This window comes from Antechinus flavipes, chromosome 1 (assembly GCF_016432865.1).
Source record: "Antechinus flavipes isolate AdamAnt ecotype Samford, QLD, Australia chromosome 1, AdamAnt_v2, whole genome shotgun sequence".
Taxonomy (NCBI): Eukaryota; Metazoa; Chordata; class Mammalia; order Dasyuromorphia; family Dasyuridae; genus Antechinus; species Antechinus flavipes.
In genome coordinates this window covers 128,220,069-128,292,157 of record NC_067398.1, presented here as the reverse complement: position 1 = coordinate 128,292,157, position 72,089 = coordinate 128,220,069, and the positions used below count along the sequence as shown (strand labels likewise).

Sequence of the window (72,089 nt, the reverse complement as noted above, 5' to 3'; positions counted from 1 at the left end):
ACAGTGTTGTGTCTGAAGCCAGATTTGAACTCAGGTCCTCCTGACTTCAGGGTTGGTGCTCTATCCACTGCACCACCCAGCTCCCCCTCTTGCCTCATTTTTTACTGAATTCCACCACCATGATACTTCTTAGCCAGCTTCATACCAGGCCACTGCCTGCCTCTACAGCTCCAAGTCCTCTTTATGATCTTCTGCTGTTACAATAGATCTTCTTGAAAACAAAAACTGTTTTGGTCGCTTGCACTTAGAATAGTCCCTGGCACATTACTATGCATCTATCTACTTTATAATGTAATGGCCAATGAAGGTCCAGTCCTTAGAGCATACACAATATGCATTGCTTTGTGTGAACCCCCATGGAGGCTCAGTGAACCCTGTCCCATGGGTTCCTTTCCCCATCTCAGAATATTCTTATTCTCTGATTTGTTCCCCATATAACAAAAAGAAACCTTTTAACTGGTTGCTGAGCTGAAACTGATGGTACATGGACTGTCCTCCCTAAAGTCTTTCAAATAGAAGAAATGCTATGGATTCCTGAGTAAGAGAAAAGCAATTCAAAAAAAGCTATAGCTGCCTTGTCTTCCCACAAGGCTATCACACAGCCATGAAGATGCTTTGGTCACAGAAGAATTTAATCTCCTGGTAGTCACAGAGACCAAGTCCACTGAGGAGGAACCAGCATTGAGGAGTTTGACCCAGCTCAGTAAGGAAATAGCCCAACTAAGCAGGGGAGCAATTTTTTCATTAGAACAAGAACATTTTCTTCCAGGAAGGGAGAAAAGGAATCAGATTGCCAGGAAATACCATCCACCCCCACCAAGGTGGGAAGAGTGGGGAGACAATGCTTTGTAGCAACTCCTTTAAATTTAAATCCAATATCCCTAAGAACCAAATAGGTATGTAGAGTCTGAGTTTGATATACTTTGATCCTTGCTATACTTTCTCAGAAAGTATTCCTTTAAAAGTCTATTTATATTAATTGGCTGATTAATAGTAGGGTGCTATCAACTAATTAATTGATTTTAGGGAGAACACACCAGAGAGGGCCGTGTGAGGGATAGTATTAGAGAATTACTGCCCTGATTGTGTTAACCTTAGGCTCCTCAGGGGAGTGCATGTAACATCCTGGGGGGCTCAATTTGCCATTATTAATGGGAGTTGGGGGGAAAGTAGCTCCAGAACCTCTATTATACAACAGCAATGGTAATAGTAGCAGCTGCCAGTTCTTGTGTGAACCTAAACTGGTTTCTTGACTGCTTGAAGTTTTTTTTTTTCTGGTTTTTTGCACTTCTTTTTTTCCTTGATAAAGGAAATTATGGATTTAGCTATGATATTCCTGAGAGTTTTCTTTTGAGAGCTTTTTTTCAGCAGGGGACTGGTGAAATCGTTCTGTTTTCATTTTTCCCAGTAGCACTAATGGAGTAAAGTATTAATTTATGATTTCAAAAAATATAATATCCAGGGTTTTTGTTGTTGTTGAGTCATTTCTCAGGAAATCCTATGGTTATTAAATTATCTTTCTTTGACCTACTTCCCAGGTCAAAAAGTGGAAAGCTCATATATTCTTCTAATTTCTAAATGTGGGGGTCTAAAGGACCCCCATCTAAGATAGAAGGAATGTTATAGTAGAAAGACATGTTACAAAGTCTTGACAGGCTCATTTGTAACGGATTGTATTAGTGAGTTGTCAGAGACATGGGGCCTATAATGATGTGGTCTTCTAACTACAACAAATTAGTACATAAAAAGTTTAAAGATGGAAGGATTCCTGTGGCAAATATGAAGATTTCAGTCTCTAGAAAGTGGAATTTAGAGTAAAGTCCTTGTTTTCAGGAATGTATCGATGGATGAGGTAGTCTACGTTCTAACCAGACTTGAACAGAATAACAACAAAAACTGGGTCTGTTTTATGTTTTATGATTTATGATTGCTCCACAGCAACTGTGGAGTTGTTCTCATCTTCCAGTTTATTTCTTGAACTTTTCTTAATATATTGTATTTTTCATTGTTAGAATTTTTCTTCAGTTTACTTAGGTTTCCATATAAGCTGTGACAGCCTATATAGCATGGATAAATTTAAATATATAAAATATGGCCTCCTTTACTCTATACATCCAAAGAAAAGTAATTTCTGCTTAAATAGAGAACAGGAAGACATCCATGACTAGGAGATCATTCTTTCTCTCCTATCTTCTAGAAGAGTATTAGAAAAAAAATCCCAAATTTAATGAATACCAAAACTAAAAGCATTTCCATGAACAAAGTAGAACAGGAAAAAAGGGTTATATGTCAGAATGTGACTATTATATAAACTTTTTTTTAAAGTACATAATAAATCCAACATGTTTTTTTTTTTAAAAGAGGAATATTAGAGCTAGAAATATATACATTTGCTACATGTCAGATATTTTAATTCTAGGAGTACTATGCCCTAAAAGCCACTACCTGGTCACTCAGAGTGGGAAGTTATACCATTTCAAATTGAAAGAGTAACTATAATTATACCCTTGATCAGTGTGGTTCCCTTCTACCAAATATTTATTACTATCCAGAAAGCAGTAATGGGTAGTGAGCAAACCTAACTCTCAAAGTTAAAAGTGAAACAGAAATCAGGGAACTTATGTAGATTAGTATAGATAATAAAGTATATAGTATAAATTGACTTTTGGACTCGAGTGAGATGATATCACAGATCAATCAAGGGGAGAATAATCTCATCCAAAAACCCCATTCTTAGAAGTCTCTGGTTTTGCAGGTATTAGGAATTAAAGGAGATGTTGAGAGGATTGGGAAAGGGTAAGCTTTTCTTGACTTTCTATGGTTCCTGGAGTTCTTCCATTTACCATTCAGAATTTATGCCTTGACTAACATATCCTGTATCTCTCAAACTCCATTTCTTTCTCTTTAGTTTTTTTGAAGTCTTTTTCCCACTGTACCCAGGCTCATGGGCTCAGAGGCCTCTGTCAATTAGGACTCACATTTCCCTATACTTAAGTAGAATCAGATTCCTTAGGGAATCATCCAACTCCAACCCCGCTATCTTCCCAACCCTCACTGAATTATATAATGATAAAGACTTTTGACTTTGTTATATCATTGAATTGTTCATTTCATTCTATTTTTTCTGTAAGTTTCATACTAGAATATTTTCTACCTTTGGTTTTAAGTAATTGATTATCCTGATTTTTTCCCTCAAGTTCTCTATTTCATTTTTAAAAATATCTTCCTTAGAATTGCATATGTTTAACATATATTGGATTGTTATCAAAGGGAGGAGGTAGGGGAAGGGAGGGAAAAAATTTAGAACACAAGGTTTTGCAAGGGTGAATGTTGAAAATTATATATTATTTATGCATGTATTTTGAAAATAAAAAGCTTTAATAATAAAAAATGAAATATCTTCCTTGATTAAATCCATCTACCTTTAAGGGTCTTTACAGTCAAGACTTTTGTTGTTGTTATTGTTAGAGATTGTACTTGTATTTGTTGTGGAAATGCTCTCATTTTCCAGGTTTATCTCTTAGACTTGTCTTAACTTATTGTATTTTCCATTGTTAGAAAATTTTCTTTAGTTCGTTTATATTTTAGGCCTCAGTTTTTGAATTGGGACTTTGTGCTGGGTTCAGGCTCTGTTCCATCCTTCACTCCTGAATAAAGTGTATATGGCTGTTTCTGGATACTATTTCTCCTGCCTTGAGAAAGTTTTGATTGGGGTAAATGCTTCTTGAAAGCATTTCCAGAAAGCTGGACCCTAAATTAGGATCAGATCCCTTCTGAAGTCTGCCTTATTCCTGGCCTCTTTTTTTTAATCCTCAATCTCTTCTATATCTCTGTCTCCCCCTCAAAATCAGTCATTAATTAGAAATTGATTTTTTCCTTCACTGTGATCTGCCAAAATACTGGAAAATAGACACCCCTTTGACTTCAGGATTCCTAGAGGATTCTAGTATGGGCTGCCTAGTTCACCTCTGCTATATCTCCATTTCCATCTCTTTGCACAGTCCCCTCCTGAGGTTCTGACAGGCTGGGTTTCCATCAGGTTGAGTTTAATTGATATCAAAGATCATAACAGTTTCAACCCCACTGGCAAGTTTCATAGGCTTCCAGCCAATTTCTTGTCTAGTCCTGGACTTGATGAAAGAGTTTATTGGTGTCTCTCTTTGAATTTGTTGAATCATAACTTTATCCTTTCAGATTTTTGGTGGGGTATTTGGAGGGGAACTGGGCTCAATTGGAACTTTCTCTTTTTCTGCTTTGTTTTTTTCTTAAGGATACTGCTACCTTTCCAGTTTGTTGTTATTTGGTCCTGAGATTTTCTTGGCAAAGGAATTCAAGTGATTTGTCATTTTCTTTTCTAGCTCATTTTACAGGTAAGGAAAACTGAGGCAAACAAAATGAATGGACTTGTCCAGGATCACAGTTAGCAAGTATCTGAAATTAGATTTGAATGAGGAAGAAGAATTTTCCTTTTCTCTTCCCTCTACTTCACCCATCACATTCAGTCATTTGCCAAGAACAATTGATTCTGTCTCTACACTTTTGTTTTAAAATATATCTGTGCCTTTCTCTATTGATATGGCTAACATTTTACTTCAGGCCTTTATCATCTGTTGCTTGGAGTATTTCTTTATTGGAAACAATTAGATGGCATAATGGATAGAGTACTGGACCTACAGGTAGAAAGATTGATGCTCAAATATGGTTCAGATATTTATTAGCTGTATAACTTGGGGAAGTTCCTTAACTTCTGCCTGACTCAACTTCCTCATCTTTAAAACTAGGGATAATAATAGTACCTACTTTGCAGGGTTGTTATGAAGACCAAGTGAGATAATATTTGTAAAGTACTTTACAAATCTTAAAGTGCTATGTAAATGCTAGCTAATATTAATATGCCTTATAATTGGCATTATATGGTTTCCATGTTTCTAGACTTTTCCCTTTCCATCTTTTCTTCTATCCTGTTGCCAACTTAAACCATCTATCTGAGCTATCATTCCCCACTCTCTGGTTCATAATTATTTCTGAGAAAAAGTGAAAACTCCTTATTAATCATTCAAGGCAATCTAGTGCTAACTTACCTCCTAGTCTGGTAGTAGGCTATTCCTGATCCTGTATCATTTTCTTATTGATCCTATTTACAATTAATTGATATTGTTCTGTAACTTTTTTATCATTGTTCTTTGTCTCTGAAGTTAGTTTGTAATTCAACTGGCTTGTAATGGTTAAAGTTTAAAAATTCAGCTTTTCTTGCTGAAGGAATTTAACTGATCTTGAAGAATTTGTCTGATGTCTTTTTTTTCCCACCAAATTATCGAGGATCTCTAATTTATTGTCCAAAAATCTGGGCCACTTCCTTGGGCCTGGACTCAAACAAAGAGACTCCTTAGTCTCATGAGAGAAGAAAGTCTTTGATAACCCCCATTACCAAACTTTGAACCAATCACATTATTCCCTGTACCTCAGCTCTGTAACCAGTCATTTTGCTCTTAATTCTAATGTCATCAACCCTCCTCTGTTCTTTATTCTAAATTCCCCAATAACCTATATAAGAGAAACTATCGTCTTGTTTAGTTTCTGGTATTAATGGAGGCAAGCAATGGACCCATTTATTAACAGGTAGCATGCCACTGCTAATAAATGTTATCTTGCTAAGTGATCTGCCTCAGTTTAACCTTTTGTTAAAATTCTAATGAAACAATGCACTGGGTGTTCTACCAACCAAACTGCTGGCTATTCTCTTAACTCAACATTCTAACTCTCAGATCTGCATTTGCAGAAGCTATTTCTCATGCTCAGTAAGTGCTCCTTCTTCATTTCCTCAAAGTATCTTCCTCTAGGGAAACTTCTCTGATGTCCCCAGTTGTGAATGTTCTTTATTGCCTCTAGTTATTTATCTTGTCTTTACTTATATGTATAATGATGTACTATTCTAATGAAGTATAAGTTCTTAAAAGGCAGAATTTTTCAAAATTCAATTTTATTTTATTTTCAGTTCCAAATTCTCTCCCTCTCTCTACCCTTCTCATCCACTCCTGGAAAGGACAAGAAATGCAATATCCATTAATATTGCACAGAAAAAAAAAAAAGAGGAAAAAATGCTTGAATCTGCACTCTGAGTCCATCAGTTTTCTATCTAGAGGTAGATCATCATCAAGAAAATATCAAATCTAGTTTGATGAAAATGATGAGAAAATTCAAAATTGCTAAATGGAAAAAAAAAAAAAAGAACTCCATAGGGTATCAGCAGGATAGTTCATCCATTCCTAAGAATACAACATTCTTAATTTCATCAAAATTAAAGTATAAGCAAAACTAGGGAGACGCAGAATTCTTGGCTCAGTAAGAAAACAGTTAAAATCCAGTGACGATCCAAAGTGCTTTTATGATTTCTTGAAGACTATTCATGGGCGAAAGACCTATAGTGTATCTCAACTACTCAGTGCTGATAGAACCACATTGATTAGTGTGATAAGGACAATATCCTAGAGAGATGGGCTGAATACTTCCATAGTGTTCTTAATAGACCATCAGCAATCAATGCTTCTGAAACCACTGACCATTTACTTAAGTTTAAATTCAATCCCTCCCTACCTAAAGTTTCAACTAAAGAAGAGGTTTTGAATGCCATTAGATTCCTTTTATGTGAGAAAGCAGCTGGTGCTGGTTCTATTCCACTTCAAAGTTACAACATGAGAGGATTCTCTGCTCAAACAAAAGCTGACCAAAATTTTCTGGATTATATGGCAAGAATAGATCATTCCCCAGGAGTTCAAGGATATCTCCATTGTCCATCTCTATAAAGGCAAAGGGAATAGATTGTACTGTGACAATCATGGAGGTGGGGAAAGTCTCAATCTTAGTCACTGTTGGCAAGAATCTCCTTAACAGCCTGTGGCTTTCCCTGGAAGATGGTCATCTACCTGAGAGCCAGTGGGGCTTCCGGTATTTGCTGCTCAGCCTTTGATATTAAGCTTTTGATACTGTCAATCATAAGGGCTTATGGAAAATTATGTCAAAATTCGGTTACCCAAAAAAGTTCATCAGTGTTGCACATCAATTTCATGATATCAGGTTCTGGATAATGGACATTGCTATCACACTTTCCCAGTGCCATCACATTTGTTCCTATGATTTTTAACATGATGTTTTAATCATTGTCAAATACTTTCAGTGAAAACAAACACAGTTATCACATTGATGGTAAATGTAAATGATGGTAAATTTTTCAACTTGGAAGGTTTAAGAAGCCAAGACTAAAGTGAAGGAGGTGTTGGTACATGATTTTTTGTTTGCAGATGATTGTACATTCAGTGTAGTTTCTAAAGCTGAGATGCCACAAAATATGGATTGATTCTCTGCTATTTGTGCCAATTTGCCTAACCACCAAGAAAACACAGATGCTTAGGGGGTAGCTAGATGGCACAGTAGATAGAGCACAGGCCCTAATGTCAGGAGGATCTGAGTTCAAATCCAGCCTCAGACATTTAATACTTATTAGATATGTGATCCTGAGCAAGTCATATAAAGCTAACTTAACTGTCTCATTAAGGAAGAAAAGATAATTTTTTAAAAAGAAAGAAAATATAGGTGCTCCATCAACTACTGTCACACCATCCATCGATGACAACAAAAGAATAAGTTTTGAATGCTGTGGCTAAGTTTATGTACCTTAATGTTATGTCACAAGAATAATGAGATTGACACATGCATTGTCAGAACTAGCTCAGTGTTTGAGAGGCTGTAAAGGAAAGAGAAATTGCATTTAAAATAATTGTAGACAAAATAAAATATTTAGGTGTCTACCTACCAAGACAAATCCAGGAACTATATGAACAAAATTACAAAACACTTCACAAAAATAGTCAGATCTAAACAGTTGAAAAACTATCAATTGCTCATGGGTAGGCTGAGCTAATGTAATAAAAATGACAATTCTTCCTAAAGTAGTCTACTTGTTCAGTGCCATACCAATCAAACTGCCAAAAAAAAAAAACTATTTTATTGAGCTAGAAAAAATATTAACAAAATTCACTTAGAAGAGCAAAAGGTCAAGAATGTCAAGGAAATCAATGGGGGAAAAAAAAATACAAAGGACAATGGCCTAGCAGTATGAGACCTAAAACTCTATTATAAAGGAGCAGTCATCAAAACCATATGGTATTGGCTAAGAAATAGAGTGGTAGATCAGTGGAATAAATTTGATATACATGATACAATAATTAATGACTATAGTAATCTAGTGTTTGATAAACCCCCAAACTCTAGCTTCTGGGATGAGAACTTATTATTTCATCAGAAATGCTGGGAAAAACTAGAAAATAATATATCAGAAACTCAAAATAGAACTACATCTCACACCCCATACCAAAATAAGGGGAAAGTGGGTACATGATTTGGGTGTAAAGGGTGATAAGCAAATAAGAGAGTGGGGATGGTTTACCCATCAAGTCTTTGGAGAAGGGAGTAATTTATGGCCAAAGCAAAACTAGACAACATTATGAAATGCAAAATAGACACTTTTAATTGCATTAAATTAAAAAGTTTTTGCATAAACAAAACCAATGCAGCCAAGATTAGAAGGGAAGCAGAAAGCTGGGGAAATTTTTTTTACAGACAGTATTTCTGATAAAGATCTCAACTGAATCAAATTTATAAGAATACAAGTCATTTCCCACTTGATAAATGGTCAAAGGATATGAACACTTTTCAGATAAAACAATTTAAACCACCTTAAAACATATGAAAAAATGCTCAAAATCCCTATTGATTAGAGAAATGCAAATTAAAACAACTCTGAGGTACCATCTCACAACTATCAGATTGCCTAAGATGACAGGAAAAGATAATGATAAATGGAGGAAATGTGGGAAAATTGGACACTAGTGTATTGTTGATAGAATTTTGAATAATCCAACCATTCTGGAGAGGCTAGAAAACTGTGCATACCCTTGATTCAGCAGTGCCACTACTGTGTCTAGATTTCAAAGAACTCATAAAAGAAAGAAAAGGACCCAGGACCCACATATACAAAAATGTTTATAGTGGCTCTTTCTGTGGTAGCAAAGAATTGGAAAATGAGTAGATGTCCATTAATTATGATATTATGGTATGATATGGCAATCCCAATAACTTTGGATAGAAAATGCCATCCACATCCAGAGAGAAAACTCTGGAGACTAAATGTAAATCAACACACTATTTTTCCCCTTTTTCTTCTGTTTTTTTCCCCTTTCTAGTGATTTTTCCCCTTTGCTCTCATTTTTCTCTGCCCAACATGATTCATAAGAAAATATGTTTAAAAAACAAATGTATATGTATAATCCCCCAAAAATTGTTTTTTTCTACATGTAATTGGGGAAAATGAAAACAAAAAATAAATAAAATAAGCTCAAATACTAAAAAAAAAAAATTCTCTCAAAATCTCTCTAAATCTCTAAAGAATTTTAGATTTGATTATGAGGCATGGGAGGATTCTCTCCCCCACCCCAGGATGGCATGCCCTCATCAGAGAAAGTTCTATGCTCTAAGACCAAAGCAGAATTGAAGTAGCTAAAAACCAAAACCCAAACTACGAGATAAGCAAATTTAGAAAATCCACCCCAAATATTCACATGGGCTATTTGTGTCTGACCTGTGGCAAGTTCATTTGTCGTCTGACCAGCCACCATTGGACACACTGTACCTCTAACATAGTGATGTCATTTTGGTTCTTTTGAGAACAAAGGACAATAACCAACCAATCTAGAAGTGGTTAATATTTTTCATCATGACTTCCTTGGAATTATCATGGATCATTGTATTGATCAAGTAACTAAGTCTTTCACAGTTTAATTATACAATATAACTCCCTGGAAGTAGTTTTCATGGATCACTTCACTTTTTCGAGCTTTTTCTGAAACTAACTTCATTACTTCTTACAATGCAATAGTATTCCATCACATTCATGCATCACAACTTGTTCAGCCATTGATGGATATCCTCTCGTTTTCTAATTCTTTGCCACCACAAAAAGAGCTGTTATAAATATTTTTGTAGATGTGCATCCTTTTCTTTTTATTTCTTAGGGGTAGAGCTAGTGAATCAAAAGGTAAGCATACTTTTATAGCTTTGGGGGCATAATTCCAAATTGTTCTCCACAATGAATGGACTAATACACAGCTTCACCAAAGATCCATCAGTGTCCCTATTTTCCATATGTCCTCTAACATTTAAATTTTTCCTTTTCTGTCATCTTAACCAATCTGATTGATGGGTGTGAAGAAATATCTCAGAGTTTTTTTAATATGCATTTCTGTAATTATCGATTTAAAGCATTTTTTCTTGACTGTTGATAGCTTTGCTTTCTTCCTCTGAAAATGCCTGTTCATATTCTTACTATTGATCAATTAGAAAATGGCTCTTATTCTTATTAATTTGGCTCAGCTCCCTATATATTTGAGAAACAAAATCTTAGTGGAGAAATTTGCTGCAAAGATTTTTCTAATGAAGGAAGAAATTCTTTTTAAAATTTTTGTTATTGTTGTTTTAGTCTCTTGCAGCCAACAGAGGTTTACACATATTCAGGCCTTATTAAATGCTTGTTAAAGTAAGTGAAATTGAGTAAAAGTTTTAAGTTTCTCTATAATTTCAAGCTCTTCAGAGTGGCAATATGCCAAGCCTATAGAAATAAACCACTACATAATGATCTCTAAAGGTTATATGAGTGGTTAGAAAGTGATAGCTGAGCTTCAGAAAGGGAAAGTAAAGTAATGAATTTAATAAAAAAAATGATAATGTACTTAAAGGATGATGGACTTAACATGATAAATTATAACTCAGGAAAAGCAATTGTCAAGTCACTAGATTAAAGAATTTGTCAACCTAATGTAATGTAATCAAAAGAAAAAAGGCAACATAATACCTTAAGATGATCATGATTTTAGAGCTAAAAAGGTCTTTAGCAGTCATTGAGTTCAGCTCCCTCCTTTTACATATGAGGAAATTAAGCTGTGGGGGTGACTTGGCCAATGCCAAATAGCTAGTATGTATCTGAGGTAGAGTTTAAAATAAAGTCGGTTTGACTGCAATTCTAATGCTTTCGCTACTATATTCACACTGCCTTGTTATTAGGAAAGGTATTTTATTCTGATAATTTGATGGCTCTGTGATTTTATTGATATAGACCTTCACTTCAATTAAAAAAAAAAACTTCTATCCTTATAGCTTATGGAATTCTTATCTGTGTTTTTCCTCCCCAAAACCTCTCTATATTTAGATATTTTGTTTGCTTTGGTTTATACTATTATAGGGCCCCATCTACCGTGTTTCCCGATAATAAGACACTGTCTTATTAATTTTTTGGACAGAAAAAACACCAGAGGGCTTTTTTTCAGGGGAGGGCTTACTTATTTTAATACTCTCAAAGGCACCAGCAAGCAAATCACTGGGGAAGAACAGGATGACGCGCTCACTGCTGCAGCTCTGATTGGATGCAGCTCGGAGCGTGGCGTGTGTTTCACCTGGTGGGGTGGGGGGGAGAGGGACGGTGCATACAGAGGGTACCGTAATGTAGCGTGTAGCGCAGGGGATCACCTTCACTACAGTAGCAATCTCAATAGGGCTTATTTTGGTGGGAGGGCTTATTTTAGAGGAATCTTACACAGTAAGGGGAGGGCTTATTTTTGGGATAGGTCTTATTATCAGGGAAACACGGGTAGTCTATACTCTGGCTCTCCATCCCATCTCCACCCCTGAAATTTGTACTTGCAATACCTGTTCCCCAAAAGACAATTATCTTAGGGCATACCATAGGTCCACATTTCTAAAATAGTAATTCAGGAGTCTCTACCAGCATATATCTACCTATCTATGTGTCTATTTATACATACATACATATATATATATACATATCTTAAACAGTCCAGTTGACACAATTAGCTCAAAACAAAGGCCCTTCCTGAAGTGTCACAATGTGAATAATTATTGCAAAATTTCCCTTATAAATCAGGGAGATACTCTCACAAATACACATAGAATCAGTGGAAAAAATGGAAACACACACACAAAGTACACTACTTGAGAAATACTCATTTGGAAACACATATGGCCAAGACAACCCACACTTCTGGACCCTAATGTCTTTTTTAATCTCAGAATATTCTCACATTGCTCACTCTGGATAAATAATGTCTGCTGGGCAGGTCACTAAATGAAGACTTCCTCATAAACATTTTTACTATTCAGCATAATACTCTGCATCTGATCTCCACAAGTTGTATTATCTGCCACTGGTATACATTCCATTTCAATGACAGGGGATGCAAAAGGAAGAAATCTTTTTGAACTAAATCTTTCCATCTGCTTCATTTAGAAAGAGACTCAAGGGAAAAAAACAAAGAGTAATCCCCTATCAAGAACTGGATTCTTGCTTCATGGTTGGCTTTCTTCTTAGCTGTCAAAACTAACTTTTTATACTAATAGATATTATTCCCTTAGAAAGAATATGTCTCTAGAGCTCACCAAGTTGCTTCTTCAAAAAAGGGATATTATGGATATAAATTGATTCTTCAGTCAGTCAACAGCTAATCATCCCATATTTCCATCAAGTTTGATTGAGGAACTTGATATTTCTTTAAAAAGCAAAACATTCTTTACAAATTCTGCTATAAATCTGAAAGAAGCAAAACATCTGTCTTATTAAATGCCCCTTAAATCCTGTAACTTCATCAAGTTGGACTTAACTAAACAGGAGACGCCCATGACCCATCCTTATTACATTACCTTGGGAAGTACCAATGTACCACCTGTTACCTTTTCATAAAATGATGCATCTATATTTGGAAAGAGCCTCAAAGGGCATCTAATTGAAACCTTTCATTTTATAGATAATGAAACTGAGGCCCAGGGAGGGTAAGTAACTTGCCTAAAATCATAGAGATAGTTATCAGTGATTAGGTCTGTTTGAATTCAGGTCTTCTTTATTCTAGATTTTTTTAAAATTGTACCACCTGCTTTCTTCAGAGTTCTTTATCTTGGCATGAGATCCAAGCCAACTCTTCCCTAAAGAATTTGTTGATGAAATTGGAAAAACAAAAAAGGTGTGAAATAAAGCAGATCAATATGTACTTTATAGTGATCCATTTTAATTAGCAATGAAAGATGTCTTTATATCTTGGACAAGTCACCACTGGCAACATGCTTGTGACCATTTGCACACATTATGTGCAATTTCCTTGCCATTTGGGTTTCTTTTAGTCTTTTTTTCTTTCTTCTCATATCAAGGAAAAGCACTATTTTAGTAAAGCACTTCTAGGAAATACCTTAATATTTATAGATAGGATTTTATAGAAGCAGAAAATAATTTGTGATCATTGAAAACACAACAATTTTGCAAATGGAATTCAACCTAATTTCCTCCTTCTGTTTAGTTCTGGTTCATCTTCTTCAACTGTCCATCTTCTTTAATGCTTGAATAAATATATTAATGGACTATCAGGAGACTGCTCATCCAATTTCATTTCAAAATTCAGACAAAATTCTTTTTATTTATTCCATCTAAATTATGGTATCTATAGTGGATTGACTCCTAGATCATTTTTTCTCATTTCTCAAGGAGTTCAGTACCTGGCTTACCATCTTCTTACTATCTTACTACCTTCCTCAGCTCCTGCTCTTATACTAGGGGACTTTAATATTCACACAAAATACTGTCTCAAATCCTTCCCTAGCCTCCTTAAATCTCATTTTCTATGTCTTCATTCTACCTAGGCTACTCATAGGAATATCTTTAAACGAGATTTTACCATTACCCATTCATATTCTGATCTTTTTATTAGAAATTCTGATATTTCTTACCCAGCTTACCATAACCTCCTACACCTGTCTCTCTCTCTGCCTTTTTCTTCCCCCTCACCTTCTGAATTCTTAAACATCATTTTTGTTCTCATTAAAATTTCTAGCCCCTGCATCTCTTAGTACTTTTTCAAACCATTACCATCAACTCCATTTCCTTTTACTCCCTCTCCAGTCAATCCAATATTTAGCCATTTAAATTTTATAATATGCTATCCTTGAATACCTTGCTTCATATCCTATCAATTCCCATCTCTTTCTAAAGCCCAATCACATATTATTCTGACCATCTGTCTCTTTCTCCCATCATCTGCCTGCTCCACTCCTGCTTCCTAGTCCAGCTGGAGAAATTCTCACAGCTGTGATGATTGGATTCATTACAAATTCATGTCACCTGGTTCTAGAAACTTAGTATTACTTCACTTACTATTCTCAGAAATGATTTTAAATTTTCTCTACCCTCATCAACCCTCTCACATCTCATCCTATCATCACCACTCCCCCCTCACTTAAACTGGACTAGTGACGTCACCTCTTATTTTACTAAGAAAATAGAATCCATTGGATGAGAATTTTTTCTCCCATTCTTTTCATCTCAAAACTCCTTGACATTACCTACTCTCTTTTTCTTGCCAAGGCTAATATGTGTATTTTGTCTATTCCCTCCCATTTTCTACAACAAAATCCATCCTAAATAATTTTTTGTCTTTCACTTACCAATTGACTCCTATGGCCTTCAAACATCCATTCAATATAAATTTATTAAGTACTTACTATATTCCAGGCACTGTGCAATATGTTGGGGATATGAAGAAAGATAAAAAACCAGTTCTTGCTCTCAAGGAGTTCACAATCTGATTTGGGAGAAAACAAACAACTATGTACAAGCAAACTATATATAAAATTAATAGAAAATAATTAAGAGAAGGAAGGCACTAGCCTTCTTGTGGAAGCTATGTAGAGAAATTCCTGTAGCTGGAACTTGAAGGAAGCCAGAAAAGACAAGAGATAGAGATGAAGGGGAAAGCATTTCAGCCATGGAGACAATCAATGAAAATACCAGGAACTTTAAAATGTTCATGGAATAACAAGGAAACCATTATTACTGTGTTGCAGGGAGTAGGGGGAAGTGACAGGCAGTAAGGAATAAGAAGATTGGTAAGCTAAGAAGGAACTAGGTTATGAAGGGCTTTGAATGACAGAGGATTTTATGTTTAATCCTGAAGATGATAGGGAGCCACTAAAGTTTATTGCATCTCAAGCACTATTTTCTGTATGAAAATTTTCCCAATCCCCTAAAGTGCTCATATTCTTACTCCCGAGCCACTTTAAATTTATTCACTTCATATTTGAGAGAGAGAGAGAGATATATATAGATATATATAGATATATAGATAGATATAGATAGATAGATAAATAGATAGATAGATAGATAGATAGATATGCACTAACCCCCTGGAAAGGGGTAGGCTGGCCACAAAATCTCCTGGGATTTATAGTTCTCTTCAGTTTGGAAAGAAAGAAAATAAATGACAGATCAGCCTTCTGATAAGCAGGGCTGAGATTTTCACATGAGCCTCAGATAGGAGGACTCCTGAGAACAAGAGGCAAGGTGGTTATCCCATGGCAGTGACACAATGGGACAGTAACTGATACCTGCTACATATACAAATCTCTTCTGTAAGACAATTAAGAGAAGAACTTCATCTAAATGGACAAGCTGGGAGATGCATCATTGTATGATTTATCGTGGGCTTTGGAGAACAGGAACAGAGAAAACTAAGAAAGCCCTACCCTGTTTTCTTACATTTTTTTCTGTTAAAGAACACTTTTGCCAGATTTAATATCATTTTTCATAAACACCTTTAGTTGACTTGCACTTATTTTCCTAGATGTTCCTTTGTGGCAATTGAAGCCATGTAAAATAGTGTTTTGTGAAACAAATTTGCTTCATTTTTTAGGGCCAAAGGTCTTAGTAACCTAAAGCAAATGTAGGTAATCACCTTACTCAATCTTCTTGAATATTAGAAGTTTGTTACAATGACCAAAAAAACCCCAAAAATCATGGATTCCCATATGATAGTGATTCTGACTGGTACCTGCTTATTGAGAAAATATATAACAAAAAAAGTATTGTAAATTACTTTAAATAAATTTGTATTTTATTAATTATAATAAAAATATATATTTGAAAAATAGAAATGCATATTGTATAATTCATCAATAAGTTTATGGAACAATGATAAATATGACAGTGTTTGGTTCACGTAGAAATTCAGAGACATCTTACTTACAATAACCCTAAAAGGCCTGTAACTCTTAGGTTAGGAATCTAACCCTATTTTATGAGAAACATTTAAGAGCCAAAGAAGTTAAACTGACCCACTCAATATCATAATAGATAATGAACAGTAAAGCTCAGAAAATCTGATTTGGAAGGGATTTAATGGTCTTGTCATCCAAACCCAACTTAAACAAGAATCCCCTTTATAATATACCAGCTTTTGTTTATAGACCTTCAGCCTATAAACCCAATCTTTCTTCACTTTTTCCCCTTGAGATTTCAGACCTTTTATTCCTCTAAGTGAATTTCATTATTTTGAATAATTCTAAAAGTACTGCCCTGATAATTTGAGAGGCATAATACCAATAAATTTAGGTAGTAGTCATTTTTATAATATTGGAACATCTGAACCACGAGCATTGATTATTCCTTCAACAATTTGTCATTATTTCCTTAAAATGTTTTAAATTGTATTTCTAACGTCTTGATCTCTATTTTCTCCTCAATTTTGTCATTGCTGTGTAAAAATGTCAATATAATTTAAAAATAATACCAAATAATAATGGGAAGCACATAATCTTATTTCTGCTTTTCTTGGGAAAGCTTCTAATGTTTTTTCATTTGAAGTTTTTGTTTGTTTTCTTAAATTTACAGTGGCAAGTAGGAATGTTTTTGGGAATTGGTTTACAAAGATCTTTCCCACAAATTCACCTTGTTACCTGAGAATGTTCGAGTCACAGTGATGCAACCTCCTTTTCTTATGCCTCTAAGCATACTTTGCCTTTAAAATACAAGGCCTACCAATAAAGTTAGGAATAAAAAATATAAGTAACAGAGCAACAAGAATAAAAATCAAGTCTCATTTTTCTTGCCGCACTTATGACAGTCTCACATCTGTTCAAGCACCTCAGCGCTTTACAACACTGACAATATCGTATGTGTAAATAAGGTGACAAAACTGGTTATGAAAAATAAGCATTTCATTGAAAGGGCTATGCATGTCTTATTTCTATGGCACTGCTTTTATTCAACTCATAACGGAATCAATTATAATTATTTAAATGGTCCCCTCTGCCTTTTAGTGGCCCCGGGGGGTAGAGGTTCTGGGGAAAGGAGAGGCTGGCTCCAGCTGCCCCTCGTAGGATTTAGAAATAAATCTGCGTCTTTTCTATAAGAGCACAAGATCTTTCTAGCGCGGCTGGACTTGGAACAGTTTCTGGTTCTTTTCTAGGAGAGGCTAGTCTTTCTGCCTTGGCAGGATTTAGAATAGTTGCTATTTGTTTTCCAGCAAAGGCTGAGGTACGTTGGCCTGGCAGGATCCAGTAGTTTCTGAGGCCCATTCTGAAGCGGCAGGCTCTAGACTAGCCTGTGCTTCTTTTCTAGCAGAGACTGAGGTCCTGAAAGGTTCAAGTTTTTTTTTCTAATAGGGGCGCTCACTCATCTCGCCTTTCCCTCAGGGTGCAGTGAAAATTGCACTAGGGTTGGGGTCTGGAGTTTGGCTGGAGGGAGGGAATGAGCTGTGCCCCGTAGGACCTCGGACAAGTAGCTTCTGAGGACATCAGTTTCCTTTTCTACCACCTGAGGTATTTACGCAAAGTGATTCCTAAAGTCTTTTTCGGTTTAAGATTTATAGCACCCTCTCTCGCCCAGTTAGAACGGAGTATAATCAGGGGCAAACAGAATTGATGTTTTAGTTTTTTAAATGGGCATAACAGGAAAATGGAGAAATGAGCTCCTCAGGCCCTTTGCCCCAGTCCGTCTGTCTTCAGGCACGCTCCGCGCGGGCAGGGGCTGAGGGGGGAGGGGAGCGGAAGCACGGTCGTGCGCACAGACTGCGGTGAGTGCCCGCCTGAGGGGAGCGGAGCGCGCACCCGGACGACCCCTGCGGCTGCGGCGGCGGCGCGGAGTGAACAGGTCTCCCCCTCCCCCCTCGTCCGCTCCCGCCCCACCCTCCTCACAACCGTGGCTTTGACCCCGGTTCTGTCAGGAGAGCTAGGTTCCGTGGTGCGGCGTCCGCAGAGTGGCTCAGCCCTGCGGGAACCTCAGGCAGGGTAGGGTGAGGCGACGCCTTTTCTCTTAAGTTCCCATCCCCACTCCCACCCCGCCGCGGTCCGGAGACTGCTGAGCCCCGCAGTCCCTATAGAGCCCTTGACTCGGTCTCTCAGGGAGGCCCCGACCACTCTCGGGCGCGGCCTCTGGCTGAGGGCAGCTGGCAGCAGAAGGGGGTGGGGACGCGGCCTGGGCCTGGCCGGAGGCGGTGCCTCGAGCGGTGGGGAACGGGGTCGAGAGGGGGGCGGGGCCGGGGCGTCCAGAGTGGAAAAGCCTTCCCATGGAGGAGGGGGAGCCCGGGGCAGCGCGGGCCCTCGCGGGGGTGCTCCCGGGTCTGCGGGGCCTCTGTGGCCGCGTGTTGTGCCCCCCATCTCCTCTGTGGGGGGCGGGGGAAACCTAGAGTAGCACTCCTAGTCAAGAGACTGGAGGGGGGCGGAGCCTGGGGAGGAGAAGAAGCGGGGTGGGTGCGGGACCGAGGCGGCTGCCCCTGCGTTGGGGTTCGGTGTCCCATCTGGCCTAGCCCTCTTCCTTCCCTCTCACTTTCCCCTCCCTCCCTCCATGAGGCCCGAGTGGGGCGGGGCAGAGCTGCGCGGGGGGCGGGCCGAGGCGAGAGCGCAGCTCCGCAGCCCGGGCTCCCTCCCTTTTCTCTCTTCCCTGTTCCCTCCCCCTCCCTCCTCCCTCCCGGAGCGGCGGCGACGGTGGCGGCGGCGGTGGTAGCAGCAGCTGGAGGAGGAGCATGTCGGACGGTTTTGACCGGGCCCCAGGTGCTGGTCGGGGCCAGGGCCGGGGCCGGGGCCGAGGAAGCGGAGGGGGCGGGCCTGAGGGCGTCGGTTTTCGCGGTGGAGGCGGTGGCAGCAGTGGCAGTGGGACCGCTGAGCCCGGCGAGCGGCCGCGGCCGCAGCAGCCCCCGCCCCCCGAGCCTCTGAGGCCGCCCAAGACGTCCCCTCCGCCTGGGGCCCTGCCTGAGCTCCCGGCCGCCCCCGACCCGTCGTCCCCGGGCGGGCCTCCCGCAGGTATACCGCGGCTCAGTAAAGCCTCGGCCTTTCCCCAGCCCCTCGATCTTCCTCCTCTGTGCGCCCCGACCCGGGAGACCGACCGCTCCCCCTCTCCTTAGTGCGCCCAGGGACTGGGGACGGCTCGGCGTGGAGCAGTGGCCCGCCTCCTTCCCCTCCTCCTTTCCTTCGCCCACGGAGAGGCTTGTTTCTCGTTGACTTTTTATGGTTTGAGTTATTTGGGGAGGGGGAGGAGGGAAAAGGCCGGCGGGGTTGCCTTTGTGCTTCCCGGGGCAGGGCTGGGTTTAGAGCCTCTGACCGCTCCCATGGTGAGGAGAAAAAAAAAGCCAGCCCTTCCCCCCTGATTTGGAAGGTACTGGGGTACTGACCCCTCTTAATTCCAGCTCCCCCTCCCCAAACGTCCTCAGCATTCCTTCTGGTCGGCGGGGCTTCTACAATGCTGCTAAAGATAGTCCGACACTTGAAGCTTCTCTTCGGGGTTTTCGCCTCTTTAGAAATGGCCATACTTTTTGTCGTTCCGTTGTAACTTTTAAAAAGGAAGGCTCCCTTCGAGGGCTTTTCTGTTGTAAGCAATATCACAAAGGAATTTAAAGAGTTAACATCTTTCTCTGTTCTTTCTTAGAACATCCGAAGCCTACGAGAGCTCCACCTAGTTCTCAGGATAAAATCTCCCCGCGTACTTCGGCGATGGCTAAACCCCAGGTGGTTGTAGCACCTGTGCTAATGTCGAAGTTGTCTGTGAATGCTCCAGAATTTTATCCATCAGGTTACACTTCTAATTATACAGTAAGTATCGGCATTTTTTGTTATCATTAGTTTCGTGACAGTTGATAATTATTCACTTGTGTTTTCAGCATCTTTATGCATGTGAGGGATTTTTTTATATGTATTTGAAGTGTACCTATAAAGGAAATGATGAAAAATTTTTAATCATATTTATGGTATGTAAAATATTTCAGGATTGAATTTATAGAAGAATAAGTGTATACCTACTTAGAGGCTTTAGAGATGACTTTAATTGTATTATATTTTAGAAGAAATGAATCTTGAGAAGTTTTAGAAAATATGAAAATAGAAAAATATGTCATCTGCAATAATTAAAATGTTTTTAATTCTAGAAATCCAACTATGAGAAAATTATATGGCTGGTATTTTGATTAGTTTGACAATCTTTAACTATTTGACTAAGCAAAATTGAGGCAAGGGCTTTAGAAGCAAAGTGATTAGGTACCTTCAAATTGTTGCATTTTAAATATCAGTACATTCAAATATACCACCTTGTAGTAACACATAAATGAAAAACATTTAAAATGCAAATGTGGGAAAAATACTGTACTTGAATTTTTTTTGTTTTTTTTTTTTGTAATCTTGATGTAAAAAATTAATTTCTCTTTTAATTTTTTTACATCAAGATTACAAAAATACAAAAACTGCAGTCATCTAGGATTTGGTAAAGTGAGCAAAAGGCAACATGGTACCAGATATATTCAAAAATTGAAAATAGATTTTAGTTAAAGAAAAATGAAAAGAAATGATTGTTAATAGATTAAAGAATATTTGAGACCAGCTCTTAGTCATTTTACTTAGCAGCTATGTGACCTTGGTAAGGCCTTTGTTTTCATAGCTTCTCTTTCCACATCTGCAAAATGTAATACCTACCCCAAAGCATTGTGAGGAAGTCAATTTGGAAATCTTTAAAGTTCTATATAAAGATTAAATTGTTATTTTGTTCATTCTTACATATAGACTAGAAAGGATTATTTAGCTTGGTGGTTCAGAAAAATTCAAATTTATTAAAGACACTTTGAGAAAAGATGAGGTAGAAAAAGAAGAAAATAATTTGGGAAAGACAAAAGGAACACAAGCTGATCTGTCCTAGAGGATTTGAAAGTGGATGGTAGTCTCTGTTTATGTACAGCACAGGTGAGAGTAGACAAGACTTCTGAAATTGTCATACCAAATATGGAAGGAAGCTATTGAAGCATTGGTAGAGAACTTTGGTTATAGTCATTCGTGACAAGGGGGAAAGTGGTAGATTTCTACTCTAAAGATTCAGTCTCTTTCTCATAATGTTCATTTTACATTTGCAATTTAGATATCAGAGAAATAGTTTTGGGGAGAGGCTATAAAGCTGAACTAGAAGTCAGGAAGACCTGGCTTTTAATTTCTGCCTTTAATAGCTACTGGCTGTGACCTTGGGCAGGTCACTTAACTTCTCAATACTCTAATGGTGTCAAATTCAAATAAAGCCACAAATTAATTAATCTATGTTGTATTGTTATTTATATTGTTAAACATTTCTCAATTACATTTTAATCTGGTTCAGACCTTGAGTTGACACCACTATTCTAGATGGTTCTGTAAAATTGCAAGTTGTAGAGAAAATGTTGGCCTGCCTTGGGAAGGAGAATTTATTTCTAATAAGTATTTGACTGGTCCTGCTTATTGCATGACACAGATGACTCCTAAATCATGGCACCATAGTATTGCCCATCTTTCCAGGGTGTCACCAACTCTTGAGGTACATGAAGTTTTGCTAGATTAGAAGTGAATTTTGGGTTAAAAACTACATATAGAGTAAGTCTCATCACTCAGTTACAGTTGACAAAGTCATTGTTCAATCTCTTCCAAACTCTAATCCAAACAATAATTGTTAGAATTGTAAAGGAGCTTTGGAATAATTTAGTCTAATCTTCTCATTTTACAATTGAGAAATTGTGGTCCTAAGAGTCTAGATTACTTGCTCTAGAAATTTAGATTCTTATAATCTGATTGGGGGAGGTCATTCTTTTTACTTGCTAGTTCTTATTTCCACCGCCGCCCTCTTACTTGCTCATGAATCCAGACTTTTCCTATAATCTGATTTTTTTTTTTTTTTTTTTTTTTTTGGTCATTCTTTTTACTTGTTAATTCACTCTTAGTTTCATCAAAATCCTTATGGTCTCTGGAGGGGAAAAAATGTCCCCTTGTTTGTAGCTTTTTTGAAGCCTTAACTTCAAGTAGTAACTAGTTTCCTTTAGCTACCTGAAACTTGATTTAATCTTCCTTATTTTGATTACAGAAATTCCTTGAATTAGCAAATTTTTTTGTACTCAGGTCCATACTTAAGTGTGCTCTTAGGATCTTTTTAAACTTTGTTAGCTAATGCAGGTAACCTCATGTCAGCTGTGGCCTGTGTCCTTCATTTTTTCAAACAAGTTCCTTTACACTGGTGAAATCATCTTCCCTTCCCCTCATCCCCAAATTATCACTTACTCTTTTTGGAAGTCACTATATTCAGGTACCCTTTGCCATTGTTTCTCTATTAGTCATCCATTGTTTCTCCATTAGTCATGATACTATTGTACAAAGGATTTTGTAAAGGCTGCTTGTATTTTTCTATATTTGATCAGTTGATGGTAAATCTAATCATTCTTGAAAGTTGTTTAATTTCTGAATTAAATATATCTGGAATTTGGATCCTGAATTGCTTACCTGTTTTGCTTATTTCTTTGGAAATAAGATTTGACAAGGTAAATGGAGTGTTGCAATTATGCAAAGGAAATATTGTAATAAATCTGTGTTTTTATGAATGGGAACCTTGAACTGTATAGGGACTTAAAAAAAAATTTCCACAAGATTTTTTGAAATTAATTTGACCCTCTTATTCCTCTGAGGAATTTTGTCTTTAATCTCTTAATTATGTAGTTTCATAATCAAACAAAACATGTTCCTACATTGCCATGTCCAAAAATTTATCTTTCTATATTTTAATTTCATTACTTTTTCAGGAGATGACTTGTTTGATCTTTATTCTTTTGGACTTATGACTTATCAGTTTATTCATTGTAGTTCTAAAGTTTTTTAAAATTTTTTACCTTTAATATTATCATTATGTAAATTGCATTCCTAGTTATTTTTACTTTGCTCACCATCATTTCATAAAGGATTTCCCAATTTTCTCAGAAATCTTCCCCTTAATTTCTTATGACAATATAAAATTCCATTACATTAATATATCATAGCTTGTTTAGCATTTCCTCTTGTAAGAATACAATTTCTTAATTTCCAATTTAGAGCTTCCATTAAAAAGGGTGTCCATAAAAAATTACATATATATATATGTTTTTTTCATACATAACCTTTTTCTCTTTAATTTCTATGAAGTATTGCCCTAGTAATGATATAGCTGACTTAGAGTATGCACAGTTTGATAAATTTATATTCTTAGTTCCAAATTGTGAAATTGTTCAGCCAATCTGAAAACAAACAGTTAAGGTGTTCTAAATATATATTTCCTTGAACATTTCTTTTCTGGTGTGGTAGGTATGAAATGGAACCTCATGATTGCTTTTTATTTGTATTTCTCTAATTATTACTAGTTTGAAGTATTTTTATATGACTTTGATAGATAACTTGAATTTTTTCCATTAAATAAAAGCTATGTGTTTGTATCCTTTTATCATTTGTCTTTTGGGGAAGTAATTCTTAGTCTTATAAATTTGAATAAGTCTTTATATCTCAAAAATGAGACTTACCAGAGAAATATGTTGTAGGGATTTGTTTTCCCAATGATTTTCCTTTTTAAATTTTTAGTAAATGAAGTTTGTGCAAAAACTTAAATTTTACCTAATAAAATTTATCCATTTTATCTTGTATAATCTTAAAATTTATTCAGTTCATGAATTCTTTCCATATCCATAAATCTAAGCAGACAACTTACTTGCTCCCTAATATATCTTCTAAGTCACCGATTCATTTGGAGCTTATCTTGGTACATAGAGTATATATGGATGATATACTATTGTATATACAATAGTTTATAGACTGAAGTATTTGTCTGAAGTTATTTTCTACCAGACTTAGTCAGTTTTCCCAATAGTTTTGCTCATATAGTGAAACCTGTGTAAGGATTTTTGAAAAATGTTCAAAATTATAAAAGTATATTTTAACAGTAAATTTTAACAAAGTTTGCTTTAGTGGTGTTACCAATTATCTGTCTTTCATTTTAAAAAAATTTAATTTTTAGGTACATCTCTTAAGACCTATGAATTATACGGTATTCAGCATTTTTTGTAAGATATTCTTAAATGCAACTTTTTCCCCTCAAAATATAAGTTTTGGGGTCTCAGATTTTTATAATTGATATCTTGGAGGAAGAAGTTCAAGTCTTACCTCAATATAAATTGGTTGTGTTAGCCAATTCAGATTCTAAGTGGTAGAAATATCTATAGTTTGTATTAGCAGGGACATTACCTGAGATTTACTCGTGAATTTCATGTGTATTATGTGTGGTTATCTTGTAGGATTCTTCCTATGAAGATGGATGTGATGGTTATCCTACTCTTACAGAATATGTACAGGAGTTTTTGAATCATCTTACAGAACAGCCAGGAAGTTTTGAAACTGAAATCGATCAATTTGCAGAGACTCTTAAAGGCTGGGTCACTACTGATGATGCTTTACTAGACCTTGTGGAACTCATCTACCAACAGGTATATTCTGTGTTTTGACTTTACATCATTTAATCCTTTAAGTACTAGCTAGCTTTCTTGGCCCCCAGAGAAATAGGTAATATCCAATGCTTGAAAGGTTTAACAGATAGCTTATACTCATTTCACCTTTTTATGCCTACTGAGTTTCATTAGATTGCATTGAGCAGAAGACTATTCTTATTTCCCCTCTTTTACCTATAAGATTTAAAAATAGTATTTTTCTTTTCTCCTTCTTTGACTTAGGTTAAATAGCATGAAATGGAAATGAAAGAAAACACATATGAATGTTTATAAAAAGCAGTTTAGATATGACAGTCTCTGATCTTGTGAACCTTATAACCAATACCTTTTTATCCTTTTTCTGTTGTTTTCCCATCCTCATGTTAGCTATAGGATCTTGAATAAAAGCCATAGAGTTAACTTTTCAACTTATTTAATTGAAGTAGTAGTCATTTAAAAAATGTTTTCCACTGTGCAGTATGGTATATAGTGGAACAATGTTGAATTTGAGATAAAACAACCAAATTAAAATACTGGCTTTCCAATAAGCCCTCTGAGCTTTCATTTCCTCATTTATAAAATAAAGGTATTAGAATTATAACCTCTTAAGTAAAGTCCCTTCCAATTCTAAACGTTTGATTTTTTATAGTTTTAATGTTTTCCTATTTAGCCCAAAGTTTGTTAGGTAGCTAGGTGGCAAAGCAGATCGCTGGACTTGGGAGACAAGAGAATTAAGTTCAATTCCCACCATAGATATTTAACTAATTGTGTTGCTCTATTCAAGTCACTTAATTACTGTCTACGTCAATTCCCCATTTGTAAAAGTGGGACAATAATATATACCCTACAAGTCGTCATGAGACTCAAAGATGATAACATAAGTTATGTTGTAAAAAGTGTTAGCTGTTAAGATGAAACTTTGGGGTTTTTTGAGGTTGTGTACTTTTGTTCAGAATAGTCACAATATGAAGAGAAAACTTATTTTTTTCCTGTGTTTAGTATTTTTCCACATATTGGCATAGATCATTCTACATTATTGGAGCTGGTTAGCTCAGTTTAGTCTAATAGCAACATGGTTTTCAATGTTTCTTGTATAGAATAGTTCGCTTCAGAGAGAGATTTCACCTCTAAATTAAATAGCCAGGAATCTTGTAAATGGAGGTAGTTATTCACAGGGAATTGGGTGAAAAAGAATAAAAGTTTTATTGCATTCCTTTGTGATTACTGGGGAAAAAAACAACCTGACCTTTGGAGCCTACTGATTGAGGATGATTTTTATATGTGAAAAAAACAATTTTGGAAGATGACATTCTAATTGAAACCCAATCCACATTGTTCTGTTTTTGTTATGTTATCCACTTTTCATCATAACACTCAGGAGCATCTCTCGAGGCATAATCATCAAAGAGATGAGACAAGTTTGGGGGGAAAAGAGGGAAGAGACACACTAATGGCTTTTTTTTTTTTTTAAGTTTCCAGAGTGTAAGTTTTTACTTGGTGAAGAAAGTCTTTTAAAAAATTTTTTTACTGTTTATTTCCTTATTAAGTATTTTCAGGTACTATCAAAGTCAAGTTATATTTATAACTTCATTTCATAGATCTGGCGTATAATGATAAAATCATTGTGCTCTCATATTGAGAGATTTTCAAATCTATGTATTTTATCTTCTTTCCTTTTCCTTTGCTTACTTAAAAAAAAATTAAACTTTATTTGTAATTATGTAGGATTTAGTTTTCCTCTGAGATACGCAAGGGGAAAAACAATACTAAATTCTACCCTTCTCACAAAGAAAGAAAATGCCCATATTAACCCAGGCCAGAAATCAGTTTTGCTTATTAGTCTAGTACTTTTCTGTAAAGAGGTAGGTATAATTGCCTACTTCTAATGGTGGACAAGGAAAAATAAAAGGAATTAAAATTCATTTCTACCAATTTATAGCAGCCCTGATAGAAGATATAATTGGGGAGGGAGAGTATTGTTCATCTATTAATCGATCAAGAATGTGTGGCAGATTAAGAGCAGGCCTAGAATCATAATATCTAAAAATATTGTAGTTTTTAATTCACCAGGGAAAAATAAAGCTTTCATTTAACTAGTAGTTTAAGTTCTATATTGTGTTAGCTTCATTGTGTAAAAGATGAACAAGCCATAATATTTGCCCTAAAAGAATTTATCATCTACTAGAAAAGATAAGAACAGTACACAAATAACTAGTCCAAATCAGAATGTTGTTTAAAAAAAAAAAAACCCATTCAAGAGATTAAAAAGTGCTGTGCTGTCTTGTAGAACTATTGTCTAGAAAGACCATTTTTTCTTAGTTTTTGACTTATTAAAATTGAGACTTATGGTAACTTATAGCAATAAAACTATGTGAAATTAAATTAGGATTTTATTTAAGGCCAGTAGGGGGGAAACATTTACTAAGTGCCTACTATGTTCCAGACTTTAGAGTAAGTAGTCATTCCTTTTATTTTTTTAATTAAGAAAATTTTTTTTGGTCTGGTCTCTCTCTTGCCCAGGATAAAAGTCCAGCAGCTACACAGTTTGATCAGCACAGAAGCACAGACCTCTTTTGTTTCTCATCTAAGCTAGTTTACTCTTCCTTCAATAGCCTGGTAGTTCTTCATTGAGGTTCACCGAATTCCTATCAGCTCTAGTTCAGAGAGCCAGTCAGCTTTAGCACTAGTATACTCCAATACTTTCCTATCCCAATCTGCCAAGCTTAGCAGAAATTACCCATGAGTACCTTCACCCTCCTACTTTGATCCTCACTCCCTACAATAGTGTCTTTTTCCAGAAGGTTCCAATGTTACTTTAATTTTTGAATATGAAAAATTCTAGTGAAATGGAGGGAAAAATAGGCCAAGAATTAAACAAAATATGTTTAGAATTCTAAATTTAGAATTTAGAATGTCCTTAGAACTAGGAGAAAGTATGGCAAGAATATTTGGATCCATTTTCCTGGTATGCATTTGGAATAACAGGTAGTGTGCCTCAGAAAGATTTGTACATAAAAACCAGCTTTTCTTTTGATTTTTTTAATCTCTAAAAGGATTAAGAGAAGGAGGAACACTAAATAAATGAGAGAAGAATCAAAATTTAGCTCCTGTTTCACCTACTCTTGAGATAATTAGGTGGATAAGCTGTAGGTGGATAAGCTGCTGTACTGGAGTGAGGAAGTCCTGAGATCAGATCCCTCATTATTTTAACCCTCAATTTCCTCATCTGCAAATGTGAAACCTAGCCTTTAGCTTTTATAAAACTACATGGCCACAGAGGCAGTTTTTCAGATGCTAGGGACAGAGTGTTCTTTTTGATTTATCTTGAGCTACTTTGACGAATTTTTTTTCTACTAATATTTTCAAAAACTAAATTATTTTATAGAAAAAGAATTTAAAATTTTGTAAGAACATTCTGGTGCAAAATATATAGGTTCTTGCTGAGAAACGTTTGAGGAAATATCACTTGATTTCGTAGTAGTTTTGCAGAGTACTAGTAGTATTAGAAGTCTTTTAAATACATAAAATAATAATCTGAAATGGCAATTTAAACTTATGGAGTACTTCTCAGTGTTGTTTTGTTTTGTTTTGTTTTTTAAGAAGCCCTGTTGCAAATAGTAGAATCCCTATTTAATAGATGAAGAAAGGGGCTTGGAAAGAATTGGACTGCAGATGCAGCTTCCGTCAGACAAGTTCATAGTCACATTTAATGAAAATAAAGTTCTTCTCTCAAAGCCATTGGCACTGCCAAATTATTCAATTTTAGAAAATGATAAGATTTTTATCAGTGGAATTGACAGTGATAGATGTTTTGCTGTTGCCTTCTAAGGACCATTACACATTTTCCATCTAATTTGTAGCTGAAACCTTTTATATGTGTTGTGTCCCCCATTAGAATTCAAGCTTCTGGAAAGACTCTTACCTTTCTACTTTGTATTCCCAGCACTTAGGATGGTGCTTTTTGTTTATATTATTGCTTTAAAAGTTTCTTTCATAGATTCATTCAGTTACAACTTTTTGAATTATTCATGAGAAAGGTATCACATTGTGTCTTTTTGTTTTGTTTTTCCTTAAAAACTTGTCCTTTTCAGTATTTGTGGATTAGGATAGCTAGTTTTAATAAAATACCTTCAAAGGGGACTGGTACGTTGTTTTATTGTATTATGGTCTCTAATACTAGGTATTACTAGGAGAGATATGAATAGTATTTCTGATTTACTGCCTTGAATACTGTAAAACCACTAAACTACAGGAGGAACTTTGTGTGGAGCCAAAAATAGAATTGCCAAAGATTTCCCCATAGATTTGCAAAGCTGAGTCTAATGTTCTCTTGGATGTGGTTGCCAGAATTGTGGCAGTTGTTAACTGTTGTGCTGATATGATAAGTAAATAAATGGGGAGAAAAGGGCATTTTATTAAGTGTTTACTACAGACCAAGCAGCATGGATACAAATAGAAAAAACCCAAGGGCAGGGACACAGTTCACACTCTTAATTGGGGAGAATTAGACTTTACTTGACAGCAGGAAGAACTTAGTCTTTACTAAAAGCAATAATAAAATGACTTGCATAAGCATCTTTAAATAGATTAATTTCTGAATGCAATAGATAGGAAAGCAAACTCATTTTGTTTACTAAAAGTTGTTAATTCTAAATTTTGTTTTTCTTATTTTATTTGAATTTCCATCTTATCCATCACCAAGAAAGTCTTTCCACCTAGCCATTTTAATGGATGTATTTATGTATGGCCTTTAATAATTTCAAAACAAAATTCCAAAAGATTGCACTACATCACTAGTTAAAAAGTTGTCAAAATTAACCCATAGAGAGGACATTTGTTCTTTACAAAAATAATACAATAAAGAGGACATTTGTTCTTTACAAAAATAATACAATAAAATGCCTTTATGATATTGGCATAAGGAATGTAATTCATTAATTTACATTAACCAGGCAATATTGAGATTTTATTGTGTACTTTTTACTTAATATTTGGAAATTGGAAGGGGAATTAAATTTTCCTTTCTCCCTTTATATAATTTCTCATATCTACTTTTAGGAATGTTATAGTTGGGTCATTGAACTCTGGAATTAGATAACTAGATTTTAAAAACCTGCATAAGTGAAATATCAAAGGACTATTACAATTTTTTTCTCCCTTCTGTTTTCTTGAAAACCTAAATGATTAAAAGCAATGAAGGAATTATTTGTTTCTTTGATATAAACCATAAAGGGAAAAGCCAGAAATTATTTTAGTTCTTTGTTAGGTCAAAGATGACCAAATAGAGCGCTGAAGTCAGGAGGACCTGAGTTCAAATGTGATCTCAGACACTTAACACGTCCTGACTCTGTGACCCTGGGCAAGTTCTTAACCCCAGTTGCCCCCCCAAAAAAAGCAAAAAGCCAAAAAAAAAGACAAGATAGAAATTTAGAATTTGCATTCTCATTGGACATTAAAATCTAGAACTGTGTTCTAAGCTAAATATGGAGTTGACTGTCCTAATGTATTTTTGCTGATGTGAGGCTTCAGAACATGAATTTAAAAAATTTTTCATTAAGGAGAATGTAACTTATGTATTTAAAATATTTTAATACAGATGAAGAAATTTTAAGGTATTAAGCAATTAAGGAACTGAAATTTGGTAACAGAAACTAAGAGTCATGTTACAGGTCATTATATTTACCCTATATAATGTTGCCATACAGAAAATACAACTATGTGTGTGTGTGTGTGTATACACACTTATATATTTTTTTCTTTAACATGGGTACATTTTGTCATTCTGTAAGACCTTTTATAAGTTCTAAGTGGGGTAGAACATATTCTTTGGAATTTGAGTAGAGTTCATTTATAAGGTGTTTATAACGTAAAAATTGCTGCTGATTTCATGTATGTGTGTGTTTTGTGTAAGTACATATATATGATTATAAATTGTGTTTTCTTACTAATATGAATATGATTTCCTTTAGCCCTTCCGCACTTTAGAACTTCTCTAACTGAAAAAGGCACCAGCCTCATCCTCAGTAGAAGGGACTACATTACAGGCTTGTGCTAGCTGTCATACCTAACTGAAAAAGAGGATTTATTAAAAGACATGTCATTTCTAGCATCTCCTCTGGTACTCTTAATTAGTTTGAACCTAGTGGGTTCTGAATATACTATTGTATTGAGTATTAGGTATTTATACTTTTTTGTCACAGGAATAAAGTTCAATAAAAGTTGTTTTTTCTCTTGAATTTGCTGCATTAAGTAAGCACTGGGGAAGACTGTTTTACTCCAAACATTTGGACATTTATCTGCTTAGTAATAGAGCCAGTTCTTTGTGTTGAAATATATCAATTTCTTAAATGTATTTATTCCAGAATAATTTTGTTTTCATTTTTAAAGTATTTTTAAAAATTAATTTACATATATGGTTTATTTCATGTAAAAATTATTGTATTCCTATTTTCTATTAAAAGGCCACAACTGTACCACATTTCTCTTACATGGGAGCAAGGCTGTGTAATTATTTGTCTCATCATCTAACCATTAGTCCACAAAGTGGAAATTTCCGGCAGTTACTACTTAAAAGGTAATGGAAAATAAATGTAATTCATCAAGTTCTTCCATACCTCCTTCATTTTTATCTTGAGCTTTTAAATTACAGGCATTTAAATCAGCCTTGGTATTATATCCTTTTTTGTTTCTTAGCTACCTATTATAATGTTAACTTGTGATTCTTTATTCTTACCCTCTTGAATGTATCCAACTATGCTGCATGTTTTTCATTTTCTAAGGTTATATAAAACCAGATGAAGATGGAATTCTTGAGCAGGATAAAAGCACAGCCAGCCTAGACTATATGAACACTGTGTTAGGGGTTAGCTATCCTGCCTCAACATCCTAATCTGTATAGGTTAGGTTACTACTTATCTCTTCTAAAAGAAAAATAAAGTTAATTTTTTAAAAGATAAACTTTTTTATTTAACATTTTCCCCAAAGTTCAAATGCAAACATATAATTTAACACTAATGTATTTTAAATTACTGACAGCATATTTATTACAAACAAATTTTTATTAACCTTGATATGTTGCACAGTATATAGAAGTCTGTAGGGGCAAGGGAAGAGAGGTATTTACACTGCAACTTTGAGATGGTTATCAACTGAAAATATCTCTTGAAAGTAGGCCAATGGGTTGAAAATATAAAGTTGTTTGGATTTTGGCTTTGAAATTTTTACTTTGCGGATGTAATAAAGGTTAATGAATTAAAAATCCTTCACTGTTAGATAGAACAGAATTCTTTACTCACAAGTAAAACAAACTTATATAAGTAAGAACTTTTTAAAAGGATTGGGCTTTTTCATTTATGCACATAGAACTTTCCTCCACTAAAATCCTCACTGTGGGATGGAAAAGGCTGGAGAGATCATGATAGAAAAAAATAAGCTCTGACAAATCTCCCAAGGTTTTGAATACATATTTGGAAGTGGATTAAATGTTAGTCAGGTGGGATCAGCTTAATTAAAATTAAAGAAGCTTAACCCCAAATTGATGGAAGGACTGAATTTTTTGACCACAGCAAATCTTGAAGTTTTGTCTACTAAATTGTTGAGAGGTTGCCCTGGGGGAAGTATCCACACAAGTGAAATCAAGGATCTTTGCAGTATTGAGGAAATTGTATAGGATGGGGAAGAGTTAGGGAAGATTTATGCTAAATCAATGTATTCGACCTGTGGGTTTTTTAAACTTGAATAAACTTTGAGGTTGCCAGTGACCATGACTGAGTTTGATAGTAAAGGAATCAGGAAGGCACAAAGAAAGGTTAGTTAATTAGTAGGTAAGTCTTTTAGAGTCTGTGTCTTGGGGTGAAAAATTCCTTAATTCCTTTCCTCAATAATAGATTGATTTCCCCCCCCCCTGTAGTAATACTTATTTGAATCAGTTTGGGAGGAGGATACTTTAAGCCTTTGAATGTGTAGTCTGAAGTCCCAATAGAACAACATCTCACTGATTTCCCTTTGTCACATCTTTTATCCATCCTATTTTCCAGTCAGTTGCCAAATTGTTATTCCTAAAACATATCCTACTTTTTCCATCCCTCCCTCCCTCTTCCCCCCCTTACATGCTTGTAGAGTAAAATATGAAATCCTTAGCCTGCCTTTCACTATTTGGCTGCCATATATCCTTCCTGCCTTTCCAATCCCAACAAATTGACCTTTTAGCTACTTCCCTTTTTTGGCATTAGATTTCCTGCCTCTCTGCTTTTCTACAAGTGGTCCTCTGTGCCTAAAATGCACTCTCTCCACATCTGTGGTTACAGTTCCATTCTTTAAAGTACAACTTAAATACCTCTTACATGACATCTTTACCTATCCTGTATACTTAAATATCACTTTGTTTTTCCTCCTCTCTCTTTCTTAAAGCAGTATAAGAATAGTGACTGTTTCTATCTGTATTCCTAGTACTTAGTTTAGTACCTTTTTGCATATTAGAACTTACATTGTTGAATTGATGTTTATTATTTTTATATATTTGTATGTGTATGCACACACATTTTTAAAGACATTTTCTAATTTTTTTTTCATAGTTGATTGTGTGAGAATATAAACTCAGAAGAAATGTTTATGAAAATATTTTAAAATCCTGAGAGTTTTTATCTTTGTGTGTGTTAGATGTCGAACTGAGTATGAAAACAAAGATCAGGCTGCAAAAGGAGATGAAGCTACCAGAAAACGATTTCATTCCTTTGTACTTTTCTTGGGTGAACTTTACCTTAATTTGGAGGTAAGAAAGCACAATTCTTATTGATCTGTCTTGAAAACATTTACATTGTTGAGTAATTTTTATATTAGTTATTTTGTTTTTAAAAAATAATTTCATAACTGTATGGACATGTACACATATATTATATTTAACTTATACTTTAACATATTTAACATGTATTAGTCATCCTGCCATCTGGGGGAGTAGATGGGGGGAAGGAGGGGAAAAATTGGAACAAAAGGTTTTGCAATTGTCAATGCTGAAAAATTACCCATGCATATATCTTGTAAATAAAAAACTATAATAAAAAATAATTTGAGAATCAGCTTTTTGGAAAAGAATTTGGAACAACAGGTACAATTACTTTTCTATTATTTTTAGGTAAAAAATAATTGGAAAAGTAATTTGTGTGTATTATGATTATTAAATAAAGCAGATCATTCTTTGTTAAAGTTGTCTTGACAATGATTCATTGATTAAAGTTGCAGTAAGTTGGAAAATATTTGAGATATTTATTCTTTGAAAGTATTATATTACAAAATAAAGGTATTCTAGTATTTCATTATGGCACATAGGAACCAAAATTGAAATTAAAAGAATTTTGCTTAGACTTATTTCACTGTTTCTCATGCACTATTTTTGGATCAATAGCTATTACATCATGATAACATCTGTTTTGAATTGGGCAATTTCTGCTATTAACAAATATTATATGCTCTTTGATTATCATTTGAAGCTTTTCACAATCAAACTCCTATCTACCTCTCTTTTATTTCAGTGATTTAAATTATAGAGTCCTCAAGGACTTCGGGTAATTTTTTTAACTATCCTGGTCCTCAGTTGTTTCCTCGTGTTTAAAATGAAGGGATAGGGTTAAATAACCTCTAAGGTCTCTTCTTGTTCCTAATAGTAAATCTTACTATTCTATGAAATGAAATTGGTTATCTCCAATATTTTTACTTCATATAGGACCTGCATTTGACATGACAAATACAATAACTCGATTAGATGGTTCCTATAAATTTTTCCTTTCAGTACATATTTGTAGAGAAGGGACTATGAAGTAAATTTGAAGTCATTCCCTTAAGATTCAGTTCTAGCTTTACTTGTGAAAGTTTCTCTGAATCACCTGAGACCATAAATAATCTTTCTTCTGAAATAGCATTAACCATTGTTGTTTATTCTATATTGTATTCACATATATTTGCTTTCTCATCTAGTTTATTAATTATGTGAAGGAAAGGTTTGTTTTTTTTTATTTTGTTTTGTTTTGTTTTTTTTTTTTTAACATTTCATTACAGTGCCATATACCAGTTCATATAAGTGTTCAGGAAATATAAAATATATATTGATTGTTTTATTCCTCTGGCATAATCTGTGGCTCATATCCATGCTAAATGCTTTTAGTTCCTAATATTGGAGACTAATATGAAGGATACAAATGTTTGAAAACACTAAAGTTTGTAATATAAAGGAGATAATAAAGGAGAAAAAAAGATGTAGAAGAAATAGATTCAGTAGTATTAGACCTTGATGAACTACTTTATAGGGTGAGAGTATTGTTGAAGTGTAAAATGGATAATTTTGATTACATTAAATTAACATTTTCTTGAATAAATAAAACCTATGCAGCCCAAAATAGAAGAAATGCAGAAAATTGGAGAAAAGATTTTTCATAGGCAGTTTTTTTAGGATGTGATTAGATTGTGGAATGTCATGGTGGGTTAGCAAAAAATTTAGTAGATTTAGAAAAACGTGGAAAGGCTTGTACTTATGAAGGATGATGCTATCTACTTTCAGAGAGAGGATGAATAGAAATAAGCATAGGAGAATCTTACATATGTGTATATGTGTTTACATGTGCATATTTATAGACATCTATTTTTGTGTACACAGCAGAGAATAAAAGAATACCTACAATGGAAGCAAAGAAAAGCTGGGCAGCTTTGAAAACTGTAATTATTTTATTACATAGGCCTTTTTGAAGTAGAAATTTTTTTTTTATATTTGATCCTCTTTTGTGTTATGCTGTATACCTGGCAGTATATCTATTTTTTTCCCTCTTCATTTTCTATTTAAGTTTAAAATAAGCAAAAAATAACCAAAAAAGCCATTTTTTCCAATAAATATATATTTTTAATCAGAACTATGATTTCTTTAATATAGGGAATTCTAGGTGAGGAAACTTAAATCAATTAGCACAAAATAGCACCTTCTCAGTAAATTTTTAAGGGTTGCTTGAGAGATAAGTGAACTTGACTTGAACTCAGACGTTCCACAGTCAATCAACCAGTAATCATTAAGTGCTTAGTGTGTGCTAGGTATTGGACACACAAGAAGTCAGGTGCTGGTGCTCTACATACTATGCTATTCAGCTTCTTATTAATATTTGAGTACACCTGTGTATAGGTTTGAATTAATGGTTAGCTTAATTTAGTACAGGGAAATTTTGGCCAGCTTTTAATTACTTGGATTATCTGGGCAATTTGACTTATTTTGTCTTAGCATTTTTCTCATTTTCTACCAGTGCACAAGAAAGGGAAATGATAATAATTTACTTATATATAATGCTCAACAGTTTGCAAGGTGTATTTCATTTGCTTTTCAAAACAACCTGATGACATAAGTACTGCAGAGACAAAGAGACTGGGAGTTACTTGGTATATTGTCATACTTATAATAAAGTGGTTCCTACTCTAAATTTATTGCTTTTTCCCATTGTATTCCACCTGTTTGGGTGAAAGAGTGTTAAGATAAACTCAGTTATGTTTGTTTCCTTTCTGGAGCTCTGAAAAAGAATTTGGTAGAAGAAATAGTGTTACTATAAATAATAAAAATGACATTTCTGTGAAGTAAATTGGCCTTGATTTCTATTATCTGTTGCCTTGTAAAAGACCTCATGGCAGTTTTGCTCTCTTCACACTTGAATTTCAGGTCACAAATTGGTGAGGTATTGTAATTGGCTATATTCATAAGTAGGAAAGTAATTTCAGATGAAGTATTAGAGAAAATCCATTAGATTGGCTATCTTCTTACAAAGGTAACTCCTTAAGCCCATGTCCAGAACCCATTAATTATATTTCTAATAAACATAGTGGTTCTGACACCAAATAGTGGTAGTTAATAACTTTCTTTTTAATTTGTGTGAACTGATGCTTAGTGAAGCGAGCAGAATCAGGAAAGCATTGCAATGTGGATTGAAGCACACTATTTTCACTTTATTTATTTATTTATTTTTTCATGCTTTTTCCCTTTTGTTCTGATTTTCTCTCCCAATGTGACTCATGTGGAAGTACATAAAAAATAAATGTACATATGTAACCTAAAAAAATTTTTAATAGAAAAAATATTTTGTTTTAAGTTAGGAGATTGTGAGGGGGGGAGAGGGGAATCCCAGAATTTAAAAAGTGTAGCCCATGCACATTTTAATTTCCATTAAAGGGAAGCCTTATTAAAAGATGTTTTGACTGTTAAAGAGATTACTATAGAATATTTCTTTGATATCAGATAAATGTAATGTTACTTAGATTCTTATATAAACGCAATGTAGACGTTCCTCCAAGAATATAGATGACTACTTAGCTGTGCTTACTTATTCTATGTGACTTTTGCCAGAGTCTCCTAAGTTTGCCACAGGGAATCCTCAGTTTTGCCTGGTATCATGAGGATACTATAAGAGTATATGAACTGTTTGTTGCTTCTCTATATTTTATCCCTTAGTGTTCTCTTCATGTGACAAGTCCATTCATTTTTTTCCTAGCATTCATTTCCCTTATTCCAATTACTCAAAAACTTTCTTTTTTAAAGTAAAATTTTATTTTTTCACTACTACAATTTTAGTATTCCTTTTTCTCTCTCCCATAAAGCTATCCCAAAACAAACAATATTTTTATAATATTTTTAAAGGGAGGAAAAAAGAGGAGGGGGAATCAATGAAAATGCTTTTTTTGTTCTTATGCATTTTTTTAAATAATATTTTTCTGTCATAGTTGATGGTCACACAATCTTGCTGTTGCTGCACACAATGTTTTCCTGGTTTTGTTCACTAAGCATCAGTTCATATAAGTTGAAAGAAAGTTATTAACTACCACTATTTGCTGTCAGAATCACCAAGCTTTTTAGAAATATAATTAAACATTGTGGGGTTTTGTTGTTGATGATTTTTTCATTTTTGAGTTCCAAATTCTATTCCTCTCTCCCCCCATCCCCCACAGTGAACAATATATTCTAAGTTACACAGGTGCAGTCATGTAAAACATTTTCATATTAGTCATTTTGTGGAAGAAAATGTGAATTAAAAAAAAGAAAGTGAAAAATAGTATCTGTTGGTCTGTATTCAGATGCTGTCAGTTCTTTCTCTGGAGGTAGATGCCATTTTTCATTATGAGTCCTTTGATATTGTCTTTGGATTGTTATGAATCAGTACATTTTTTTTTTTAAGTTGGAAAATATATGCAATACACCATAATCATGTAAGGGTATCTTCTCTGCTGAGTCAGGTGCTACAGTGAATGAAAAGTGTTGGTCCTTAAGTCATTAAGAGTTGAGTTCAAATTCTGCCTCAGAAACTTACTTGAGCCAGTGACTCAATTTCTGGCTCAACTTCCTCAACTGTAAAATGGGGATAAATTAATAACACCCACCTTCTAGGATTGTTTTGATTGAGAAACAAATGAGATAATATTTGTTAATTCTTTAGTACAGTATCTTGACATATATAGTAGGTACATATGAATGCTTTCTTCTCCTCCTCTCTCCCCTGTTGTAATAATTTTCCACTTTTCTAGGTTGAACCTTTATTTCTGATAGCAACAATTCTCTCTCCCCAACCCCCAGGCAATTGAGGTTAAGTGACTTGCCCAGGGTTACCACAGGTAAGAAGTGTTAAGTGTCTGAGACTAGATTTGAACTCAGGTCCTCCTGACTTCAGGGACAGTGCTTTATATACACTGTGACATCTAGCTGCTCCAGCAACAAATTTTTTTAAAATGTCTATTGGCTTGACAATTATTGTATTATTGTTTTTTGTTAGTCTTCTTCCCCCCTCTTCCTTCCTAAGAAATATGAGTTATTATCTCCTAGTTCTTCATTGATTTTCTTCTTTCCCTCTTCCCCCCCACCAGAGTTTTAAACTTCTTTTTAGTGATCCTTTTTACGCCATTCTTGTTATAGTCTTACTTTCATAAACTGAAAGACACTTTCTCAGAATCTCATGATTCTGCTTATTTTGCTCAGCATTAGTTTATACAAATCTAATCCAGGTTTCTTTAAATTCTTCACTCAATTATGTATACATATGTATTATACATTATATGTCATATTATATATCATGTGGCAATTATATTATCTAAGTGTCTATGCAAATTAATCTTGTTATTCAGTAGTCAGTCACATGTTTTTAAAATATGCAAAGTCACTGTGTATACTTGTCTTACACATTCCCACTTAGAATATAGAGGCATGAAATACTGAGATGATAATGCCTTAAGTGCTCTTAGATAGTACACAGTCTAGTGAATCAATTACCAAAAAAATAGTTCAAGGAGCAACTTGTAAATAAGCCCACTTTATCTGAAGCTACTATGTAAATGAATATTGGTTGATTCCCTTGTTTCTTGACTTTGGTACAAACAATTCCATGCATGCTGTATTCATTCATCAATTTTTATTTTGTATTTCTTTTCTTTTTAAAGCGTGTGTGTGTGTGTGTGTGTGTTGCCATTCAGCAGACATTTGGATTAAAATAGAAGTCACCAAGTAGTGCGTGCATATTACTTCAGCTCTTTAGATCTGATTCCTTATATACAAAATGTTCTTTAGGGCCCTTTCCCAGACTGATTCCATTACAAAAGAGTAGGAATAATAAATAAGAGTTGTGCTCCTAAATTTAATTATAATTTCTAAAATCTGGCTTTCTTCTACCTTTCCATTTTTCTTTTACATTACCCATCTTCCCAAACTTATGTTCCAGTCAAACAAGGCTACACATTTTCCCTTGATGTTCCATCTCCCAACTCTCTAAATTCACACAACTCTTTTCCCTTATCTAGAATGCACTGTCTCTTCATTTCTATCTTTTCTATAGAAAGATTTGGTCACCTCTGAAGATGTTACTGATCTCTAAATATGTGAACTATTCTTTCTCTCCTCAATTTCTGTTGCATTATGCTTTTTGTGTTATATTTGCTAATAGAATATAAAGGGTTTTAATTTGAATCATTGTGTGCCTTGCACACAGTAGGTGCTTAAATGTTTTTTGAATTCATATTTTTAATCTATAGTACCTATTTCTCAAGACTTTATCAAATCACAGGACTATTCTACTCTTTATATGGGGATAAATATTATCTTGATATAATCATTGGGCTGAATCTAATAAAAGATGAAATTCAATAGGTATAAATATGAAGTCTTGCATTTCAGTACAAAAAATTAAATTCGAGTAAAACTGAAGGCATATATAAATATATAAAAAAGTTCTTTAAAGTTTCACTTCTGAAAAAGATTTTGGTGTTTTAGTATATTGCAGGCATAATATGTTATTGGGATAATGTGGCAATCAACAAAGCTAATGTAATTTTGATCTGTATTAAAAGAAGTTGAGAAGTTCCCAATACTTCTCCAGAAATCCCACTGTACTGTGCTCTCTTCACACTTTATTTGGAGTTTTGCATTCATTTTTGCATGCCATTATTATGAAAGATATGAAAGATGGAGGATATGTAGGACCTGAGTCCAGCTTGCCTTTTTCTATCCTTAAAGTTGCTCTGAGTTTTCCCCACACATAGGAATTATCAATTTTAGGTTCCAGCATTATGACAGTAACCCCAAATAACTTAATTAAATTTTATAAGGGATATCCAAATAGTCTTGAAATGCAAATTTAACATAATTTATCTAAAAAATGGAGAAATGTCATGTAATTTACAGTCAAATTTCTAATTTTAATACACCAGTTCGAAAAGTTATTTTAAAATCAATCAGTGCTTCAGTTTGAGAGATTTCCTAAATTCTAACTGGATGTTCCAGATTCACTTACTTTTTGATTGTTTCCCAATTGGGTCTAGTACCTGGTTTTGTTTGTTTTTAAACTTCTAGATGCAGACCTTTTCTTCTTTGAGATTTTTATCAGCACAGCCCTACAACCTGATTCTTGTTAATGTCAGTACACACTTATTGTCTTTTTTACCTTATCAATTGTTTTTATAATCAACCTTTCTTCTCCCTTGTTTTTCAAATCCTTTTTTAAAACTTTCTTTTAAATTTCATAAACTCTACTCTTAAGTATATTTCTTTGTTAAAGGTAGAAAGCAAGACAAACTTTAGGATTCAGCATATAGGTAATATCTAAATTTTAGGCAAAACTTCACAAAACATATCATATGTCCAACAGGGCTGATACTCATATAATTTTACAAATTGCGCAATATACAATTTAGAAAGAAACCTAGTATCTTAAATATATTTCATCTATTTAAAGGAGGTACAAAAATGTGACCTCTTTAGGTAAGTTACCAGAGAACTTTTTTTTAATACCCATTTTTTTTGGGGGGAGAGCTTAAAATCAAATCAGATATAGATTTAAATTTTTAGTAACAATACTTCAATATTAATGCACACATTTCTAAAATCAGTGTATCAATTGAAAGTAATTCTAATCATATGCAATTTAAATTTAAATATCCAGAAATTTAGTTTATATTTTTGAGAGGGGAAAAAAAACCTCTTCCTCAAAACTCCATTCTCTTAGACTCCCCAAAAGTTTTGAAATGGCAGTAAATTTGAGACACGAGATAGAGACAGGTCCCTGGGAACAAAATGGCAGTGCCTTCAATCTCTCCCCAAACCCATGTGCTCATGGGTTTTTTTTTTTCTTTTACTGCTCATATAGAGAAAGAAGAAAGATTTTTAAGGTGTAAAGTGGGATTTTTCTAGATTTCCCAAGCTTTGTGGTTGAATCTATCTAGAGAGAAGATGGTGAGTATAAAAGACCACAGAATTCTACAGAATTCTAAAATCCAGATTTTAGGACTCTGGAGAATGGAGACACAAGGGGTCCTCATTAGAGAGAAACTGACTCTAGTGGTGTTGGGGAACCTACTGTTTTTCAGAGAGGTTGGACTTGGCCATACCATCTTACTATAGCAGTGACCTTGGCCCCAGTATCTTCAAGGAAGGAAAAATTTAGAGGCTCTTTTTAATCTCTTGAAAGCTTAAATTTTAAGAAAAATTTTAAATCCTAAATGGCTAGATTTTTTTCTTTAATTCAGCAGACCTATAGAAGCTTAGAAGAAAAACACACACACACACACACACACACACACACACACACATCCCTACATCCTTTTAAAATTCCTTTCCTTTCTGTCTTTTAGAGGAATGTTTCCTAGAGAACAATCTTTTATCTCTCCCGGGAACCTACTACTTCTTCCCTAAGAGTTTCTTGTAAATATATTTAATACTTGTCTCCCCCTAGAGTTTCTTGTAAATATTCCCTCTGCAGTTCCTTTCTTACTCCTGTGTGATCCCAGATCACTCTCATATTTACTGAACCATAGATTTCCTGACAACCTCCCTTTTAGAACTGTTTGGAGGAAGTCTGTAGGGGCTCCCTTGTTACCCCTTTATTTCTTTGGTACCTTTAGTTTCCCCAACTTACATATTTATCTGAGACTTCACACCTCTATAAGATATCCTATCAAAGACAATGTCTTAGCAAGAACTTAACTGATTTCACTGATAAATGCAGGAAAGAATTATTTAACATTTTTGTAAGAATGAGTATCTAAGTCAAAAGGTACAGATGAAGAATATCCAGAGAAGGATATCCAGAATGGTGAAGAATCTTTGAGTCCATAGAATGAGAATTAGTTGAAGAAACGAGGCATGTTTAGTCTAGGTGTTGAGGAGAAAGATTCCTCAACAAGATTAGAGTCTCCCTGGTCAATGTTGTGGATTTGGTGAAGGAATTCGCACTTAGTTTGTCTCCAAATTATGGGGCAAAGATATATTATGCTGTTTGACAGAAAATTAATTTCCAATGGAATTTTAGCAGTCAGAATCAAGGAGATAATTGTGATGCCAATTCAGTTGGGCTAAAGTTCCAAGGGGATTTAGCAAAGAGCTAGAAATGAGAAAACATTAGTTCCAAAGCAGTTTTACAAGTCAGAATAATATGGATGGACATTGCAAAGAAAAAAAAAAGATAAATAGCCTCTACTCAAGGAGCTTCTGTTGGCATATTAACTGAGGCAACATAGACATATATAAGTACATACAGAATCGGTACAAAATACAAGAGGACACTAGTAGTTATTCACTAAGGAAAGGCTTCATATAGAAGGGGATGTTGGAGTTGTATTTTGAAGGAACAGAAGCATTTGGTGAGGCAGAGGTGGAAAAAAGAATGTATTTTAGGCATATAGCAGTTCAGTGGCTTAGATACGGGAAATAGAAGGCTGCGTATGAGGGACAAAGAAAGCCGGTTTAGTTGGATTGTGGAGCAAAAGGAGTGCTATATAAAGCTGCTGAAGAGATGTATCAGGACTAGGTTTGAAGAGCTTAAAAAAGTAAACAACTAGGGGGCCATTGGAATATTATTGAGTAAGGAAGTGATATGGCCAGATTTGCATTTGAGAAAAAGCACATTGACAGCTATGTTCAGGATGACTTGGAGAGAGGAGACTTGAAGCAGAGAGACTTAATTAGGAGGTTTTTGCAAAAGTCTAGGCGACAGGTAATATATGGGGGCTTGAAATTAGATCATGGCTGTATGAGTGGACAGAACAAGTTTTACAAGTAGAAATGGTAAGAATTGAAAATTGATTGTCTAGGGTGAGAGAGGGTAGTATTAATAGCAGATGGTTACAAACCTTAAAAGTAGATCTTTAAAGTGTATTCTTCCAACTCTAGGTAGACCAGGGAGACTGACATCTAATTTTAACAGTTCTAAAATACGTTTAAAAGGAGGGTTTGTATGCATTTCAAGAAGGAAATTGCAGTTGCTTAGAGTTGGCAAAACTTCATCAAAAACAAGTCATGTCAAGATGATCTTATTTCCTTATCTAATTAACATTTTGGTGGGATGGTCTGCCTCAATTTTTTGACACACCTTCTGTGGAGAAGATAGAGATAAATCAACTGGGTGATAGTTTACTTAAATTGATTGACTCTATTAATTCTATTTCAGAAGTGATGATTAATGAATTAATTTCTGCTTGGAGGGAGCTCTGTAATGGAATATCATGGGGCTCTTATCCTCATCCTGTTCTGGTCAATATTTTTATCATTGATTTAGATAAAGATATGTATAACATGTTTATTCAATTTTCAGATGACATGAAGATAGAATAGAGTTGATATATTAGATGAAAGAAACAGGCTCCAAAAAGACAAGAAATTCTCAGTAAACTAGAATAATGGACCAAATTTAACAATGAGGTTTAGTTGGGATAAATACAGTCTTAGTATTAGGGATAGAAAACAAATAATACAAATATAGAATGAGGGTAGACATGGCTAAATATATAGTTAATGTGGGGGTGAGGAACAAGGAATTTAGTAAACCATAAACTATTATTTATGTAGCATGCAGCAAATATTCTGTGTGTGTGTGTGTGTGTGTGTGTGTTTATAATCTTTCAGGATGTGAAAAATAGAAGTCAGTGAGAGTGAGCACAGGTGTGTGTTCAATGTAATGTGTAAGGTTTCCTTCTGTTCTATGGGATTAATTTATGGAAGGAGTAGTTAATTTATTGTGCTATTTCAGATAAGAGATTATATCATGTCTGGCATGTCGTAGATACTTAATACATATTGAATAGTGAATGTAGATGTGAATTGTAAGCTATTGAGAATGCATTGTTTGGTGTTGGTAAAAGCATTTGATGAGAATCAGTGTTTTCTAGGGAGCAACTGCTAGTCTTTTGGGAGGGATGTATTTGGCAATACCTGTAATATTTGGCCCTGGGTTTTCTCCTATTTCATAATAGGTAGGGAGAGATGGTTGGGAAGATATTTATTGATTTCTGAATCAGTCTGATAGCATTCCTATACATCAGAATATAAATTCCTTATGGTCTAGGACTTTATATTTCCCAGGATCTTGCACGTAGCTGCTTAATAAAAAAAGGTTTTTGAATGTTGATTTAAATTGTGGTGATAACTGATCAGATCCACTTTAGCAATGTCTGATTTTTTTTTACCCTGCTAGTTCTGGTTTCTGATTCCCTAAAGAAGGTGTCAGTAGTGATGTTGGGCATCCCTAGTTTGGCTCCTATAACATAATGTGATCTTTCATTTCATTTAATAAGTATATGGTGTCCAGAACAAGGAAGGTGGTGATAGTCATGATTAGACTACAGTTGAGGTATTATTATGAGTAATTTGGAAGAGTATTAATATTAACTACCTAGAATATATCTAGTGGTAGATGACCAGGATGATTTATGAGACTTGAAACTATAGGATTGATTAAAAGAACTTGGAATATTTGGCCTGGAAAGGAAGAGAAATGTGCAGATGCAGAGAAAGCTTGTCAGGGAGTTGGAAAGATGAGATACGTTTGCTTGGCAGAGTGACTAAACAAATATTACAGAGAAGCAGTCTTCAGGCTTTTTAACTATAATAGAATGGACTTCTTTGGAGGGCATTATCAACTAAAAATCATTCCATAAATGTGAACATTTCTATATACAAAGGATAGAAAATGTGTGAAATCATGAGTTTATCGTTATATAATTATTTTGAAATTTAATGTACTCCCAATAATAATGCTTTTGCGTAAGTCCTGTTAAGAATTTCCTTCTGTTTTCTGATTTGAATTTTGTTTCATTAATATTTTGAAGAGGTATCATTACCATTCATTCTTCTCTTCTCTCCCTCCCCTCTTCCTTCCCCCCCCCCCCATCCTCACTTTCCCTTTTATCAGTAAGTTATAGTCAAGTAAAACCTTGTTGTATTATATTGGTTTCATTTGTAAATTTGTGCCATTTTTGGACAGTAAAGTAATTTATCTTGCCAAGAGGTAGAAAACATGCTTCATCAATCTTCTGAAGTCATGTTTAACTTTGGTAGTGATAGAGTTCTTAAATGTTATAAAGTTATTTTCATTTGCAATATTATGGCCTTTACATAAATAATTCCTCTGGTTCAGTTCACTTCACTATGCATCATTTCATATAATTCTTCCTAGTCTTTTTCTGATTCTATCCCTTTGGTAATTTCATATGATAGTATACGATCTGTTCCTATACCATAATTTGTTTAGCTGTTCCCCAGCTTGTGAGAAGCACTCACTTTATTTTTATTCCCAGTTCTTTACTTCAATAAAAAAAAAAATGTTGCTAAAATTGTTATTTTTGGTGTTTTGTGTTTTTTGGGGGGACTGTCTCAATGGAAATCTTTAAACAAGAATTTCTTTTTATGCTAGGATGTTGTAAGGGGGTCATCCCTGTTTTAATAGATATGTCAGACCAGAATGATAATTATGAGTTTCTATACCTTGTCCTCAACCTTCCTACAGTCCACATAGTTGAGTCTTGTCACTTGTACCATTACAACAAATTTCACACTCTACTTGCTTTAAATTTTTCTTCTTTTCTTTTCTTCCCTTTATCCCAATTATTTTAGTACCCAACTCTCTCTGTAACAGTAAAGTTACCTTAGTATGTTTCAGATCTGAGAAGCATCAGATTATTTGTTATAAATGTCCTTTCCACCTCAAAAAAATTCTATAAATGTAGTTGTTTTCCATTGTTAATTTATTTCAAACAAGCTTAAGGGGAGGGAGAAATAGGAAGGAAATATAAATATATTTAATATCTGCTTCTTGTTAATATTCCCAAATGATTACCTCATTTAAACTGAATGTGTGCAAAGAAAGAAAATTCACAACAAACACCTGCATTAATTCCCATAAAATGGAATTTCCTGAAACCACTCTTCATTTTAACAATAATCTCTATTCACTCCTTGATTCCCTGCTTTCCTAGTAATACCATCCCTCCTAGTCTTGGCCCAATACTCATAGTTCAACTTTACATTATTTTGTATGCTTTCCTTCCTGTCCTGTTGCTAGATCATACCTTTCCATGCACCTAATCCTAGTTCATCCCTACTATTTGTCTTAGAAGTTCCAGTCCTGTGCTGTTGGATGCATGGAGGAAGTCATCCAAGAATGTTCTCTGGGTTCACTTCAAATTTATTATCTAATTTTAACTAAGTCTTCTGCTGCATGATAATTTTATTGTTTCCTGATTGACTCCCTGCTGTACTCCTTATAGCATCAGTTTTCTTCCCTTCTCAAGCCGCATATAATCTCCTTTCACCCTTAGCCAAGTACCTCTTAATTTACCAAGAAAATTGAGGCCAGCCTCCATAAACTCCCTTTTCGCCTCAGTTTATGCCCTTAGTTCAACATCCTGGTTTTTCCTCTTTTGTACCTATCTTAGAAGAATTGGTAATCTCTCTCTTTACTCAGGCCAATCTTCTCTGTCTTTCATCCCATTCTTTTCTATCTTTAAGAGCTTAACCTCCTTTGATCATTACCTTTCCTTTTTCTGTCCTTCACTCTCACTTAAATTTTACTTTGTTCACTGATTCCTTCCCTTTTGCCTCCAAATGTGCTTAGTTCTTCATAGTTAAAAAACATTCACACTTAACCCTGTCATCAACTCAAATTATTGTCTTCCTTTTCATGACCAAAGTTTTAGTTTTTTCACTCATTTGCTTCCTTTCCTCACTTATCACTTTTCAAGATTACCAGAGCTCTTTGTGGCCAAATTAATTAGTGTTTGCTCAGTCCTCATTCTTCTTATCTTTTTTGTAGTACTTGATGCTTAGAACCATACCTTCCTCCTTGAATACCCCTGTGTTTTAAATGATAACTTCTCTTTTGGCTCTTCTACTTTGTTATCCCTTCTTTTAAATCTTTTTTGCTGAATCATCGATTCCTACTTCCATGTACATGTATACAAAAGGGCTTTACCCTGCACTCTCCTCTGTTTATATTCTGTTTTGGTGAGCTCATGGATTCCACTGAATTTAATGAGCCCTAAGATCTCATGCTTAGGTTAGTGCCTGGCATTTAACGATACCTAATAAATGCTTTTGATTTGAAGTGATTTACTTAAGGTCCCATAGCCAGTAGTGGTCTAAATTAGGATTCAAAATCTCATCTTCCTGACTCCCAAATTCAGCATTATCTATCTTTGTAATGTTCTTAATTTGTTCTTTATATCATAGACATTTAAAATTATTCTTCTTTTTATCCATTGTTTGTCACACTTGAAAATTTTGTATTTTTATAGTTACTGGATCAGTTTATAAGGGAAAGCTTTATAGGTTTGTGCAAAGTAATTCCATTAAGATAACAGTTGTAGAATTAAATATATTTTTAAATTCTTAAATTAAACAGAAACTTTCTTTCATAACTCTTGGACTTTGCTACTACATTATAAAGACCTAATTGGACAAAGTTTTAATTATTTTATTTTGTTTCATAGATTAAAGGAACAAAAGGGCAGGTCACAAGAGCGGATATTCTTCAGGTTGGTCTTCGAGAATTACTGAATGCCCTTTTTTCTAATCCTGTGGACAACAATTTAATCTGTGCAGTAAAACTATTGAAGGTAGGGTTTGCTAAAAAAATTTTTTTCATATTTTATCATTTATTGTATCTGTCTTACGTAAAAAAAAAAAAGATAGTCTACATTACATATTATTCACATTACACATAATTAAGTATTTTATCAAAGACTTCACATAAATTTTACATTCTAACATTAAAGAGCCAAAGAGAGTAAGCACGATGCCTGTACACTTGTAAATAAATGCTTATTGAGGATTGATTAAAAATATTAACACTTTATTCTGACTCATTTTGTTTTTGTAAACTTTAAACTTTTCATAATTTTTCCTGTTCAATGGGAAAGCTTTATGTAATTTACATAACAAAATGTAATGTTAATTTGTTACTCTTATACTCAGTCATATGAAAATCTTTTCACTCACATAAATGTTAAGAAAATTTGCTTGAAAGCATTCCATCATCCCTTTGTTAAGTTGTGTAGAATCTAAGGTAGTTTACACTATTTGTAGCTTTTGTGCTTTCTAATGATTATTGCCTTTAACAAATAGCCCTTGAATTTTCTTTTGATTTTTCATCCTTAACACATAGCCATCAAATATTATTTTGATTCTTCATAAACCTAACAGATGTGTATTGAAACTTCTATAAATTATTCAGAGGAAACAGAACTTTTTGGTACAAATCTCCCCTAAATGCTAAGAAAGAAACTAAGGAAGAAAAGAATGCTGATACTTGATTATTTAACAAATACTTATCTTCACATACAAGCTCTTGAGTTCAAAACATATGACCCATGAACATTTCTATATATAGGACTTCACCTTGAAATATCAGCAAAAACAACAAACTAATGCTGAGCGGATTGTATCCCAGAGAAAACTTATTACTCGGTGTTTCTTTTCCACACCCATTTCTTACCTATAAGGGTTATCATAAACAGGCACTGTTAATTTTGTTTCTTTTCATTATTTATAGTTCAGTATTTCATTTTAGGCAGTTTTATTATTGGTCCCTTTTGGCCTTTCTTTCTCAAACTTTTCTTCAGTTACTTTAGGAAAATCTCATTTCCTTCTCCTTTTTCCCTGTTTGTGAGTCATCTGGTTTGTGTCCTATTAAAATAATTTATACTAATAGCTTCCTATAGATCCTAAGAAAATCCCAGAAATCCCCTTCAGAAATCTGTTGAAAAAATTTTTCATTTGATACCTTTTTCCTTCCTCAGAGTTGATTTTTCTTAACTACTAACCTTGAGGAAAAATAAAAACCCTTTTATTCAGTTTTGATATTTCTATTTTGGTTTATTGTTGTGCAGCAGTTTACTATTTTTTTCTCCATGTTAAATGACAATATTCTTGCTTTACGAAGAGTTTTTCTATATATATGAAGAATTTTTCCACAGAAACAGTATACCTGGAATATCTTTAAAAATGAATTTTTGAAACACAGTTATACATGTGGAATTGGTTGTGTGTGTGTGGGGGGGTGTATGTATACATCCACACACATGCATAAATATATGCCTATATTTATATATACGTATATAGTTTTAGAATGTGCTTACACTTTTTAATAAAGCTCTAAGTCTTTAAATGCTTTATGGTTTTTCTCTAATTTTTGCTCATTTAATTTCACTTTGGTTGTGAGGTGTTGATCAAAATACAAACAGCATGTTGCTCTGTAAAATGTCACTAACAAGACTTTTTTTTAAAACAAATAGTAGTTTTCTTTATCAATGAGGGATCTTTATATAAAAAATGGATAAATAATATTTAACCATTGTCCTAATTGTGTTTTCAATTAGATTTTTTTTTTACATACATAGATTTTGTTTTCTTTTTGACTGAAAAAGCAGAGAAAAAAATTTTAAGATGCAGAAAAGATCATGCTAATTTGGAGTGGGGTAATAAATTCATAAAATAAAGCATATCCAAAATATGCTTTCATTTCCAAATTTCACTAATACCTAATATATTTGTCTTTTAAATGATCCATTTCAATATAAGAGCTAGGTCACTATAGACACTAATTTTCAGATTTATATAGGATGTCACTTAATTTTATGGTTCTGTTTGAGTTGGTATGCCCTTCAGGGTATCCAATACATTTTTAAAATTTACTGGAAAATTTATTCTTTTTAAATGATTATTTCCCTGAAAGCCTGGGAATAAAAGAAATGAAAACAAAACTGTCTATTTTATAATTAATAGTGTCATGGCTAAGTTAAGCTTTTTAACTGTTCTCTAATTCAAAGTAGAACCACAGCCAGTAGAAGACCTCAATTTCAGAAGTTTTGTAGTCATAAAGAAGAAATTAGGAAAAATGAGGTGGCTTGCTATAATGGGAAGAGCAATGGCAACTAATGCTAGTCCTTTATTTGCTATCAACTAGCAATATTCTCTTGAGCAAGCTATTTCACCTCAGATCATCAATTTATAAAATGAAGTTGGACTAAATTATCTCTTAAAGTTGCTTCTAGCTCTCTCAGTTCTATATTTGTCAGAGAATGTTTGGATTGCAACTAATAATCTTGCTTTTTTTTTTTTTTTTTGGTAGAATTTCTGTAGTTTACTGAATTCTTTATTTTTACTAATTACCTGCTTTCTTAGTTGACAGGGTCAGTTTTGGAAGATGCATGGAAGGAAAAAGGAAAGACAGATATGGACGAAGTGATTCAGAGAATTGAAAATGTTGTCCTAGATGCAAATTGCAGCAGGTGGGAAGAGAAGTGACATAGATAGCAGCCTAATTTTGATGCAGTTCATTCCTGCTTTTTATTTGTGGGGTGTTTTGTTTTATTATACTTTTTTTAGGGCCATTTTATCTTTAGGTTAAATGAATTCACTATCTTAAATATTTTGTAGAGATATAGAAGTATTTTTTCCAAAGGATTACTAGTTTATTGATTAATATTTGGCCACTTGGCTTTAATTCTTTGTATCATATCTCTTTTTCAACAAAAGAATCAATTTAAAAGCTTAATAAGATTTAAAGATAACTAAGAGAATATGGTGTTTATCGATGTGGTAACTAGATAAAAGTGCCTCAATTAATTGTAGTTATAATTTAATTTTGAATTTAGGTTGTAATAATTCAGTCAGAAACTTCTAATATTTCTCGGGTCTATAATTATCTGTTACATTTACAAACATCAAGATTTATATTGTGTTATGAATAGTCAGACATAGCTTCTATTAGAAATCCAGCAAGTGAAATTTCCATAGTTAATTCTAATATCCTTACATATACTTTCATAAATAAGACAAAACCAAGTAACACAGGGAAATAAGCCAAGAATTTCCTATTTACTCAACACATATTTAAATGTCTATGATGCTTGGGCCAATATAGAGTATTAAAAAAAAATAAGGCACACTCTTTTTGTCTTCAGAATTAAGCAGTCAGTGTGAGATAGAGATGGCATTCTAGAGTAGAGCTCAAATTACAGTTTAGGCCTTCATGTTCATTCATGTTTTACAAATTGAGACTATATAGAAAAGTTCAGAAGGTAAGAATTTTAAGTAGCAAGACCAGATAAAATCCTAAAAATTTAAGCATTTATTTTCTCATAACTAGATGATGTGTTACCAGATTGCAAGGAAATTTCCATTATTGTTCTAATAAACTATAAACTTTTGTTTACTGCAGAGATGTAAAACAGATGCTTTTGAAGCTAGTAGAACTCCGATCAAGTAACTGGGGTAGAGTTCATGCCACTTCAACATATAGAGAAGCAACACCTGAAAATGATCCTAATTATTTTATGGTATGACAGTGTTCAAAATCAAAATGTTTTATTTGGGGTATGAATAAAATTTTTATATTTAATAAATTTGCTACCCTGTCTATCCCCCAAATTTGATATTAGCCAACCCTTTACTACTTTTTTTAATGTCCAAAGTAGCAACCAAAACCATGCAAAAAGGAAACAGAAATTATCTAGGTAAGGGGAATTAATAACAAATTTGTGGGGTTCTAGAATTATAAAGCTCCAATACACTTTTTTTTTGGCTGAGGCAATTGGGGTTAAGTGACTTGTCCAGAGTCCCACAGCTAGGAAGAGTTAAGTGATTGAGATCAGATTTGAGGTCAGGTTCTCCTGACTTCAAGGCTGGTGCTCTATCCACTGCCCCACCTAGCTACCCTGACCACATAGATTTTTATCTACTCCCTACAACCTTAACAATGTAGGTAGTGATTTGTCTTTTGTCAGCATTTTTTTAAAGAAGTGATAATTGAGTAAACTAATGTGTATTCCATAATATTTTACCATTTGAATTCTAGAATGAACCTACATTTTATACATCTGATGGCATTCCTTTTACTGCTGCTGATCCAGGTATGTTGTTTTAATAATAAGTTTTTTCTAAAGTAGGTGATTAAAAAGCCTGAAATCAACCAAATACTTATTAGGATTGGTTAGTTGTTTTCAAATTTTGTATCATCTACTTTGGAAAATTCTTATACAGCAAGCAATTTTATTATCTGACTTATATATGTAGAAAATCAATAAGAAAACATCACTTTCTATTGTGTACTACTTTAGAAGTAAGCTCTATTTTTTGGAAGTTTGACTATATTGGATAAATAAGACCTCTGTTCTTTTGAAGTAATAGCATTGTTAAATAACCCATGGGTCATTTAATATTTGACATGATTAATACTTATAAATAATATACAAATAGAGGTTAAAAATAGTTTTTATTATTTTGATTATCTAAGCTTCTTTTACCTAACCCTTACTAAGATACTTAAAAAAAATTATATACTTGAACATAATTTTGCTATTGACAGGGAACTTTAAAAAAAAAATACAAAAACATTACTTGGCTTTGTGGAATATATCACTATTCAAGAAGCAGGTTTGTCTTATTATTTTGTTTAGGGTTCTTACTAAAATTATTTTGCAATATGTTGACATATAAAATACATGAGAGGTGCATGAAAACAAACCAGATAGGTAACTTGTTTGTCTGTATTTTGGCACTTGTTAAGTGCCATAAAGACATTTGGTCTTGCCTGTCTTAACTTTTAGGAAAGTTCCATTAACAGCAAAAATGAAAATTTATGGAGGCTAATAGAAATGTATGCTCATTAGCCAATTGTATGGGGTTGGTGGAAATTGTGTTCGTAGGATCATATATTTAAAGCTGAAAGGAACCTTTGAGGTCATCAGGTCCAGCTCCTTTTTACAGGTAAGGAAACTGGGGCCAAAAGAGATTGTAACTTGTCTAGGGTTATGTGACTAGTTAAGTATTTGAAGTAGGGTTTGAGTCTATTTCATCCTGACTTCAAATGTGTTACTTTATTCACTACAATATGATGTTTTGTTTTTCTGTTTCTTCCAAGATGGAATACTAATAAACTACCTACCACAGAACATGAAAATGGAGTATGACACATTTATTTTAGGCAAATTAATAAACTTGTGCAATAAAACAATCCACTGTTATAAAGCCTGTAGGCCTATATGGTTATCATATGGATATAATGCCTTATTATATAGATTTGCTCTGATACAGAAAGATCCATGTGACCATTCAAAGTAATAACACAAAAAACCATGAATAGGAGCAAAAGGAACATTTATTAAATAGATCCATCTTCTACCTTCCTTAATTTGTGTCATGCACTTAAATCTAACTTTCATCCTATAATTTCATTCAAAAAGAATTTCTGTGTTCAAGGAACTGTTAGGGAATATAAGATGTGGTCTCTACAAACATGAAGCTCATTTTCTGTAGCAGGAGTTGGCAAAGCCTGAGGGACTTGCCCCTATTTTGTATGGTCTGAAAATTAGAAATGGTTTTTACATTTTCAAATAACATTTTGGGCATACAAAAATCTAGTGGCAGGCTAGATCTAGCTTGAGGAGATTTTCATTTGCCAACCTTTGGTCTAGAAGGAAAGATAAAACAAGGCACAATAAAATGGAATTGAGAAATGTGTGAAATGTTTTGAGGTTTGAAGAATTTCCTTCTGAGAGATTAATTAATTAGACTTTGGTTTAAAAAAATAGTAGCATTTGAGCCTGTTACTTGAAAGTACCTAGGTAAGAATTATAAGAACGTACAATTTTCCCTTATTCCCATTTGCCATTTAAACCTTTTCCAGAATTTAGTGGCTTCTTTTGATGAGGCTAATGAGTTGAGATGGTACTTAATAAAAATCAGACAGAAGATTTGTTCATTAATGTCAGAAACTTAACTTGGGGGGAGGAGGGTGATTGAAGCAATTGGAGTTAAATAACTTACTTACTCAGGGTTATACAACAAATAAGAATTGTGTGAGGTTAAATTTGAACTTGGGTCTTCCTGGATGGTCCTCTATCCACTGCTCCATCTAATTGCCGCTTGGAGTAATTTACTTTTAACAGAAACAGAAAAAACCTGATTTTTCTTTGTATAAAATATCTTTATTTAGTAGGTCTTTTAAAAAATGCTCCTAAAATATAGTATGAGAGTACTGCTATCTGAAGGATCTTTATTTATATAATAGTGAATGTTACATTAATATTACTAATAACAGCTCACAGTTATTTAGCATTTCAAAATTTGCAAAGATTTTTACTTGTATGTCTCCTGATCTTCCAACAACTCTGTGGGATAGGTGAATAGTCTTCATTTTACTAATAAGAAAAGTCTCATTGAGTTTCCCAGGGTACCAAAGCTCTAGTATTTTAGCCAGCATTCAAATTCAGGTCTTTTGCTTTCTAGCTTCTATTCTTATAATTGCTTGTTAGACCACACCAATTTCTATTTCAGGGACTCTTAATTTTTCTGTATCCTGTATCTTTTTGTCGAAGCCATTCAGAATAATGGATCTTTAAATCCATAAAATACATATTATCCCCAAGCCCTTAATTATATTGAAATACGATTAACAAAATATTAAAAACAACAACAAAAGTTACAAGCCTCAGATTAATAACCACTGAGTCAGAAGTTCTTGTCAGTTTTGGCAGTATTACCCAGCAGGTATAAATTGGATTTGTAAATTCAGGGTTATTATTTAGTCACTCTTCTTGTGCTACTGTTTATTGTCTTCAACAAGATGGTGTATAGTTAGTATAATTCACTTTTGAACAGGAGAATTACATAAATTATTTGAATAACAATGTTTTAAAATCTTTTTTCATTTAGTTCACTTGATTAAAATGTAATGGAAATTAATATCAAAACTGGGATTAGAGTTCTATTCCTAAAGAAGGTATTTAATTTTGTTACTCTGTTGTCCCAGGAAAGGGATGGGCTGAAATTGTATAAATTGATTAAATTTTTCACTACTAGTAGAAAGCAAAGAAACCCAATATATGTCACATAATTATAGGTGAATTACTTAGAAATATTTGTATATAGAGTGGTTTTGTTGTTGTTGTTGTTGGATTTTTTTAGCATCTTAAGTTTTGATATTTCTCTTTTTTATATAGATTATCAAGAAAAGTATCAGGAGTTACTTGACAGAGAGAATTTCTTCCCAGATTATGAGGAAAATGGAACAGACTTATCAGGGGCTGGAGATCCGTATGTTTCATTTGTAGCTGATTTTTTTTTCTATAAAACATCTCTCTATGGCAGAGCTTTCTTAAAATATTCCATCACTCTTATGAAAAGCTTTTTCCTAGATGAATTTGTGGTCAAAAAATTAGATGTTGAGGGGCCATATATTTTGATTACTTAGAATTGTATTTGTTCCCTGGTATTAGATACGTGACAATTTTAAAAATTTTAAGTTTAGTAATTATCAACTAAAAACAAACTGTATAAAACTGTAAATATGTGCTGTTTACAGTTTGTCTCAGAAAGTAACTTTAAAAGATGAGAAACATCTGCTTCTGTATTCCCTTTAAAATTTTGTGTGTATTTTCAGACTTTTACATAGCTGTTACTATTTAAATAGTTTGTAGCAAATACATTTATTATTTTCATTCTGCTTTCTTTAATTGCATCATTCCTATAAGGGTTTATATATTTCTTTGAATTGTTCATGTTCATAATTTTTTATGGTAAAATAGTAATACTTTATGTTAATATGTCAGAAGTTTATTTAGCCAGTTCTCAGCCATTTGACTTAATGTATTTTCAGTTTTTTGCTAGTGCAGATAATGCTGCTAAAAAGATTTTTGTACAAAGAAGTCTTCTCTTAATAGTGTTAATAAAAGTATATTCCTAGTAGTGAGGTCAGTGGATCAAAAAATATCAACAGTTTTGTAGTTATTATATTGTGGCAGTAGTTTTCTTTATAAAAAAGAAAATGTTTCCTCAGTATCATGATGCTTAAAACATGAGTCCCTCCAAAAGTATTCTTTCTAGAACATTGTATTTCTGTACTTAATACTTTTAAAATTGTATAAACAATTGCACAGAACTAATGTCTTGCACTTAAAATAAGCCCATAGTGTTTATTCTGAGTAATCTTGATATAAAAAGCATCTGTTATGTTATTAGTGTCTTTATGTAGGAATATATTAGGTAAATCTTAGGAGTTAGATACAGATTACAGAGTTATTTTCAGGGGTAGAATTTGAATAATACTCTGCTATAGTGTAGATATACTTTAAGCCTTGGTGTGAAGGTTAGATTTTTGAAGTTAAAATCAATAGTAAGCATTACATAGTAGAGTGCAGGAATCGAGATGAGTTTTAACCATGTTCTGGTACTAAGAGGTTATGTGTCCTTGGCCAAGTCATTTCACCTCTTCAGCCCTCAGTTTATTGGTTTGAACCAGTGGATGCTCTAAAATTCTCTCTAAGTTTTCTTCTTACCCTAGAAGTCTGATTCCAAGTAAATACTATATGTAGTTCAGTTATATCATTGGTGAATGGTCTTTTTAATGGGATTTAAGTTCTGATAAGTACTAAATTCTAAAGCATCATTAAAAGTCAAATGGCAGAGCCAAACTGATATGATATTGTAACTCTAGAATTCTGTGTTTGGAATAGTAGTTTATACTATATATATAGGATTAGTTTTTTAAAATAGGCTGCCAGAGGGAGAGTTTTTGATAAAATATCTTTTAAGTTGACACAGTTTAGGTTTTACATGAATCTGAAATGAGAACTTCAGGAAGTAGATAACCAACTGTTTCAGTGTCTTAGAATTGAAGCAGCTACTTTCTGAATAAATGATAGGTACATAAATAATTTAGAATCATCATTGCTTCTTTTACAGATACTTGGATGACATTGATGATGAGATGGACCCAGAAATAGAAGAAGCCTATGAAAAATTTTGCTTAGAATCAGAGCGTAAGAGAAAACAGTAAAGTTAGATAAAAAGATATTATCTTTATAAGGCAGTTTAGGTATAATGATTAGCAAAACAGAAGGAAGCAAGGAAACATGTCACATTTATACCAAATTAAGGATGTTGAGTTTAAGTTACTAATGTATGCAACTTTAATTTTGTTTAACAATATCTGCCAAAAAAAAGTAAACTTATTTCCTATAACTTAAATTGTGTAAATATATCATAGTTTATTATGTACATATTATGAACTGTTTTGGCTGCAATAAAATTTATTTGAAATAAGTGACATGTTTAAAGAAGATTTTACTGATAGAAGCTTATCTTACTAAAATACTATTTTCCATAAGAAAAAATAAACCTTAGCTTATACATTACTACATAAATGTAGCACCCTCTTAGTAGCTATGAATAATACAATTTTAGGTTAAGAAGTATCCACTAACAAATTGGGTCTCAAATATGAGTCATAATCATGAAAAAAGCTTTAGCATTCAGAGTTTGAAATCGTTCTAACAACTAATGTTACATATGCAAACGAAATACTACTTACCAGGGTCTTTAAAGATTAGTTTATGGAAGAAAATTGATAGCTAAAGCATTTTATAGGAGAAAGCTCAAACAACCATAGTGTTTCTGTGATAAAAAATATATATATATATTTCAAGAACAAAGTCAAGCATACATTTTCTGCTACTTTGGCAGCTTTTTTTTTTTCTTTTTAGATATACAAGTTTAATTTTTTCACATCACTAACTTGATTATTCTCCATAAAAGAACTGGAAATTTTGATTTAATTTATATGACTTCTTCAATTTTATTTTGTAGTTTTGAAGATTTTGTACTTCAGAATTTTAACAGGCTTATTCATCTACTACATATATAATTCCATTTTTTTTTTCCTGCTTTATAATTTTTAAAGAGTCATTTTTTTTCCTGATATTCTTTGATTTCAGTTTGGTTCTGTACTGATAAGTAATTTAAGTAAATTGCCTACCAAACTTGAAACTTGTACTTATTTCCAACTTCCTTATAAGTAGGTAAAAAAACAAAAACTTATGTATAAAATAATTGTAAATATGCATGTAAATAGTACTGTTAATAATGCACTGTAACACATTTGGAACCTTTATTTGTGTCAGTTAATACAGTTAGATTTCTGACTAAATTTTCTGCCTGTTTATTTGTTGAATATACTAGTTTAAAATGATTTTTTTTTTTAAATAAAAAAGTTTGGGTTTCTGTAAATGAAATTTTGTAGTGGTTGCCAGGTTTGGTTTTGTTTTATTTTAAATTGCTTTAAAAGAGCTTGTTCCACATGTGACATTTGTTGGAATAAGTAAGATTCTCAGATTTAATCTTTGACTATATTGACCAAAAAGAAACAAATTTATTTTTTTCCTTATTTTTTAAATGTTCTATTGATGTTTCTCTAGAACCGTTTTACTTCCCTAAGTCCTGACGATCACCACCAGTAACAACGCTCTCTTGTAACCAAAAAGTACAATTAAGCAAAACAAAATAAACATTTTGGCCATGTTTTGACAACATATGTCTCATTCTACCAGCTCTGAATTATGTTTCTCTTGCAGTTCTCTGAAGTAAAAATTGATCTTTTCAATGTTGTTCTCCTTTATATTATTCTTGAAATTCAAAAGAAATGTTTATGAGAAGAAAAGGGGAAAAAGAATAAACCTTTCAGCTTCCCCCTCCCTTCCCAGCACATAGCTTAAGGAAAAAAAAATACTAAGCACCACAACAACAGTTCAAAATGTATTACCGTAATGCCTGGGTATAAAGGAAGTGTTTCTCAAACTGGAACTCAGGTGAGATTAGCATTCAAAGTAAGTCCTTGAGATTATTACAGCTATTAATATGACCTATGGCCTTCAAATTATTACTAAAATATCTTCAGTTCCAACATTTCTTTCAGACTATATTTTCAAATACCAAATTACATTCTGGATATTTCCATAGAAGTAGATAAAACTCAACATATCCAAAACTAAATTAATTACCTTCTCTTGAAAACTTGACTTTCTTCAAGATTTGAATATGACTGAGTATAATTACCATATGGCCTTCAGAATTTCAGTTATTTTCTTTCCTCTTCCATATGACTTAAAATGCTTAAAATCCTATTAATTCTTTTGCAGAAAAAAACCTCTTCGATCCATTACCTTTTTCTTTATAATCGCTTTTTATTTTTTAGAATACATGCAAAGATAGTTTTCAACATTCACCCTTGCAAAACCTGTTAACAAATTTTTCTCCCTTTCTTTCCCTTCTCTAGACTGTAATTACATTCAATATAGATTAAATATGAGTGTTTCTTCTAAGCATATTTTCACATTTTATTATGCTGCACAAGAAAAACCAGATCAAGTGGGGCGGGGGGGAGGAGAAAAACAACAAAAGTGAAAATACTATTATGCTTTGATCCACATTTAGTCTCTATAGTTCTTTTTCTGGATACAGATGACTCTTTCCATCACAAGTATATTGGAATTGCCTTGAATCACCTCATTGTGCAAAAGAATCAAGTCCATCATAGTAGACCATCACAATCTTGTGGTTGTGTATAATGTTCTTCTGGTTCTGATAAGTTCATGTAAGTCTCTCCAGGCCTTTCTGAAATCATCCTGCTGATCATTTCTTACAGAAAAGTAATATTCCATTACATTCATATACCTTAAGTTATTTAGTCATTCCCCGATTGAAGGACATCCACTCAGTCTCCAATTCCTTGCTACTACAAGAAAGATTGCCACAAACATTTTTGCACATGTGGGTTCTTATTGCCTTTTCTTTTAAAAATATTTCTACTGCCACTTTCCAATAACTTTTCCTTCCCTAAAACAAAACTTTCTTTTGTACATTCATAATTCAATACATTGGCTATGTCTAAAAAATGGAAAGGATGTTTTACTTTTTACTACTCAAAAGTCGTGATTGGTCTCTGCACATTGTTTTCTTTTATAATACTGTGGTCATTGGGTAACTTGTTTTCCTGGTTCTATTTCCTTTGTTATGAATTAATTTTTATAAGTCTAACCAAGTTCTGGGTTTTTCATATTCAAGCATTTTTCTATCAATGAGTACCTATTTTTCTTGTAATTTTTTGCCACACCAGAATCTTGACAGCATTTCTGTGCATATGAGACTGTTGTTTCCTTCTTAGCTAAGTCTAGAGGTAATATTACTGGGTCAAAGGATATGTATTCCTTCACTTAGTGACATTTTGAAATATATTTCTAAAATTTTTTTCAGAAGGGTTGGACCATTTCACTAGTTGACCAGCAATGTATTTAGTGTACCTGTCTTCACAGCTCTTCTAATAACATTTACCATTTTTGTCATTGGTCATTTTTGTATATCTGATGAGGTAAAACTTCTGTTGTAATTTGCATTTCTCTTATTGAGGGCAACTATGTGATGCAGTGTATAGAGTGCTATACTTGGAGTCAACATTTAAGTCCCAAGTTCAGCTTCAGGCATTTACTCTTTAGTAAATATCACAAAGGATATTGTGATCCTTTGCAAGTTAAATCTTTCTCAGTGTCTGGTTACTTTTCTGTAAAATAGGAATAATAGCCTTTACCTGCCAGGATTATGAGGATAAAATGAACTATTTCAAAGTTCATTGCAAGCCCAATATAAGTGCTAATTTGGAGTATTTTTTTCATATGATTGCTGGTATTTTTAATGTTTTTTTTTTCTTTTTTTGAGTCAGTTGAGGTTAAGAGACTTGCCCAGGATTAAACATCTAGTAAATGTTGAGTGTCTGCGGTCAAATTTAAACTCAGGTCCTCCTGGCTTCAGGGCTGATGTTCTATCCAGGGTACCATCTAGTTGTTTCAATTACTGATATTTTTTAAAACTGCCAATTCAAATAGTTTGCCACATAGGTATTCTGCTTTCATTCTCCTTTTTCCGTTGTGTTTTAAATCCTCATTTTTCAGGAAAATTGGAATCAACTCTTCTTCCTGCATCTAGTATATCTCCTCTCCAGTCCATTTTAACCATTTCCTACTTGAATAATCTTAATGCATGTCTGATCCTTTGCCCAAAATTCTTTCCCATTGAGCAAAACAATTCTACATCATGATATTCAAGACTCAACAATTTGGCTCCAACCTATCTTTCCTCATCTCACCTTTTTAAATAGTATTTTATTTTTTGAAATACATGCAAAAGATAGTTTTCAACATTGACCTTTGCAAAACTTTCAGTTTTTTCTCCCTCTCTCCCCAAGACAGCAAGCAAATGACAGAGATTAAACCATATTCATCATGCTGCATAAGAACAATCAGATCGGGGAGCAGGGGTTGGGGGGGATGAGATAAAAAGAAACAACAAAAAGTTAAGAATACCATGATTTGATCTACATTCAGTTTCCATAGTTTTCTCTGGATGCAAATGACATTTCCATCCCAAGTCTATTGGAATTGCCTTGAATCCCCTCATTGTTAAAAAGAGCCACGTCCATCACAGTTGATAACATCATCTTCTTATTACTGTGTACTGTGTTCTCTTGATTCTGCCCATTTAACATCAGTTCATATAAGTCTTTCCAGGCCTTTCAGAAGTCATTCTGCTGATTCTTATAGAACAATAATATTCCATAACATTTATATATCATAACTTATTCAGCCATTCCCCAACTGATGGGCATCCACTCAGTTTCCAGTTCCTTGCCATTACAAAAAGGATTGAACAAATTTGTGCACACGTGGGTCCTTTTCCCTTTTTTATGCTCTTTGGGATACAGGCCCAGTGGAGACACTACTAGATCAAAAGGTATGCACAGAGTGATAGTCTTTTGGGCAGAATAGTTGGATAATTTCAAGACTCCAACAATGCATTAGTGTCTCAAATTTTCCCAAATGTCCAATGTTTATTATCCTTTCCTGTCATCTTAGCCAAAATGAGAGGTATGAAGTTTTACTTCAGAGTTGCCTTAATTTGCACTTCTCTAATCAATAGTGATTTAGAATATTTTTCATATGGCTAGAAATGGCTTTTAATTTCTTCATCTGAAAATTGTTCATATCCCTTGGCCATTTATCAATTGGGGAATGGCTTGAATTCTTACTCATTTGAGTCAATTCTTTATATTAGAAATGAGGTCTTTATCAGAAACACTGGCAGTAAAAATTTTTTCCCCATTTTCTGCTTCCTTTATCACAGTTTCAGAATTTGAAGGGATTAATAAGTACAATCCTTAATTAGAAAAGAAAATCAATCCTCTCTAACATGGGAGTCTAGCCTCTACTTAAAGCCTTCAGTGAAGATCAATGCAGTAACCTATTTCACCTTGAGATATTCCTAATTGTTTGTTTTTTTTTTTCCCCCCTGTGGCCTAAATTCTTCCCTTTGTAACTTCCACCCTTTGCTTCTTCTGCTACTCCCCTTCTAGGCTAAGGAAAACAAGCATAATCTCTAATTTAGTGTGATAGCTTTTCAAACACAAGAACACAATTATAAATAAGTTTCAGTCTTTTTTTCAAACTAAATTCCTCTGTTACTCTTCATTTGCCTCCATTATGCTTGTTGCCCTCTGCTGGATATTCTTCATCTTGTTGATGGTAATTATATATTGTCATATAATGGTAATCATTAATTGTCACCCAAACTGACCACAGTACCCAGCATGTGGTCTGACTAGGCAGAGTATAGCTCTTCTGTAATCATGGTCATTAAACTTACCATAATGCAACCAAGATCCCTTTAGCTTTTCAGCCTGGGATGATACACTGGTGCCTAGCTGAACTTGCAGTCCACAAAACCATATCTTTTTTTAGACAAATTGCTTTGTAATAATGGTTTCCTCATCTTGTATTTGTAAAACTGATCTTTAAAATCTATATTGAACTTTACACTTATCCCAAATAAGTTTCATCTACTTAATTAACCCAGTTTTCTAGATTGTCAATGTATTCATTAATCTTGACTGACATCCCTTTTCTGCTTTCTATCATTTGCACATTTAATAAGAATGCTACTATTCTTCAACGCATTAATAAAAATGTAAAAAACAACTCAGCCTAGTTTAGATCCCTGAAGCACTTCATCTGAGAATATTCCAAAATTAAAACTGAACCCTTAAATATCATTCTTTTGAATCCAGCCATAGAACCAATACTGAACCCATCTAATTGTTCTATTACTTTTCCCCACATTTTTCATAAGAATTATTTTTTTGCTAAAACTTTAGGTCAACTAAATATCTTTAGTATTCACCCAATCTACCAGGTTGGTAATTCTGTTGAGAATATTAGTCTAACAAGTCTCTTTTGAAGGTTTTTTGTCATCACTATTTCCTTCTAAATATTCAACAACTGTCTCATTAATTATTTCTTGTATTTTTGTGGTAACCTAAATTTGGCTCAATGGCCTGTAATTTGCAGATTCACATTTGCATTTTTTTAGATGTGTAAAATTTCATCCATTCTCTTGAATCTTTTAAAGATCATTATGCTAACTTAGCATTTATATCTTATATATTTAATTACTCATGCTTAAAGTTTCTTCTGGACACAGTGCTATAAATCATCAAAGGCAGCTTAATATTCTCATTATGTCTTACTTATATTAGGTATCAACTCTCAGTTATTGTTCAGTCTTTTCAAATGCAAAAGTTTCCCTTAGCAGAAAAACAAACAAAAAAACCCCTACAGCTACCATGGGAAAAACTTTCCCTGAAGTTTTCAGAACCCGACTTCAGCTCTTATCCCTGATGCTGCCATCTACATGATTGTGGGCACAATCACTTCAACTCTATAGGTGTATTTCTTCATGTTTAAAATAAAGGAATTGGACTAAATGGCTTCAGAGTTCTCTTCTAACTCTATAGACTTATGAATATAATTGGACCAGCTTTTGCTTTTTCCCTGTTAAGTTGTCATTATTTCATCCACCCTAAGCAAACGTAATCCTTGTTTGAGCCTTTCCTCTTTCCCCCTGTATAGCTATTAAAAATTTAAAAACAACTTGTCTGTAGTTTTTTTTGCTCCATTGTCAGTTGATTCTGGGCTTTATCATTTATTATACTATTTTATGGGATTGTCCCACATACATATCCATTCTCTTTTTACCTGGCCCCGTAACATCTTGGGAGTATGAAATCATATTTGTAAAACTGTAAGGAATCAACCTTATTTTATTAATTAAGAAACTGAAGTTTTAAGGAAAGGTGGAATTTGAACACAGGTCCTGACTCCAAATTTTAAAATCTCTGTTGCTTGGTTCCCTGTATATCCACATTTGTCTTTGCAAACAACTAAAAGTTTTCATTAAAAAAAATGAAAAATCGAATTGTCCCCCTTTCTCTTGGAAGTCACATTCCTATGTGCTTTCAGCCTTTAAACTTAGTACATCTTTTAAAATAATCTTAGTATATAATCTAGTCATTTCTCTAACACTTAATTTGAAAATGCAAATTTGTTATAACACAATTGAACAAAACAAAATTTGGGTTGCTAACATAATCTCTGAGAAAGTGCAAAAACAAAGAAAGCCTTACCCCTTTAAAATAATTTTGAAGTTGTAGCTTTAAAATTTTGACATCCACTTTCACAATCAAACTTAAGGTCTTTTTCAAGGTAAAGTACAGTGTTGATCATTTATTCTCTTTTTTTTTATTTAGCTTTTTATTGACAAAGCATGCATGGGGTAATTTTGCAACACTGACACAAAAATTTCTGTTCCAATTTTTCCCCTTCTTCCACCCCTCCCCTAGATGGCAGGTAATTCCATACATGTTAAATATGTTAAAGTATATGTTAAATACAATATATGATTACATATTTATACAGTTATCTTGTTGCACAAAAAAAAAATCTGATTTAGAAAGAAGGTAAAAGTAACCTGGGAAAAAAACAAAAATGCAAGCAAACAATAACAAAAGTGTAAAAGTATGTTGTGGTCCACAATCATTTCCCAGTGTTCTTTTGCTGGGTATAGCTGGTTCTGTTCATTACTGATCGATTGGAACTGATTTGGATCCACTCATTGTTGGAGATAGTCACTTCCATCAGAATTGATCCTCTTATAGTATTGTTGTTGAAGTGTACAATGATCTCCTGGTTCTGCTCATTTCACTTAGCATCAGTTCATGTAAATCTCTCCAAGCCTCTCTGTATTCATCCTGCTAGTCATTTCTTACAGAACAATAATACTCCATAACATATACCACAGTTTACCCAGCATATGCATATGCATAATTACATATGCAAAAATGTGGGTCTCTTTCCCTTTTTTAATATCTCTGGGAAAGCCCAATAGTAACACTGCTAGATCAAAGGGTATGCACAATTTGATAACTTTTTGAGCATAGTTTCAAACTGCTTTCCAGGATGGTTGGATCTGTTCACAGTTCTACCAACAATGTATCAATGTTCCAATTTTGGCACATCCCTTCAACATTCATCATTATCTTTTCCTGTCATCTTAGCCAATCGGACAGGTATGTAGTGGTATCTCAGAGTTGTCTTAATTTGCATTTCTCTGATCAATAATGATTTGGAACACCTTTTCATATGAGTAGAAATAGTTTCAATTTTTTCATCTGAAAACTGTTTATGTCCTTTGACCACTTATCAATTGGAGAATGGCTTGATTTCTTATAGTCAATTATATATTTTGGAAATGAGGCTTTTATCAGAACCTTTGACTGTAAAAATATTTTCCCAGTTCATTGCTTCCTTTCTAATCTTGTTTGCATTAGTTTTGTTTGTACAAAAGCTTTTTAACTTGATATAATCAAAATTATTTTGTGATCAGTAATGATCTCAAGGTTTTTTTTGGTCACAAATTCCTTCCTCTTCTGCAGGTCTGAGAGGTAAACTATCCTATGTTCTTCTAATTTATTTATAATCTTATTCTTTATGCCTAAATCATGAACTCATTTTGACCTTATCTTGGTGTACGGTGTTAAGTGTGGGTCAATGCCTAGTTTCTGCCATACTAATTTCCAATTTTCCTAGGAGTTTTTATCAAATAGTGAATTCTTATCCCAAGAGTTGGGGTCTTTGGGTTTGTCAAACACTAGATTGCTATAGTTATTGATTATTTTGTTCTATGAACAAAAGTGGTTTTGGTGACTGCTGCTTTATAATATAGTTTTAGATCAGGTACAGCTAGGCTACCTTAATTTGATTTTTTTTCCATTAGTTCCCTTGAAATTCTTGACTTTTTGTTCTTCCAGATGAATTTTGTTGTTATTTTTTCTAGGTCATTAATTATCATTTATTTTCTGATGCAGTAGAAGTGGTGAGAGGGGGGCTAGTCCATACTTATACATTCCACCTTGATTTGTGGTTATAACTGCCCTTTGCTTCATAGTTGCCCTACTGAAATTACCTTCTCAGCTATAGCTATACCGAGAGGACAAAAAAAATCAACACAACTATTTAATAATATGTAATACCTATAGATGTCCAGAAAAGGAAAGTTTGAAGTTGTCTTCTCATCTCTTCAAGTCTTGTTGATTCTTTATAATTATGTTACATTTACTTTTGATATTTTTGGTGTGCCATTCTTTCCATTTACATATTGTTTTCTTGTCTCTTTCACCCTGACTCGGTTCTTAAATATCCTTCGATTAATTACACATTATTTATTACAGTACAGTAATGGTCCGTTACATTCAGATATCACAGTTTATATGGCTATTTCCCAATTGATGGGAATTTGTTTCTACTTTGTTTCTAATTATTGATTGTCACAGAAAGTGATGCTATAAATATTTTGAAATATATGAGGACTTTCTCCTTAGCAGTAGCTTCCCTGGGGTATAAGCCTAATAATATTGAGTCTCTGGTTCAGTGGATATGGGCATTTTAGTCATTTTATTTGCCTAATTCCAAATTGCTTCCCAAAATAGTTTCACCATTTCAAGGCTTCACCCAACAGTGTATGTGCCTATCCTTCCACAAAACTTTCAGCAGTGACTTGCCATTTTGAGGTCATTTTTGCCAATTTTACAGGATATGAGTGAAACGTTAGCATTGTTTTGATTTGCATTTTCTCTTTATTATTCATAATTCAGAGCATTCTTGTAGTTGTGAATATTTTATAGTTATTTTGACAGCTGTTCATATCATTTGAACATTTATCTACTGGAATTATTACTTATATATTTATAAATTGTTTATATTTTAAGATACCAAATCCTTATCAGAGAAATTGATAGCTACATTTCCCCTTCATTTGACTGCTTTCCTTGGTATTATTCTAGATGCACCTAGATTACCTTATTCTAGATGCAGTAAAGTTTTTGTGCAGAAGTTTTGGATTTTCAAGTAATCAAAGTCATCTATTTGTCTTTTGTAATTGCCTCTTTCTCTTCTTTAATTAGGAATATATCTTCTATCTAAAGCTCTGAGAAGTATGATACATTTCTCATTCTTACATAATGATCTTTAATATTAAGGTATCATATCCACTTAGAATGTATTGTGGAAAATGGCATGAGATGTTGGTCTAAGCCTAATTCCTACCTGATTGCTTTCTATTTTTCTGAATAATTTTTATTAAATAAGCAGTTTATTTTTAGGTAACTTATGTTTTCTATTTGTCAATATTGGGTTGTTCTGTTATTTCTGAATCACCTTTGTTTAGTCTGTTCCATTGATCTAGTCCTCTATTCTCTATTCTAACAGCACAGATGGTTTTGATGACTGCTATTTTAAAATCTAGTATAAGGTCTGTAAGTGCTGTTAAATTTTTCTCTGTCTCTAATATTAGTTTGTTGTTTTGTTATGGTCTTTTTTTTTCCAGGTTAGGGTTTTCCTCCAAATGCTGTAAATCCAGTTTTTTATTCCTTTATCCCCACTTCTTTATATTTCCCTTTTATATTCTAGTTTTTGTTTTTCAAAATGAATTTATTATTGAATATTCATCATTTTTCATGTATGGTTATGCTCATATCTGAAAGCTACATCACTCTAGGGTGCATCTTGATCTCTGTTGCTCTTCAGAACATATTATTTCATTACCTCTTTTATTTTCTAATGATTCCCTCCATTTTCTAGTGAGGGCAGAATAATATTGCATTATTTTGATATCTTTTCTTTTTGTATTTGAAAGTTTTTCTTCTGATCTCGTACAATTTATTTATGAGTTGAATTGTTAAATTTAACTACTATGTGTCTTAGAATTTGAAGCTTTGAGTTTGTTTTTCTGAAAGTAAGCTGTGAATTTTTTTAATTGGCATTTGCTTTTCTTTATTTAGAAGTTCTGGGTAATTCCTGCATTATGATTTTAAAGGTTTTTTGTCCTTTTGTGTCCAGTTCTTCTGTGATCCTTAGATTGTATCCTTGCCCATCCTGTCTTCCAGAGGAACAGTATGTTTTGCTTGCATGTTGAACATATTTTATTTTAATGTTGCTGGGTTTTTTGCTTCCCTTCTTCTGGAATGTCCTTCATTTCTGTGTACATTTCTGTGTATTTGCATTCTCAGTTTATTCTCCCTTTTCTATTATTGTTGAGGCTTGCCTTTTCCATTCCAGAATTTTTTTTTTATTCTGCCCATTATGTTTGCTGTGCAAGCCATAAATTTTGCTCTGATAATTTTGTCTTTTTAGGAACAGTGTGTTGTAGTTCTATGTTCTTCTAAAATTCCCCAAGACCTTCTATTCCTTCAGGTGTTGAAATCACTTTCCTGTTTTCATTCACAGATCTTGGATTCACTTATTAGATCTAGAAACCATATTTCCTCCTATAATTAGTGTTTTTCCTGTTGATTTGTCTGTTTATATTCAAGGTATTTGAGTTTTCTTTCTGAGATCTTTAGTTATTTCAGTCTTTTTTCCCTTATCTTCCCTTAGCCCACTTTCTGACTTTCTCCTTTGCTTGTAGGTTCCCTGAAGACTTATTTTCAAAGCTTCTCAACCTTCTCCCCTGCTAGGCAGTTGACCAGTATAGGTCTTTGCCCCAAATAACACTGGAATGGTCAACTAGATCCAGATGGATGCTGTGCTGTTTCCATCCAGTGCTGCATATACCATGTTCAACATGCAACCCTCCCTATATGTTGTCCCACTCCTTCTGTTCTTTATTTCTTTGGCCCAATACTAGCAGTTCAGAGCTTTAATGCATTGATTCTACAGGGTTGTAGCCTCTGATAGACTTTCGCTCTTAAAGAGCTGGAGCTGTGCTGATTTGCTCTCATTGTCCAAGATAAATTTTTGCAACCTGGAAAAAGGATTTTCACAAAACTGGAAATAAGAAAGGGGGACAGTACATGGAGTTAGATTTCATTATTAACCTATGTCATATTTTTAGACCCACCACTGATGGTATTGTGGAAGATAGAGGAGAAGTGCTGAAGGAGCTCAGGATCAGTAAACATCTCTGTGTGTGTGTGTGTGTCTAAGTTTTTGGATTTTGGATATGTTGGAGCATGGAAATAGCTCGAGTTGCTTTACCTTTGGTACATATTTTTTGTCTAGAAGGGGATTGCGAAGTTAGGGGAATCAAGAAAAAAATGCCCAAACCTCTATCTTGTTGCTTACATGACCAAGAAATCTATCCTATCTTTTTTTTTTTTTTAATGTGCTTCAAAGTTTTTGAGTGTTGCACTTCTACCTCCATTTTCCCTATTAGCTTTGTAGTTTTTAATAGAATGATTTTGTATATCAGGGTGATTTTTAATAACACACACATTCAATTATAGCAGAACTAACTTTATACTTTTGCTAAGGTCACTTGTTTGCATGGTTCATGATACTTAACACATTTTAAAATTCTTCATCATGAAGCCATACTTCTGTCACATTAGATACCAAATCTCTTTTTGAAGAGTTTTCTAATTAGGATTTAAATCACATGAATTCCCTATACCATTGAAAAATGTTTATCTTTATCTTGTGGAGAAAATTTTTTTAATAAGTGTCATGTTTGTAACATTCCATCTTCATTTGGGAATTTCTATAAGTTAGCTGCTCAGAATATCAATATATGTATCAGAGTTCATAATTTCCACAATGGGAACATGACTTCCAGAATAACTTGAAGTCAAGTCTCAAGCATTTTGGAGCTGTATGTTTTAATTTGAAGATTCTTGGATATTATATAAGCTTACTCAAAACAACTTCTGACTGTTAGTATATGGCCTTGACTGAAAAAGTGATTTTGAGTTTCATCAGTAACAGTCACTTTTTTTCATTCTTCAGTATTCTAGCCTGATAGTTTGGCTATGACAGGTGTTTGTGTTTTTGTTTCATATCAGTGGTCAGCAGCTCTTCCTGCCTCTTCCCTCCCAGGTATTGCTTTTTCCAGCTCCAAGAAACCTGTATGCAACTTAGAGAAATTGTTTAACATTCAAGTGCCGGGTGTTTTGAAGATCTTCACTTATATTCTGATGGGTTTATTAGACTGTTTCACAATTTTATAGTGGCATGCAACTCTGGCCAAATGTTACACTCATATTATAGAACTAATTAAAGACAGAGAAATTAGCTCAGTCCAGTTTCATTTCATCCAGGCCTGTTTCAGCCTAATGTCAGAAGCACATGAACATGACTCTCATAAAATTAAAATTTATCACAGAAATAAACCATCAAAAATACTACTTATTCCAAGTAATTTGAATGTGATCATATTTCTAATCCCTTAAAATCCTTTTTAAATTCACGTTCCCAAAATCTAGGGCACAAGTTTGGCTATAATAGGCTTTTGTGTCTATAGAAAATAATGGTTACTTTCTTCCAGAAATAGCTTCCTCCATTTTTGTCCCAGCCATCAGCCTACTTTACCTAATTAGTGATATTTAGATCCATAATAGAAATTTCTGCCTTTTTGTTTGTTTGTTTTTGAAGATTGAAAATGCCAAATTTCATTTCAGTGGCAAGCTAGGAAATTGCTACTGGCTAGTTAGAGCACTCCCACAGATGTTTGGATAATTCAAGTTTCATATCACTAATATGTACTGCCTCTGTCAGACTTCTAAGTCTGATGGGTTCAGAACCTATTTATTTCTCCTGTGTAGAAGGGCTGTAGTAAAGATGCTGGTAAAACTGATTATATTTCTCTTTCCATTGTTTTCACCAGATGTTTGCTGCTCTTAGTTTCTGGACTGGTGTACACAAGTATACAGTCTCCCCTTAACCTATCCTGACATTTTGAAAAGGGTATACCCTTCCAGAACCATATTTCACATATTCTCAGTGATTCTTGAGGTCAGATTTGCCCCCTTGCATTCAGGCCTTTAGTTCCTCTTAAATGTTGCCTAAGCTTTGTGAATTTTGTGTTTTTTCAACATATGATATTGTGTAGACTTTACTGGTGTCATTAACTATTTTTCCTTAATTAGCTACTCTTTATAAGGTATCTAGTTTTATGAATCAACAAAAGTCATTTTCTCCTTTTTGTAACCCTTTAGAATAGCTATTCAAGAAACCAAACAAATATGTTGTCTCAGCCTTTGTTAAGTGCCCTACATCTCTGCAGGAACCTATAATTTGTGTGTTTTAAGTTGTGATCCAGAAATCTAAAACTTATTTTCAGTCACTTTTTTTTTAGACACAATTATTTTCTGTACAATGAAATTTTCTTCTCTGTATCCCTTGCCTGCAGAAGGGAAAACACCATCCCTACCCCTTTGCCCTTCACTTTTATTTCCTAAGTCTTGGTCATTTTTCAAGTCCTATATGACTATTTAATCTTCAATTTGTAAGGTTTGATAAATTTTCTGTTATGCCTTGGATATATATACCCAGGAAAATAAAACTTTTATGATGTTATAAAAAATAATTTTTTAAATAGCTGCTTCAGTATTTTTCACTGAGGGAATGACTAGCTACCATTTCTCTTTTCTTCTTTTGAACATTTTTGAAAGATCCTTCATTTAA

The 72,089-nt window shown here is 33.8% G+C and overlaps 1 protein-coding gene across 5 annotated transcripts; it reads left to right on the top strand.

The window, feature by feature from the left end:
- The first annotated feature begins 17,529 nt into the window (after nt 1-17,529).
- PAIP1 (poly(A) binding protein interacting protein 1) lies at nt 17,530-58,782 on the top strand. 5 transcript variants are annotated; one of them, XM_051990554.1, is made up of 11 exons: nt 17,530-18,031; nt 19,802-19,965; nt 24,465-24,653; nt 31,115-31,227; nt 33,312-33,423; nt 47,907-48,032; nt 50,599-50,705; nt 51,638-51,755; nt 52,274-52,328; nt 55,419-55,512; nt 57,160-58,782. In XM_051990554.1, the coding sequence occupies exons 2-11, from the start codon at nt 19,867-19,869 to the stop codon at nt 57,251-57,253; spliced, it is 1,107 nt and encodes a 368-aa protein (XP_051846514.1). In that variant the 5' UTR covers nt 17,530-18,031; nt 19,802-19,866; the 3' UTR covers nt 57,254-58,782. The 5 variants fall into 5 exon arrangements, with proteins under 5 accessions (XP_051846514.1, XP_051846509.1, XP_051846506.1 ...); XM_051990549.1 differs by lacking the exon at nt 17,530-18,031 and adding an exon at nt 18,051-18,168; XM_051990546.1 differs by lacking the exon at nt 17,530-18,031 and adding an exon at nt 18,798-18,930.
- The last annotated feature ends 13,307 nt before the right edge of the window (nt 58,783-72,089 follow it).

Coding starts and splice junctions, on each gene's coding strand:
- PAIP1 (XM_051990538.1), top strand. CDS start 18,903: ATGTCGGACGGTTTTGACCGGGCCCCAGGTGCTGGTCGGGGCCAGGGC. Junction 19,180..19,801: donor CCCGGGCGGGCCTCCCGCAG/GTATACCGCGGC, acceptor GTTCTTTCTTAG/AACATCCGAAGCCTACGAGA. Junction 50,706..51,637: donor CTAGATGCAAATTGCAGCAG/GTGGGAAGAGAA, acceptor TGTTTACTGCAG/AGATGTAAAACAGATGCTTT.